Raw genomic sequence first — 72,089 nt, forward strand, 5'->3', positions numbered from 1 at the left:
CAAACAATTTGACTTGGCTTGAAGAACAAGTCTGAACTTCTTAGCATGACGCACGGGCCCCATGTGATCTGCCTCTGTGTGTTTCTCCTGGCTCATCCAACTCCTGTCCCTTTCCCCACCTATCACTCTGCTTCTAAAGGAGCAGTGCATGGGACTACTTGTGCCTAGAAAGTGTTGTGCTCTTCCTGCCTGCAGGCCTTCCCTCGGGGCCCAGGATGCTCTCCCCAGGATTTGGTCCAGATGAGACATCCTCCTGGACTCCTGGAGGCCCCACACCCTCCAGCCTGGGGAAAAATGGCTGTCTTATACAGTCTCCCAGGACCCTGGGCTCTCTCTTACACAACACTTGTTAGTTAGTTTTGTAAATATCTGTAATATCAGTTTCCTCCTTTAGATTATAACTTCCTCAAATAAGGATAAATTTCTTTCCATATAGAACTCATTTTATTATTACAACAGCCCTATGAGATGAATTGTCTCAACCCCATTTTAGAGATGAGAAAAACAAAAGAAAAAAAAAAACTAGATTATTCTCCCATAACCAGATATCTAGTAAGCAACAGAGCCAGCTCTGTTACCCACATGCTAGAAACCCATCTTCTGCCCCACGCTCAGGATATGAGGTGTACAGGTACTCAGTGAAAGCAGAATGAGCAAATGATTCCATCTCAGGGAGTAAATCAAGACCTGAGCAGGGACAAAGAAAGTTTAAGGCGCTGCCAAACTGATGATTTATTGGGAAGAAGGCAAAGAGCGCAAATAAAACCTAGAGCTTGGAAGAGCCTCTTCCCTCCAGTGTCATGACTTGATTCTGGAATAATGGAGCAAACACTGCCTTGGGGAAAAGGAGACCTGAATTCTAGTGTCAACATGGGTGACCTGTCCCTTGACACATCTCACTATCTGTTAATGGATGCAATGGATTCAGAAGCCCTTCCAGGATCAGATGTATATGTTCTGTGATACTGACGGAGCAGTACCCCTCCAGGGACTTACACTCGTTATCCCTCTGCCTTGTTAATAGTGTACTCCTCCTCATTTCTATCTCAACACAAATGTCAATACAGAATAGTCATTAATAACACAGATTTTGAAATCCTGGCTTTGTGATGCCCGAGGAATGTGATCTTTGATGTCACTTAACTTTTGGTACCTATGTTTTGCATATCGGTCTCCACCACTGAAGGATAGAGGCATTGCTGTTTAATTGCTTAATATCTACAGCATACTTGTACATAGTAGGCATGGCCATGAAAGGAAAAGAAAGTTGGTTTCAAAGATTTTTACCAATTTATGGTGCATTATTTTATTATATATTATTTAAAGCAATCCTAGCCAAAGGCATAGAAATAGATACAGATATAGATATATAAGTAGAGATAGAGAGGTAGAGGTGAGGATGGAGATATAGGGACCCAGAGGCTGTACTGTCATCTCTATCTTCAACCTTTGGGTCAATGACTGCGTGAACCAGTTGTCATAAAAGAAAATGACTACTCACCATCACAATTTTGTGTTCAAGTTTGATTTGGACTGGCACATGGGACAATGCAATGTTTATACAAACTGTGGTTGAAAATATTGGCAGGATACAGAGGTCAAGTCCACATAGCACAGAAAAAAAAAAAAAAAACACTAGTAAAAACAAATGTTCAGTTCCAGTGCACAAAAGGACAAATGCAGGGAAATGTTGGAAGTAACATTTTGAAAGTAAGATTTAATTTCCCTTTAGTTTCCTTGCTAAATACTTGACATTATACAAAGCCCTGTCTGATTTGCATACTCAAAGACCCACACTTGAAATCCACATTTCCTGATTTATGAAGTGTGAGCTGATCTTCATGAAGTCAGTTGATTTAGGTCTCTCTTCAGCTACCAAAGAAAATGAAAAGGGGGAAGAGGAGGAGAAACAAGAGGAGAGAAAGAAAATTAGAAGAAGAGGGGAAATAATTAACCTCAGAATGAAAGGTTACAGTTTTAATGACCCTGTCTGAAACTTTCGCCCTTCCCACCAGGTCAATAAGGCCATTTCCTTAAGTACAACCAATTTCACACATCCTCCAACATACACAAATCTATAAAAATATGTGATATCCTCTTTTCAAGGCTTGGTGTGTGTGATATTGAATTAGGTATGTAGACATGGTCTAGATTAAGGTTACAAAGAATGACCAAGGTCATATAATATGATGATGCAGAACTCTCTGTGTTTTCAACTGTGTGTGTGTGTGTGTGTGTGTGTGTGCACATGCACACATGCACATGTCTGAGCTGATGGATTTGGTGAGTTGAATAAAGATCTCTCACTTCTTCAATTTTCAGAGACTTTAGAACCACAGAACAAGCAAAGCCATCCTTCGAATAATAGAGAACCAAAGCCTAGGGAGCCTCATCTTCAGAGGAGCGGACACTGGACGTCAGATTTCTGCTCCCTTTTGTACAAGAGAACTGTTGCTGGAAGGGGCTGTGCATTTCTCAGTGCCTCTGCATCCAGGTGAGGCCATGTGATCCCAACAACCAACTGGGAGGGCAAGCCATGAGTGTCACCTCCAGGCTTTGGGGCCACCTTAACCATCTTAGGTTAAGAAGCAGCTGTATCTTCTTCAATATCCCTTCCCCCATTATCTGACTAGAGACAGAGGATTCTGAGGCCCTTGAGGATGGTGATTCCACAAGATGTAAAAAAGCCTGTGTCACTGAATCATCAGATGGAAAACACCCACCCTTAACCAGGAGTACCCATACTCCTTATCCCAGGATCCGGACCCATGCCAGACTCACAGTAGGCATGCAATAAATATTTGTGGAATGAAAGGTCAACACTCACTTCAACAGTGAAATAGGAATAAAAAATCTTTCAAATACTCAAAATCAAGATAATGAACCCAACGATTTTGTGAGTTCTTTATGCTCTGAAGCTGAAAATCTCTGGTCCAATATATTGTCCAGATTTTTCTGCTTTGGTATGTTTTCAGTTTATCTTTGGCTTCAATTTTGAAAATTCCATTCCTGTGAACCTCCCCCCCCCAATATCTAGCTATATTTAGTGTTGTGCAAACTATCTTGTCCTGGTTTGAAGTGAGGAAAACATACTTCTCTCTGGTTTGCCAAGACAGATCAGAGCAGCTAATATTTATTAAGGAGTTGATAAGAAAGACCACTCTGCTAAGCAAATTGCATGATTGAGTCCAGGCTCTCTGCTAAGCAAATTACATGCAGTGGCTCACTTTTTCAACACTCTATTATTCCCACTTCATAGGTAAGAAAACATAATTAGAGATATTAAGTGACTTGTCTAATGTCACATAATTAGTAAATAGTAAGTTTGGGATAAGAACAGAGGTTCATCTAATATAAAACCTAGGTTGTAATCTCCAGTCTCTGACACCCCATGGCAAGCAATGGACAATGATTCTGGCTCATGAAAGAAAGGAAGGGAGGAAGGCAGGCAAGCAGGCAGGAAGAAGGGAAGGAAGGAAGGAATGAACGAACAAACGAACGAATGAACTTATTGGAATGATTGAAGATGAATGTAAGGGGGGAAAAGAATTCCCAAAGAACTAAAAAGGAGCAGGCAAGCATCAAAGCAATTCCTTTGAGTCCAGGAAGGAAGGAAGGATTAACAAACAGCCTTTTCTTCAGGGAAGGTTCTGGAGCTGAGATGCATCTGTTTTCAGCATTTGTGTTACTCTGCTCAAGAATCAAATTCCATGCCAAGACTCTGGCCTCACTCACATCACCTGCAGGAACCTTTGCCAGGGGAGAGAGGGCGCTATGAGTGTAGTCCCACCAAAACTGTAGTCAGTGGGATGAGGTAGTCCCCAAAGTACAATAAGGGTACTATCACTGGAAATAGAGGGACAGGGCACAGAGACATATCCACTAAACAGGAGATATCCACTTACAGAACAATGCAAAAGAAACAGATGTTGTATCCCCAACGTACGAGAAGCTACAGAGCCAACATAATGCTGAAATGTATGTTTTTCCCCTCCCTGCACTCAGCAAAACCTAAATTCAGATCCCTCCTTTGTAGAAGCAAATTGATTGGGGCTTAAATTGGGTGTGAACTGTGTTCTCCCATTTATTAGCTATATGTCTTTGGAAATTTATTACACTTCTTAAAATTTATTACACTTCTTAAAGTTTCTCCACCAATAAAAAAGCCTGGTACCACCAATCTACCTAGCTGAACACAGAACACCTCTGGGCAAAACTCATGGCTTTCTAATGCCAGTCCATGATCAAACACTCACCAATCTGTGACAAGACTTAGTGTCAAGGTGTCCTTTTTGAATTTGTGATGATGAGATATAGCAGGTTTATTTTTTTTTAATGTTGTGACATCTTTTCTAATTGCTAAAATAAATGTTGCCAGCCCTAGGTCTGCCCATCAGTTCTTTCCATAATTTTATTCATTCATGAATCTCAGGATCTGAGAATGTCTTGCACACACCACTTCACCAGCAGCATTTCCAGATGCTTCTGCACAGTGTCACCGAATCAAAGGAGTCCTCACTCCCTATCCCCTTGCTCTCTAGCCCCTCTTGCTTCATTTTCCCTTGTGAAATTATGCATTGATTCACCTGTTTATGGTCCTCTTAGAAAATAAGTTTCATGATATCAGGACTATTTTTTCAAAGATTTATTTGTTTTAGAGGGAGAGAGAGTGAGAGAGCAGGGAGGAGGGACAGAGGGAGCTGGAGAAACAGACTCCCTGCTGAGGAGGAAGCCTGACTGGAGAGATCAATCCCAGGACAGGAGATCAAGACCCTCTCTGTAATCAAGAGTTGGATGCTTAACTGACTGAGCCACCCAGTAGCCCCAGGAATATATATGCATAAAATCAACTTTTAAAAAAGACTTCAGAATAAAGAAAGAATGAAGCATCCTCCTGTAGAGCTAGAGAGAACTCCTATGAATACACTATGCCGCAGCTATCAGAGCCTCAGTCTTCTCATCTGCAAAATGGCTTGAGGGTCATTGGGAGGTTTAAGTGAGGAAATTGAAACAAAGCTTCTACATATCATAGTGTCCACTCAATGGCTAGTGTCTCTGGCTGTACTTTAGTATTATTCCCAAGTGTTTTTCCAAGTTTGATGTCCTATTTCCTTGAAATAAGACATTATCCCCGACCAGGCTAGACACACATCCTATACTTCTCCATCACCCGCTGCTGCAGCAAGCACAGCCGGGGTCAGAGGGAACCTCCTGAGCATGGAGCAGGCTGTGCCCATCACAGGAGTCCAGAAAGACACGAGGTGTCCATAGTGGGAACCAGCCCTGCCTCGCTCCCTACTGAGCTCTGGGGCTGAGCGCAGTATCTTGTATGTAGCAGGTGCCCCCACAGCATCGGCTGAACAAATGAATTGGACTGGCCACAAGTGAGCAAGAACTACAAGACCTGAAGACAAGAACATAACGTAGTAGACCCTAAAACCACATGGGAACTGAACAGCTAAAGAAAAGGAGAGACCTGGAGAGGAAATGCGATGGACTCTATGCAGACTATGAGCAAAGATGTTGCTAGATCCAGCCCTAAGTCTCTTTGAATCATTTGTATGTGTAAGTTCTTGGGTGTTGAAACAAAAAAAAAAAAAAGAAAAGAAAAGAAAAGAAATTCTTTTCATGACTTTTATATTTACCTCTTAGACTAGTCTTAGCAATCAAAGCTCCAGAATTACTAGGAAGAGATTGTTTCAATAAGTTTGTAAAGTAATAAAAAAGAAAGGAATAAAAGGAAGAGCGATGGAAGGAAGAAAAGAAGAGAAAAAAAGAGAAGTAAGGAGGAGGACAGAGATCCTAGTTCTATCCAGTTCATCTTACAAGGTTGCTTTGTCCCCTTTGACCTACGAATCTACCCTAGGGAAGGGATACATAGATGATAGATAGATGAGAGAGATAGTAGATGATAAAGATAAAAGATTTGTGTTGGATGGATGGATGGAAGATTGGATAGGTAGGTAGATGATAGATGATAGGTAGATAGATAGATAGATAGATAATAGAGTCTTTTTAAGGCTTTAGGCATGAAGATGTTCTTGCTGGCATTACTTAGAAGAGCAGATTAGAACAAGCAATCCAAATAAACAACATTTTATGCTGAAGGAGTTGAGATTGTGGCAGACCTCCTCTGCAGAACTGGAGAGAGCAATTTAAATGATGCATCTTGCAACATTTTTTAAAAGGGACTTATAATGTTACATTTTTATTTTTTTTAATTATTATAACAACTTTTCTGAGATAAAGTTCACATGCAATACAACTCACACTTTAACATGTGAAATTCCATGTTTTTAGTATATTCACAGAATTGTACAATATCACCACAATTAATTTTAGAGCTTATAATCACCACCCCCTAAAAGTACCTTACTCACAGCAGATAATCCTGATGTTTCCTAATCCCTAAAGACCAGGAAACACTAATTTCCTTCCTATTTCTATGGATTTGCTAGTGTTGAACATTTCATAAAAATGGAATAGTGCAACATGTAACATTTTGTATGTGGTATGTTGTCAAGGTGCACCCATGTTTTAGCAGGGATCTTTCATTTCTCTTTTATTGCTGACTAATATTCCCTTGGGTAGGTAGAGAACACCTTGCTAACCCACATTTCACTTGACAAACCTTTGTATTTTTGCCACTTTTTGGCTATTATGAGTAATGCTATTATGAACATTCATGAACAAATTTTTGTGTGGACTTATGCTTTCATTTTTGGGGGGTGCTTACCTAGGAGTGGAGTTCCTGGGTCGTATGGTAACTGCCTGTTTCACTATTTGAATTCCTGCAAGACTTTCTTCTAAAATGACTGTACCATTGTACATTCCCACATCAGCAGTGTGTGATTGTTCCAATTGCTCTACATCCTAACATGGTACATTGTCCAAAGCAGACTATAAAATCAGAGAAATAATATCATCAACAAGCCATATTTCTTCTAGTTTTTTTACATTTTCCAAATGCTTCCTTATTCTTTGCGTGTTTTATGATCACACACACACACACACACACATATACATATATTGTTTATCCATCAAGAATCATTTCAGACCATTGAGTTGGAAGGTCACTCAACTCAAGAGTTTAGGTTCACCTTAGTCGTGCTCACCGTCCTTCCTTCCTTTCTCATTAAAACATTACATAGTCCTGGGGTTGCTGACATTCCCACAATGGGGGTTAGGAGGACAGTTCTCCGTTGCCTGGAGATTCCAGCCCCATCAATCACCAGAGAAAGACCCCCTCACTTTGCTGAGGGAGAGATGGTCTCTGCAGAGCAAGCAACAAATGGCCAACTGCATTAAAGATTACCGCTCAATCTACAGACAAACTCATCCAGCTAACTTTATGCAACCAACTGCCTCATGTTCTCCTGAATCAAGAATGTTTGATTTGCCTGGATGCCCCACCACTTTAGAAGGTGACTCGTTTGCTTTCTGCCTCCCTCTGTGACACACAGACCCAGTTGCTGTGGGTTTTCTTTAGACCTCAGATTTAATGTGAATAAGGGGAAAGGTTGAGAAGTTGTTAGGGATTAAAAATCTGGCCTTACTTTCTATTGGTACAACTAACTTTTAATTAACAGCAGGAAAAAAAAAAAAAGGAAAGAGAAAAGCTGTATCATCAATCCATCCAGATGTCAGTTGCTGTTTAGCTGTTAACGCTTACTTTTTTATTGCACCGAAAACTCCCAAGATGTATTTTGACATTATTTACCCTCCTTTGTAATTAAAGTTAGCAAGACCGGCATCTTTTAACATTAGAGTGTTCTTTAAATACTTGCCACCATTTTGAAAGCTTCCATCCCTGTGAAACCTATAATTATAACTTTTACTGTATTATGCTGCTAAGTTTATTTTAGATGAAAAAAAAAATCCTTTGGCTCTTTGGTCATAGTCACTGAAAACAGGTTTAAGAATGTACGAGGTTATGAAGACTAAGGAAGAAAAGGCTGGGCACACCAATTTCTTTTATGATGCAGATATAGTGTGTTTGAGGCTCTGCAGCACAGAGGGAAGGCTCTGCCCCTTGCAAGTCATCAGCTGTCGTGGGTTGAATGGCGGCCCTCAAAAGATGTGTCCATGTCTTAACCCCTGGAATCCGTGAATGTGAACTTATCTGGAGAAAGGGTCTTTGCAGATGTCATTAAGTTAGATATCTCAAGACGAGATCATCCTGGACTGTCTGGATGGGCCCTATCTTCAATGATAAGTGCCCCTATAAGAGAAAAGGGCAGACACAGGGAGAAGAGGAGAAGGCATATGAAGTTGGACACCAAGGATGAAATGAAGCAGGGCCACAGCCAGGGAGTCCCCAGAGCCCCCAGAATCTGGAGGCTCCAAGGAAGGATCTCTCCTAGAGCCTTTGGGGCAGGTCCGGCCATGCTGACACCTTGATTTCAGACTTCTGGTGCCCAGAGCAGTGATAGAGTTTGTGGCCATTTGTCACAGCAGCCCTAGAAAACCAGGGCTGTGTGATCTTGGTGATATTACTTCACTTTCCCTAGTCATTGTTGCCCCATCTGTTAGATGAGAGCTTTAACACCTCCCTGTAAGGTTGTAATGGGAATTAAACCTAATGTAATACCAATGACCTGGTGTTTAGTAGGTTCAGTAAATGACAGTTGTAGTTACCACATTGTTATTATTAATACTATCAATTTCATAAAAGTTGAAGGGAAACAATAACCAGAGACTCAAGAAAGCTTGGAGACTCTGTCCACACTGTGACCCCCCCAACCCCCCCCCCAACTCTCACCCCCACAGCCTCCAAGATATGCTGTGAAAGATTGCCCTATTTTTAATGCTGGGTTTGAAACTATTGAAGGTTTGTATTCAGGGATTTTTTTCAATGGCCCCACCTTACGCTGAGATCCATGATAAATGCTAAGCTGAGTAAATATTAAACCAGTGAAAGTGGTCAAGGAAGCAGGTTATAATTAAGCTGGTGTTACAGTCTGTTAACCCCCTTTATAGGAATGAAACAATGGTCTTTCCGTAAAAGACATCCAACTTGAACCACAGACTGGAAAATCTTAAGAGAATGGAGTCTAATTTGATTAGCCAGTCATGTTTCTCCTCTCAATAAACTCCGGCCCAGTTAAGGCCAATGGACTCCTAATCAGAGAGAAACTGCCTCTCCTTTTTTCTGGCTCTGGTGACATCTTGAGGCTTTCACTCATCTTTTCTCCAACTAGGATTATCCTCCCTCAGTCATTCCCATCTGTTTTTACTGCTCTCACGTCTACTATCACTATCCTAGTTCAGGCTCCCCCAGATCTTCCCAGGATGACAGCTGCTGTCCCCTCACTGATTTTATTCTTCTCATACACCCCTGTAGACCATTTGCACGCAGCAGCCTGAATAGATGAACTTTTAAAAACAAATTACTCCACACGAACTTGAGTGCCCCAAGTGGCTTCCCATCTCCCTTGGAAGAAAACCCAAGCATCTTGCCCTGGAATACCTAACATGACCTCTCTCCCTGGGCTCTGTCATACAGACCTCCTTTCTGCTCCCCAAACTCACTGAGCTCATTCCCTCCTTTGGGATTTTCCTTCTGGCTGTCTCTTTCCTGTCCTGTGACTGGTTCCTTTCGACACTCAGATCTCGCTTCTGTATCACCTCCTCAGAAAGACTGTCTTTGACCACCAACCACTTTCAAGTCCATCACCCTGATAAATTTCTTCTTAGTGTTTATCACCGTCTGAATAGGCATGCTCATTAATTTGCTCACTTGGTTTCTATCTTTCTCTTTAGAATATAAACTTCTTATGAGCAGGAGCTTTGTCCATCATGGTCACTGCTCTGTCCCCACTGCCTAGAATAGTACCTGATTCATCAAAGGTGACCATAAATGTGTATCCAATGTTCAATGATTCTTGACTTAGAGCAGTGGTTCTCAACGGGAAGTTAATTTTTCCCCAGGGATATTTGTCAGTGTCAGGAGATATTTTATTTTGTCATACCCGAGGGGGGTACAGTGTCTTCTAGCTTGAGTAGAGACCAGGTTTGTTACTCAGCATCCTAGAATGTGCAGCACCATCCGGTCCAAGTGCCAGTAGTGTTGAGGTTGAGAGACCCTGATTTCTAGTCTACACATTGCCTACAGATGCCATACAAAGTGCCAAGGATTCCATCAGAGGACTACTCAGTGCTTGACACAAAAGCTTTTGTGAGGGAGAAGGACAATATAAACAGATTGCAACCATTGGGTATGATAATTGGCTTATGAAGGGTATGTCTATGGTGTATAGAACACTTAGAAGTGGCACATACTGTAACAAGGACTGCAGGAAAGATTTACCAGAGGGGATACCCAAGCTTTTCCTACCATACCAGTTTTTTCTAAATATTCATTACCATATCCACATACCACCTGTTCTATGATGTATACAGTAATTTTTTTCCTCTAAATCTGTTGTAATCTAAATGCATTTATTTATAAAATTTGATCTCCCTAGTTTTAGGAGACGGTACTTTTTCTATTAACTCACCTTTTAAGATAGGTGTACTGAAATGTGATTCATGTACCATACAATTTGCCCATTTGAGATGTACAACTCAACAGTTCTTAACGTATTCACAGATATGCATAACCGTTACCACAGGTTAAGTTGAGAACATTTTAATCACTATTAAGCATTTAAAAATGCTTATCTACATGCTCCCTGTGGGCATCTTGCTGACCTGCAGTGATAGAAGGTAGTTTCCTGGGGCTCCTGGGTAGCTCAGTAAATCATCTGTCTTTGACTCTGGCCATGATCTTAGGATCCTGGGATTGAGCCCCATGTCAGACTCCCTGCTCAGCGGGGAGTCTGCTTCTGCTTCTCCCTCTCACTTTGCCCCTCCCCAGTGTTCCTGTGCACTCTCTCTCTCTCTCTTTCTCTCACTCTCTCTCTCTCAAATAAAGTACTTCCCTTGTGGAGATGTTACTTAACACCCAGTCTCTGAGGTACAGAGCAAGACAGGGGTAGTTGGGCTTCTCCTGATGTACTTGGCCTGTGGTTTGGGCAGACGGGAAGGAGTTAGGAAGGGTTAAGTACTAAGGAGCAACAGTCTAGGGCTTTGTGGTTTATGGAAAAGCCTGGGGTCAGGAATGGAGCCAAGAGCAGTCTTTGGTTTGAGGTCTCCGGTGCACAGATGACGGTGAGAAAGTCTTAGGAAGCATCAGAGGTTAGGGGCCGAGGGTAAGAGCAGAACTTCTCACAGGGGCTATCAATTGCAGAAAGATGCCTACAGCAACAGGGAGCAGCCTCCCTGTCTTGTTCTACCCTGCTTGACCAGGCTTTTGGAGTCAGGGTCCATCCTGATCCTCTGACTACAGTCCTTCCTTCCTTTCATCCTGCAGCAAGGTGCTGGGCAGGTGGCAACACCAGATTCCCTAAAGATCAAGGCCCAGGCCCTAGCTGCCTTCTTCATCACCCCTGTGCCACCCCCTGAGATTCCAGCAAGATCTGTTTACAAAGACCCTGACAGCTCCATTCAGGCTACTAAAAATTCTACAAGACAGAAATAGTACGCTCAACCTTTAGATGTGGAAGTCTGATAGAAATGGCATGATTTCCACTTTGGCACCATTTGGACAGTAAAGGATGTCTGCTGAGAGATCAAGCCCCTTCTGGGTTGTAGGAGGCAGAGAGATAAGCATCACATAAATACAGACTTGGCACGTGGAGCTTTCATGTCTGTTCTTCTGACACCAGACAGTCTGTTGCCATGGAAATTATTCCATCACTTCACAAATACAGCCTTCCTTCCAGAAGTGCAGAACAGCCAAGCACGTCTGCATTTGGGAATCAAACTTGAAGGGTTGTCATTCTGACCCATGGAGAGCATACCTCTTGCATCTCTGACTTTGTCTTCTGACCTCATTATGAAGGATTTGGTCGCATTAAGGTGACTTTTTTAAAGAGTATTTTCCCCTTTCCTGACAAAGCATCTCCAGCAGTATTGTCTCCTCTCGGCTAGCTAAAGGATGCATGGTGCCTCATTGGCCTTAAAGAATCCAGCCCAAGCTAAGGGTCTGTCCAGCCTGTTTCTTTATCTGGGGGAAGGTGCTCTTGAGATGTTTCATGTGATTGGCTATTAAGAAGACAGTGGTTGTCTACTAACACTATCCCTTTGATAATGCACCTAGGGCATCTGCTAGTTCCCAGGCAATGCTGAGGGTGTCAGAGAACACACAAAGATGGCTCAGCCCAGCATTCCTTTTGATGGGTTTACACACTAGTGATAGTAATAAATGCTGTAACCTCCGCTTTCAGTTAACAAAAGTTCTATCTATGTGTTTTTTCATTAGGTCTCATAAGGTCCCTGAGGAACATAATACTATGATTAGTAGCACTTACCCAGGGACCCTGGGAAAAGTCAAACAGATGTCTCTTGATGCCAAATCCCTTGCTTGCAGCACACCCCATCTCCTCAGAGAATCACAGTGTCTGGCAGAATAGGATCAGTGCCATCAGTGCCATTGAAAAGTATAGCCAGGAGACTTTAAGATGTTAATGAGGAGGAAACATTTGCATGTTTGAGAATAAATCAGAATGGCTTCACGGAGGAGGCACTATTTGATGAACTGAAGATTTCAAAGTGGAAATCAGGAGCGAGACTTCTATTCAGACAGAATACTTATAGATTTCCCCAAAGCTGGCTTCTCTGATATTGAGCAAGGAAGAAGTTTGTTTTAAATGCTATATCCATGCTTTACATTTGCATTGTGAGGGTTAAATGAGTCAATCCAATAAAGCACTTAGTACTGCACCCAGGATGAAATGTGTTCAACATGTTACCTATACGATGGATCTTTGATTCTGACTAATGAGGATATGGATGATCACTGAATTTTTTGCCATACATGTCAATATTTATTTCTAAAGAGAAAAAATAAGCTTAGGAAAGGAACATGGGGACATATATCTGTTTTGACCTAAGTCTTAATAAGCATTAGTGTAAGTATTTATTGGTTGGAGAATGGACTTGATGAGGTCAAGACAGTGAGCTGGTTCCCATAAACTTGTATAGCCTATTAACAGGCTTCTGTCACCCCCCATCACAAACTCAGGTGCAAGAAATACTTTTCGGCTGTCACAGAGCTCATACATGTTATTCCCCTTAATTCATGCCAACAAACAATACCAAGTTCTTCGGTGCCTTTATTATTGTTACAGCACAGAACAACTCATACACATTCCATTCTTGGGACCTGACCTAGCTCCCAGATGAAAATTCTCTTCTAGTTCACCAAGGGCGAGGGGAGGGCTTTGTGCCTCATAAATAAGATGCAAGGGTCACATTGATCTGCTTTGAGCGATCACTTCCCTTTTGGAACACAATAAGAATAGAAAAACAATGATGGTTATGATGCAAAGACGCACACACACACACACACACACACACACACACACACACAGAGTGAATATTAACCAAGTATGCACCAACACAATTATGGCTGCAGGACAAAGGGCTGCAACCAGACATCATGCTCCATGGGGTTACATTTTCCCCAATGCCAGGACACCTCTGTGTCCAAAGGCTGTGGAGAGTACATTCCGCAGAGAGGTTGTACTGCAAAAGTTGTTGGGTTTTCTACTTCTGGAGTTCTCCAGAAGTTTGCTAGTAGGATTTAGGAGGTTAATCCCTTTGGGGCATGAAACAAGATTCTCCCCATCTGCTTTCCTCTAGGGTATAGCAGAACAGAAGCATCATCACAGCAGGACTTCTCAGAAAATTCCTGACAACATCACCTAGTAACAGCTAACGATGAAGGAGAAGGAACATCAGAAAACTAGATTTTATTCTGTGGTCTGTGTGGCAACAAGGCACTCCCAAATAAGGATACCTTTAGGGACTCACTGTGATAGGAGATTTGGCCTTCAGAGTGGAGATATTGACTCTCTGCAAACCACCTAATTCATTTCCAGACAGAATATATAGTGTGATGGTTAGGCCCTCTGGCTCTCAGACCATGACTGCCTGGGTTCAAATGCTGGGTCTGTAATTTAATCACTGTGTGGTTTTTGAGTAAATTACTTACCCTCTCTGTGCTTCATTTCCTTCATCTACAGAAAAACCATATCATAAGGATTAAATGAGTTAATGAAATAAAGCACGTGTAACTAACTGAAAGTGCTAAAAACGTCACCTATCATTATCTCAGCTCTATTTAGGAAGTCAGGGGATCGAGTAATATATTCTAAGGCATTTCCATCAGGAAAGAAAAGATGCATTTAAATATTTGTGTTTTGGTTTTGTGTTATGTAAAGGAATACGCACTGCTTATGTAGGAAATTAGTTAAGTAAATAAACAAATAATTAGTGCATGCTTAATATGTATCAGGCAGTGCTCTGAGCCTGGGTGTATAGCTGGGGGGGAAAAATACTGAAAAAAATCCAAAAAGATAAAACCTCGCTCTCATGGAGCTTACAGAGTTGGGGGGAAATATGCAATACACAAGATAAATTAGGAACACGGGTAGCACATTAGAGAGTATTAAGGGCTACTGAGAAGAGAAGATGCAAGATATCTCCCGCATGTCCTCATCTAATCCATCAGCTCCACTGAATACCCATAGGGAGTCAGGCCTGGCCTGCTGTCTTAAACAGAAATATATGTCCTGCTTAACAATATGGGAAATGCCTACAGCTCCTATTTGTAAAATGAGCCCAACATTGTTTGAATCACCTGAGATTGTGCCCGGAAAGTTGAAACTATGGCCAGCCATCATTGGTAGATACAGTTGCTACTTTTAGACCACTGTGTTTTTTGGGACTCACTCTAATTTTTTTTTCCCTGAAGCTAGACAAAAACTCCCCTATTCCTGAACCTCCCTACATTGTTGGTAGCAATGCAAGCCGGTGCAGCCATTCTGGAAAATAGTATGGAGATTCCTCCAAAAGTTGAAAATAGAGCTACCCTACAACCCAGCAATCACACAACTGGGTATTTACCCTAAAGATACAAATGTAGTGATCCGAAGGGGCACAGCAACCCCAAAGTTTATAGCAGCAATGTCCACAATAGCCAAATTATGGAAAGAGCCTAGATGTCCATCAACAGATGAATGGATAAAGAAGATGTGGTACATATATACAATGGAATACTATGCAGCCATAAAATAACCCCAAATCTTGGCCATTTGCAATGATGTGGATGGAACTAGAGGGTATTATGCTAAGCAAAATAAGTCAATCAAAGAAAGACAATTATCATATGATCTCACTGGTATGAGGAACTTGAGAAACAAGACAGAGGATCATACAGGAAGGGAGGGAAATATGAAACAAGATAAAACCAGAGAGGGAGACAAAACATAAGAGGCTCTTAATCTCAGGAAACAAACTGAGGGTTGCTGGTGGGGAGGTGGGTGGGAGGGATGGGGTGGCTGGGTGATGGACATTGGGGAGGGTATGTGCTATAGTGAGTGCTGTGTTTATGTAAGACTAATGAATCACAGACCTGTATAAAACAAATAATACATTATATGTAATTTAAAAAAAAAAAAACTATTTCTCGGGCCAGCACAGGAATTTCATCTGTTCTGAATCAGCCTGCAGTGATCCAGTTTCCTTGTATTTGCCTCTTGAAATCCCTGTCGTTGGCCGGCCCAGTGTATGCTCTGAACTGCTGAGCTATCTATCCATCAACTCTACCCCAGACTGCAGGATAAGGGCTGGGGATTGTGGGTGGAGGGGATGTGGGTATAGCGGGGATGTTGGCAGCCATGAACTCTAATAAAATGTTTCTAGATAGTGATGAAAATAGGTAGAATGCAATAAAGATTAACCTCTGAAGATCTGAGGTCAGTCGTTTGTTCAGGAAACATTTACTGAGCACCTTGTATGCACCTGGCATTTTGCAAGAGCACTGGTTATGTGGCATTGAAAAGATGGAGAGGCTTCCTATCTTCCCAGAGCTTCCAACGGAGGCAAGATTGCACACACACTGTCACCATATTCAACCTCTGAATAGGTTTAACACTTCAGAAAGCCCTCCTTGAGCCTCACATGGCCCTATGGAAGTAAACATTATCATCTCCATCTTAAATGAAGAAACTGACATCCCAAGACTAAATAAGGAAAGTCAGAAGGGAAGGAGACAACATTATAATAGGAAATTGACAGCTCAAGTTATTTTTATAATCAAAGGATGGACCTCCCAGCTCCTCCAGAGCTGAGGAAATATAGTACTGGGGGGGGGGGGGACCAGCAGGCAAAAGAAGCAATTTAACCCATACATAACTTAGCATGGAAACAGTAAGTTCCCCAAGCAAGTAATGTAGGTGTGTGGGGGGGGGTGAAAAACAGAGCACCTACAGCACTTCCTCAAAGCAAAACCTTTCTGGTGCATCCCCAGCTATGAGGTGGGAGCACAGAAGAGCCCCAGTTCCCAATCACTGGCTTTGGTATGGCTCCTAAGCAAACAAAACTCAGTAGGGGTCTGAGTTTTATTCCCTGCTGAGGAGAAACAAGGGAGGGAAGGAGAAAGTAAAGGGGAAAGCATCAATCCTTCCATCCGGTACCAAGCCCTGGGAGAGAACTCTCACCTCCTCTCTGATGACATCCCTGGGTAACACCATCAGTAGAACAGGTATCATCAGTAGAATGGGTATTCGTATGCACAGAGATAAGAACATGGAGGCTCAAAGAGATCACGTAATTTTCTTGTTTACTGGGCTGGGGAGATGGCTAATTGCAATGTGCATGGATTTACTGAGTTTCTGTTACTTACCAGCACAGGACTCTGCAGGGAGGTATGCTACCACTACCCTCAAGGATGTTCCCAGCTATCTCCTGCAGGAGAGGAAGACCTGACTCAGGGAACCCTTAGAGCCTGACCACAGATGGAGCTCAGAGGAATGGGAAGCAGTTTTCATCACCTGCAAGGTGCCAAGAGGCTTCTCTAAAGGGGCTTACCCTCACAGAATCTCAGGAACCGCCCACACAGATGAGCAGACGAGTTTTTAATGGAGCCAAATGCCATCAAAGAACCAAGATTTCCCTCCCAGTTACAGCCATCCGTTGTTTCTGTGTAACGACAGCAGACAGCATGAATCTCCAGGAGAGAACACACATAGGAAGGGGGAGGTGGGATCCAGGGGGGTGGCCTTTGGATTTGTCTATAGCTCTAATTTTCATCCATGAATACTTCATTTAAATCCTGTATTAATCATTAAGTGGTAATGACTGTCTCTGTCTCCCTGCACTCACTCTGTCTCTGTCACTCAAGCATCCTTTTCTGTCTCCCTTCCTCCTCCTCTCTCTTCTGTCTTCCCTGTCTATTCTTCAACATACCTTTGATTTTCTGTTTCTTTCGTTCCCTCTTCCTTTCTTTATCTTTCATGCTTCTCTGCTCAGTTTCCTTCTCTCTCTCTCTCTCTCTCACACACACACACACACACACACACACACGCACTCTTTCTCTCCTGTTCCATTACCTCATCTCACCTTTGGAATCAGGAAAGAATCTAAATCCATTGACTTCTCAGCCACATGCCACACCGGACAGAGCTCGTTATAAAGGCTGAAGGAGAGGTGGAGGACGCCCGAGCTAGGGAGCCAAAAGTCAGAAATTGCACTCTACATGGTTTATATGTACAGCAGTGTTGAAGGCCTGAAGGTTCCACCATGTTCCAATCATTAATAACCCAATGGGAAGACCGTATGGGAACCCAGCCCAGGCACGTGATTCATGTTACATGAGATGACTACCCAATGTGGCACAGCAACTCCGCCAGAGAAGGAAGGGCCCTACTGCCCTCGGATCTCTTGGTTAGGCAGGAGTACACATTTCCCATGGGAAATTATGCCAACGTATTTGAAGGAGTTGATGAAAATCAGAAGGTGTGGGAGCAGGAAGAGGAGGCAGAGAAAGGTAAGGTTTTATGAGGCTCCTGGATGGCTCAGTCAGTTAAGTGTCCGACTCACGATTTTGGCTCAGGTCATGATCTCAGGGCCATGAGACTGAGCCTCAAGTCGGGGTCTGTGTTCAATGGGGAGTTCTGCTTGAAGATTCCTTCCCTTCACCTTTCCTCCTACTTGCATGGGATCTCTCTGTCTCTGAAATAAATAAATAAATAAATATTAAAAAGAAAAGAAAGTTAAGGGTTTATGACTTACCTTGAAAGAAGAAAGTAAAAAGGGAAGATCACTAATGCTTTTGCATACAAAATCCATCTGATTTGTCTCCTGCCTTACCTTCTGTTACATTTCCCCACCCCACCCCAGATGTCCTCCTTGCTCAAGCCATGCCTCTGTGTCCAAATAATATTAAATGACTGGAATTTTCTTCCTCTTTTATTTCACCAAATTAAGTTTTATGTGATGAAGAGTTCCCAAAAATGTTAACAGACATTGTTCGTTCTGTGTGGTAGGTTAAGATAAGATCGAAAATTATTTTAAATTTTTATGTTTCCCTCCCCCATATTTTTTGCAATAAGCAGGGATTACTATTGTGATAAGATAAAAATTTTAAAGTCATCAAAAACCCAATAAATCCATTGTGTTTAGCACAGCTCCCCTGCCAGGATCTCTGGTCGCTCCCCATCACATTAACCTCTGTCTGTTCAGAATTATCAGCACCCTTTTGTCTTTGCAGCCCTCACTTTAGCCTTTTCACTGGACACTTTTATGCCCATCCTCTTATCTAACCTTTTTCACAACCCTATAAATTGAGGTGATTGCTCCCATTTTACAGATAAGGAAAAGGAGGCTGAGAGGGGTAGGTGGCTTTCCTATGTCCACATGTTTAGTGCAAGACTCTAGTCTCAAATGTGTCTCTTTTAGATTCCTCTGGCTGTTGCCCAGTTGATGGGTGACCACAAGACTTTTCTCAGCGGTTTCCAGATCCTCAAAGGTGCATTACTTGTTTTCAGGTGTCAGTCACTAGCTAGCTCTGAATATGCTGAAAACATTCATGATACAGAATGTGCTCTCTTCTAGTGAAACCACTCCAAGAGAATTCTCTCCAAACTCATTCCCTGGGTATGTGGCTGTCTATCCCCTTCATCCCAGGATGAGTCCCAGACCAGAACTTCTGAAGATTCTGATGAAATAATAACTCGTTTTCATTCCTACTGCACCCCCAAAAATGTTTGCTATGCTTTGATCTTCTGAAGGAACGGGGATATTTGCAGGACAGGACTATGTCAAGACTTCCATTAATGTGGAGCAAAGCATGCAGTACAGAATCCTAAAGGGACGGGACTATCTCTCCTTTGAGCCCAACAGCCTGAAGATGGAGGAAATGTCCCCACAGGTTGGACAAATATTTATCTAGTCAGCCCTGCATTTAGTCCTCATCCAGACATCCCTACCACCAAAGATAAACTCCTAAGTCTCAATGAAACTTATTCAGAAAGTAATCTGCCTGCATATTTTAACCTGGCTTCCACTGTTAAGCCCCCTAGCTCAAAGTGTCATGTGAAGCTGGTAAAGAAACTGGGAGGAGGGAATGGGGAACATTGACTCATCTCATTTTCATCTAACTTCTCTTTTCCTTGGAAGTTAACAAAAAGACAGTAAGAAGGCGAAAAGGCTACATTTTTTTTTAAGATTTGTCTATTTATTTTATAAAGAGAGAGAGAGTACAAGCAAGCAGAGGGGAATAAGGAGAGAGAGAAAAAAAAATCCTCAAGCAGACTCCACACTGAGCACGGAGCCTGACATAGGGCTCCATCTGAACCCTGAGATCTTGGCAGCCAAAATCAAGAGCTGGACACTTAACTGACTGAACCACCCAGGTGCCCCAGAAGGGGCTACATTTTTTCTTATGACAATGGAACATAGTATGAAATTAAATTGATGCTTGCAGACTGCAATTAGCTAGAAGTATTCATGCATTCTGTAAGTAACTAAGACAATGTTTCAGTTCAGCGTCAGATGGTCACAGAATGAGGTTTGAGAAGCAAATTTCAACAGAAAAGACCCGGGGGAGGGGGGGAGTAATAATAATAGCTAACATTATTTCAATGAAAACTTAAATAGCCCCATTCTCCCTATTTTACAGATGTAGAAATAGAGGCACAGAGAGTTGAATTCTCCAAGATCATCAATCATTGAAGCTGAGATTAGAACTCAGGCAGTGTGACTTGAGGGCAAAGTTTCTTTCTACTTCTGCCCAAGATATGATCAGGGGCCCCTCTATTTATACCACTTTGTGTCCTTGTGTGCAGGAACCAGAGAGAGAGATTGTAGAGTCGCTAAAGAAAAAAATATGTCTCTAGACCAGGGCTCACCAATGGAATCATAATATGAGACACATATGTATTTCCAACTTTCTAGCAACCACATTTTTTGAAAAGATTTATTTATTTTAGGAGTGGTGGCGGGGAGGGTTAGAGAAGAGAGAGTCTCAAGCAGACTGCAAGCTGAGAACAGAGCCTGATGAGGGACTCTATCCCTCCACCCAGAATCACGACCTAAGCTGAAACCAAGAGTCAGGCACTAAATTGACTGTACCACCCAGGCTCCCCTAGCAGCCACATTTTTTAAACAGTAAAAAGAAACAGGTGAAACCAGTTTTTAATGATATATTTTCTTGAACCCAATATATCCAAAGTATTATCATTGCAAAGTAGCATCAACATAAGTTATTCCTGGAATACTTTTTATTCTTTTGCTTGTACTCAGTCTCATAGCACATTGTGCCTGCGCAGTAGCCACACACTGGGCAGTGTGACCCTGGACCAACAGTTCTACGTCATGGAGAGCTCTAGAAAATGCTGATAACTGTGCCCCTCCAAGGTCCCATTAGGTCAAAATTTCTGGGGTTAGGGCCAGGCCTTGGTATTTTCTGCTAAATACCAGGATGCTTCTAGGATGTAGTCAGACTGCAAATTCCTGGGTGGAGAAGATTCCTTGTCCTTATTCCCTGTGTGTCCCAGTTCCCTTCTACAGAGCCTGGAACTTTGTAAGCATTGAAAACAGGCTTCACGAAGACGCGAGTGGGATTCGGGCTCGCATTTCGGTATCCTAAATCCTAGTTCTGACTCTGCCACGAGCTAGCTGTGTGACAAAGATCTTACACCAGCCCTTCTCCCAAGCCTGATCTTCCTCCTTAGCAGCAGCCAGGTCTCTGGACTCAAGGCTTGTTCTCCACTTCTGTGTTGGATAGGCATAACCCCGAGGATGTGTGCGATACACCTGCCCCACACGAGCACTGTCCGGCAGTGCATGCCCCTTTCACCGGGTCATCACCCCCAACTCCGGCCCACAGTCTGGGACCTCCAATTACAGGGCATCCTGCTGCATTGCCCTTGGTCGACATATGTAATCACCGTGCCGGGGGTGTCTCCACAGCCACAGAAAATTTAAATTGCATTTTCCAGGTCTCAATATGATGTTTCTGGGCCGTTTTGCATGCTGTTCCTAAGAGGAAGGCATTTGCCTGATGTGCACAGCAGCTACACTAATAACAGGGGGATGGTGGCGTGTCACTGTTTATAGCACAGGGACAGCTGCACCTCTGTGAGCTGCAGGTTTTGCTTTGGAGTGGGCAGGTGGGGGCAAGGAAGGTGCAGGAGGGAAGGGAAAGGTGCCCTTCCATGTAAATATTTGCATCTGTGATTTGGCAAAGACAGGAGGAAAAACACTGTGAACCTTAGATCGAGTCCAGACACCTTGAAATGTTGGGGAGCTGGTTTGTTAATGTATTTAACCACCAGAAGGAAGGAAGGAGGGAAGGAGACATTGTCACAGCTTTCAGGATAAACTTAAGCTCCAAGCTGGGCATCAGAATTTGTATGATCTACACTCCCTCAGTGCCAGCACCGGTACCAGCTTCCCCCTCTATTCTTGGCTCCCACAATTTCCCAGCACTTGCCCTATGCCCCAGGCATGCTGGACTGACAATGCTTGGCTGAACGGATTATAATATCATAGGACCCTTTGTATTTGTGCATACATCTTTTGCCAGGATAAATTCTACCCATTCTTTAACATTTGGATGCCACCTCCTCCAGGAAGCATTATTGGATCACCCTCAGCAAGCCTAGTTTGGATCAGAGATCTCTCCTTTGTGTTTTTTCAAACCAGCAGGCTAACTCTCATCATACCACCTGGCAGTCCCAACTAGCTCTTCCCGGTAAGTGGTCATCTTCTGAAGAAGAGGACCGCATCTTTATCTCTCCATCCCTAGCACACTGGGTAGAATATGATAGGCTCTTAATCTGAACAATGAGATAGGAAAGGAGAGCAGGAGGGAGAGAGAGGGAAGGAAAAAATGGGAGAGATACAGGGGTATTATGAACTGAATTGTGTCCTCCAAATTTCATACTTTGGAGCCCTAACTCCCAAGACAACTCTACAGAGACAGGGCCTTTGTGGAGGAAATTAAAGTTAAATGAGGTCATAGGGAGAAGCCCTACTCCAATATGATGGGGTCCCTATAAGCAGAGACACCAGTGGTGTACACACTCAGCAAAGACCACATGAGGACACAGGGAGGAGACAGCCATCTACAAACCATGGAGAGAGCACTCAGGAGATACCAACTCTGCCAACAGCCTCCAGAACTGTGAGAAGGTTAACTTCTGTTGTTTAAGCCCCTGAATCTGTGGTATCCAGTTGTATCAGTCCTGGCAGACTGATATAATAAATGATAGAAATGTTCAGCCCCATTGCACAGACAAGGGAAGGAGAAAGAGGGGTGTGTGGCTGCGGTGGCAGTTTGCTGCTCAGATGTCCCTCCACAGAGAACCTGCTGCAAGGAGCTCAGGAAACCTCCAGTGCCAGTCGTGGGGATCTGGCAGATGCTCAGGCTGAGGGCCCAGGGCCTCCTTCTCAGGGCAGCTCCCAGCTGATGACTGAGCACAGCAGGGAGACTAGGACCAGACCATTTCACCCCTCAGTGCAGGAGGCTCTGGCTTCCATTCATTGGCTGAGACTTCCCCAGTGCTGGAGAGGGGTCTCCGACTCTTCCTGCCTCCTCCTACTTCTCCTCTGTGTCCCAGAGGCCAGGCCCACCCCACAGGAGGAGCCTCTCTCCCCTTCCCCGACTCACTCTCCTTTTGGTCCTCCACCAGCATGTTCCCCAACAAGCCTCTTGTCCATTTAATTCTGTCTTGGCAGCTGCTTTCCAGAAAACCAAAACTGACAGAGGTGTGCAGAGTGGGGCATCCACTGGGTGCTTTTTGCTTCATAATCACCCCCTACTTCTCTTATTCTAGCAATCTGGAGAGGAGGCAGTTTTCTTCCCACTGTACAGAGGAAGAAACTAAGCATGATAGAGATGAGCAGCTTGCCCCACAGCCAAGAGGCTGGTCACAATGGGGCTACATTCTGTTGGTGCCGTGCCTTCTTCCAGCTCACACATCGGTTCCCGCCCCTCTCCCCCACCTCCCGCCATGGACCACCACTTCTGCTGAGCCAATGAGCAGCAGTTTCTAATGCTGGATAGCTCTTGTCACTTTCCAAGGGGATGTCTCCGAGTGGCTTCAACAGCGTCAGGCCTCACCCCCCAGAAGTTGTACTCTGAAACCTGGGTACTCATCCCTTGAGATGAGAGTTGGAAGATAAAGATGTTCAAAGGGCAGACCAGGGGGCAGCAGGACCTTCTTGGCAAGGGAAACCAAGCCCTGTGGTCACAGGGAGACTAGCGATGGCAAGAATGGAGGGATAATGGGACCGAATGTGGAGCCAAGAGCCACAACACAGAGAAACCCATCTTCTTACTTGTGAACCTCTAGCATCCCAGTGGTGCCTAGCACTTGGCCAGCACTTAAGAAATATGCACTGCAGTGATCAGACAAGAAACATAACCATTGAGCTTAGTAGGATCAGTTTGACTCCTGGGTTAATGTATTCAGATTAGAAATAAGCAGTGGATTTATCCTCTTTGCTTTTCCTCTCTCTCTTTTTTTTTTAATTTCACTCCATCATTGAAGTTTGGGGTGAATTGGGTCAGGCAGAGCTGGTTAAAAGAAAAACTTTGATGCCACCCTGCTGATGCCTCATTCTGTCTGTCCTGAGGGTGTGAGGTACAGCAGTTCCCAAAGAGTTAACTCCTGGCAGGTTCCAAATCTGCAACCTTCAGAGGCCAGCAGGTCCCTCCATCTCCACCTCTAAATCAATCACACAAGATTTTCTGAAACCATCAGTCTAAGTTTTCCTTTGATCATTATCTTGTCCCCTGCTATAAACCCGTTCTCTGTCCTGTCCCAGCAGCAGGGGAGACAAGCTGCCTGTTAGCCAACTGACTGCAGATTCCTTGGAAGAGACCCCCTGCTGGTGCTTTCACTCTGCAGGACTTCAAAGGGGAGCCCCACACATTTAAACACCATGGGGGAGAAATGCTGGAAAGAGGTGCACACTCTACCTAGTGAGGTCTGGCAGTGTTCTCTCTCACCTTCTGGCAGAGCCATTGCCCAAAGAGCCACAGTGATGAAAAATATTGGTTCAGGAACTAGGGTAAATGCAACAAGCAGAAGTGGAATTTTAACCAGCAGCGAGTGCCTCTGGACTAGAAGTTTCTCTCCACTGGCCCTCAATTTTCTCGTCTATACAGTGAATAGATTTAATGATCTCATATGTGCACTTATGATCTTGGGCATATGTCTATTTCTGGGGAAATGGATGGGTGGATGGATGGATGGACGGGTGGATGGATGGATGGATAGCAGAAAACTAAATTCAGTAGACGGTCTATAAAAGGTAATTAAGATGATGATAGAGATAGCCGGCTAGAACAGAACGACAGTTCACTACATAACAGGGCTAAGTAAAGTAAGACAGAAATTGCCTATTGCCTCTTAGATGCTCAGAGACAGTCAAGTGCTAACAACTACTAAAGTAGTAGAGAAGCTCCTTGGTTCTTAGCATCACCAAAAGAAATGAGCGAGATGCAATTGCCAGATTTGCATATTCAGTGGCCTACATGCTATCTTCATTTGAATGTCTCCCATATACCTATCTCAAAATCATCCTGTTTCAAACCTAAAATCTCCCCTTTGTCTGCCCTCTCTCAGGGACAGGGAATGCCCTCTGTCAAGTTTCTTAGAAGAGAAATCTGAGAGCCATTTCAGACCCTCCTTTTCCTTAACCCTCCTGAGTAGTTTTTCACAAGTCCTATGAAGTTGACTTCGAAAATACTCAAATCACCCACTGTTCAACCCTTCATAGACCTTATGCTAAGTCAAGACATCATCATCTTTTTTCTAGATCACTCCAGTGGCCTCTAGTTGTCCTCCCTCCTTCTCCATTTGCTACCACCCTTTGCTTTAACCCAATCTCTACACAGCAGGGAGAGATTAGGCCACTTGCCCACTCCAAACCTTTCAGTGTCCCCCTTTGCAGTTTGGATAATCCAAATAGTTTGCCACAAGCAGCAAATCCCTCCTTGTGTGGCCCAGCTGACTTCCCCAGCTTCACCTTGTGCCATGCTCCCTCTCCCTCCATGTGTTCTAACTACAAAGCTGTTCTTCCATATTCTCAAATAAGACCAAGTTATTTCTCACTTTGGACTCCTCACTCCCGTACTCCGCAAACCCCACCCGTCCCGCCCCTTAAACTGATTGATTTCTACCCATCAACCATTGCAAGCATTCCTCAAAAGATAGCGATGGCTCTCCAGTGAAATTAAGCTCCCAGTGATGCCCCCAAGAACTCTCTACTTGTCCTTGCGAAACTCTGTGACAGTTTGGAACTCTGTATTTATATATGTGATAACTTGTTTTAAGTCTGTCTTCTGAATCAGCCTGTAATGTCTACCAGGACAGAGATTGTGTTTTTTATTGCTGTTGGTCACCACTGTATCTCCCAGTACATAGTTCCAAATATATGTAAGTCATTAAACATTTGTTGAATTGTTAAATGAATGAAGTTATTGTATCTCTAATGTTTTCCCATAAAAATTAGTGCTGAGGCTAAATATCTTAAACAGTATTTTATTTTATTTTTTTCAGTTAAACCTCAAAACTACTTCGAAAAGAGGATATCTCTTTCTAGGTCCTGGGAATTAAGGGATTCAGGGTCAAAGAGAAATTAAGAGCGTTCTTATCCAACCTTGAACATGAAACTCAAAGTTTTCATTTTTCTAACCCTGCTGACCTTCCCTATAAAAAAGTATCCATCAATGACTGTGTTGAAGTGGTGGGATTACAGGGCCTTTTCTTTTTAACTCTTTTCCAATAGATTTTTATGTCATCACTCTCGTAATGAAACTAATGGGTATAAATGCATTTTTAATCTCTGGCTAAGCCAGTAAGGTCAAATCTGTGCATAGGTAGAAGATTGCTGGGATTCAGTATTAACCCTCAGCACCATTACCACAAACAAGCATGTACTGAGCAGGACTTTTTTAATATGAGGATCTAGGTTGTCTTTTTTGCAACAACATAACTCAATCGAAAAGATGGAGGATTTCCTCCCCTCCCCACCCCCCCAGATTACACAGTTGATGAACATGACACTAACTTAAATGTCCGACTTCAAAAGCCACACAAGGCAAACATTTAGAAATGAAGGCATCTCCCTGAAGCAATTTGTCAATAGTCACACAGATTATTGCCAGGTTCTACATGCCCATCTCTAAATTCTGTTTCCCACCTATCGAATTGCCTCTTTCCCTCTAGTAACATCTTTCTTAACTAGTTCCTATTTTATTACATTTTTAGTGAGTGATTAGAAAGTCAATACCTATTCCACGAAAATACTTACAAAATGGAAAGAGGTATTAACCCACAATTCATCCAAGCAGAGGCAATGTCATTCATTTTAACAGTCCAGATGAGTAAAGTTTCATGCTTATAACATCATATCTTCTATAGAGATTATTAGTGGAAACATTTCTTTTCATGCAGAAAGCAGATACCAGTGTTCTTGTTACTTTTTAAATTATCAAACAGCAGTCAATCACGTCCCCTGAAATGTTGATCTAACAATCATTGCTGGTTAATATTGACCAACTAATTTAAAAGTTTCAAAGGAGATGTATACAATTTGCCCAAGGTGACTTCAAAATAATGCCCAATCCAGTTAATGTTTACATCCCTAAGGTGCTTACCTCCACTAAAAACCAGCCTTGCACATCAGCCCCACAGGAAAGGACAGCTCATGCCAGAGTTAAGGGTGGGCTCCAGGATAAAGAGCAACCCAGCTGGAAAGCTGAGGTTCAAACACATTTGGTTTCCATTAACTGGGTTTGCAACTGGGTTTGCCCCTTCAAAGGCAAAGAACATTCCTCTCCCCAACCTAAAAATTCCTACTTCCTCCAAGATGGCAGATCCAAGAAAAAGTCCTGATTCAGAGAACTGAGCTCCGAAACAGTTAACCTTTTAGGCTGATTTTACACAAGTTTTATTTTGTGATGCAATTGATACATGTTTATCATGAACTAAAAACAGAAAACACCATTCATCACAATAAGAATTAACTGATATCTCATCACTACTGTTTTTGAAAATATGTAACAAAATGAAGTCATGCTAATTGTTTTCACATATCGCTGTATTGTCACCATCCTTTCTAAAATTTTAAAATAACCTGGTTTCCAATTGAGAGTAGGTATGTTAAGGTCATCAATCAATCCTTTCTGACATTTGTACATTTAGATTGCCTCCAATTTTTCCCCATTATAAACACTTCAGCAACGAGCGTCCTATACTTCAACTCATTCTACAAAGAATTACTGGACTTCTTAAAAAAAAAAAAAAGCCTGGCACATAGTACCAAAATTTTTACTCATATTCTTAATTACTCCCTTAAGATATATTTCCCAGAAGTGGAACTTTTGGTCAAAACACACTTTTCAGAATTTGATTGGAGAGAGTTTATATCAGTAGATACTTCTACCAACACCACCTGAGATTATCTCCGTCACCTGGACTTCACCAAGGAGGGCAAGCAAGTACAACTGCTTTAGAGCAGTGCTACTCAAAGTGGTCTTTGGACCAGCACCATCTGCATTTTGTAGAAATGCAGATTCTTGGGTTCTACCCCTGAGATCTACTCAATCAACATCCCTGATACGTGGGACTAAGTAATCTGGATTTTAATAAGCTCTCCACATGATTCTCTTGCTCATTAAAGTTTGAGAACCAATGACCTCAAGCATAAGAAACAGATCTATTAGCGTCACCAAGCAACACACATCCTCCCGACTATCTTCACTGCTTTGTTCTTTCTCAATAACCTTTCCTGAAACTGACTTATAGCTAATTCTTCAACAGAGGCCCCAGATGGTTATAAACTCAGCTTTTCAGCTAGCTTGGCAAGACAGTGAACTTCAGAACTGAAGTGGACAAAATATAGAGACAAGTAGAGGGGAGAGAGGGAAAGTGTCTTCTGCACAGGGGCGGAGAAGAAGGGTCGCAGGGTTCTGTGAGAAGCAAGGCATGTGGAGCCTTGATGTTACTTGGAAGACCAGCTTTCGAGGTCTGCCTCATCTCACTTGGAACTCAATAACCTTGGACAACTACTTAATACTATTGATCCTCAGTTTCCTCTTTTGTTTATCAGGGATAAACATCCCATGTTGCAGGTTGTTGGGAGGTTCACAAATGATAAGCAATGTGAAATACTTTGGAAATCGTAAAGCCCTATCCACATTAGGGGGTAACATTATTATCAGAGACCTGGGTGTAGGCAAAAGTTGCCCTTCCTGTGCTTTCCCTCTTCCCCATTCTTACCATGAAATTTCACTTCTTCCCCCAAACCTTCAAAGGCCTCACTTATCAGTCACCAACATACGAAGCAAACTGCCTCCTTGGCCTCCTTTTAAGAGGTATCACTTACACTTCCCAGTTGGAATATTATCATCCTTATCTCCAGATTGCAGAAATGCATGGCCTACCACCTCTCTAAGTTGGATGGAAAAATCACTTAGATGAAACACCCCAGTTGCAGGGAAAGAAAGAGACTGTGAAAATTCAAAACACTGCTGGGGAAGGCAGCATGACATTTGGGGCTCAGAGTAGGAGCCCAAATCTTGACCCTCTCATTAGGAAGAAGAAGGGGTCTTTGGCACTACAAGAATAACATGGCCAAAAGAGAATTCTTGATTTCCCTTTCAAAATCTGTTTTCACCCAGATTTTCCCATCTTAGGAGAGAGTGGCATGTTTTCTCACACCAGAAATCTGAATTACCCTTGATTCCTTTCTTTCCCTCACCTTCCAGGTCTAATTAGTCACAATAAACTATCGCCTTTAAGCAACTTGCTTAACCTCTTTGAGCATCCGTTCCCTCCTCTGAAAGACAGGGTATAATAATGTATCTTATTCCAGGCTTTCAAGAATTAATTTAGACAGCCTTCTAATCCTTTACCATCTACCCTGCAGAAAGCACCAACGATCTCTCTACAGTGCGAAGTGACACCTTTGAGAGCCATTGCATAAATATTCATGGGACTCAGACTATATTGCAGGCATTCTATATAGGACATAGCATTGAAAATGACAAGAAGATTCCTGTTCTACTGGAGTTTATAATCCAGAGGATGGAAAGGTAGAGGGAGAAACAGACAAAAGAAATAGCAAGAAGAATTTCAGATCAGAAAATTATCTTAAATCTCTCCTTGGACAACACCTATTCTGATCTGAAGGTGTTGTCCAAGAAGAGGACTTAACATAATATGGTAGAGAGTAGATATGTGGCTACCTAAAACTGGGTGGTTGGAACTGGCCTCTCTGAAAAGAGAGCTACATGTAGGCTGAGGTTTGAATGACAAGAAGAAACCAACCACATAAACAGGATGAAGAGACAAGTCATTCCAGACTGAGTACAAATGCCTCTCTGCCTGAGTGAAACTTGGAAAGTCCAAGGAATACCAAGCAAGCTAGCACGGCTGGCTCACAAGGAGAGAGGTAATGAATAGAGTCAAAGGAGTGGTACAGTCAGATCAAAGAGGGTTTGCAAACCAAGGAAAGAAGTTTGAATTTGTCTGCTTATTTCTTTGTTTCAATGACAAGAAAGGCCAGGTAATTGTCTTAAGTGGAAGAGTGATTTGGTCTTATTTTCCTTTTTAAAATATCACCCTGAGTGCTTCCGGGAGAATGGATTGCAAGAGGACAAGGGTGAAAGGGAACCAATGGGGACAGTATTTACGATGGTTCAGATAAGAGAAGATGGTGGCTTGGACTGGGGTAAAGACCAGGGAGCTGGAAAAAGTGGACAATTCTGGATACATTCTGAATATAAAGTCCAGAAGATTTGGTGACCAATTATGCCTAAAAAGTAGACACAAGAAAAAAAAATTAAAAAGATCAAGGATAACTCAGTTTCTGGTGTGCACCACTCTGAAGCTACTTACTGGGATGGCAAAACCCAGAAAAAGCAAGATTGTAATGAGAAATAAAGAGTTATGCTTTACCCACATTATTCTTGTGATGCCGGCAGCATGCATGTAGAGATGTCAAGTTGGCATTTAGATATGTGTTGTCTTGAGTTGCAGGGTGTGTTGAGGGCTGGAAGTAAACATTCAGTAGTAATCAGAATCCCAGATTCCACCCAAGGACATACTTCTTAAATGTGTTACACATTGATATGCTTCAGACTCTTGGCCATACCTTAGAAAAGTATAGGTGAAAGACATAGCTTCTGCCCTCAAGATACTCTCAATGCCCTGAGGAAAAGGCAGATACACAGAAAAGTATATCATACCATTTGTCAGTGCTAGGATGGATGGAGGCGTTAGGGGGTGCTAACCATGGCCTTGGGCTCTTCTGGTCCTCATTTCTATCACACAAATTGTCATAGTACCACCTGTCTTGCCAACAGGGCATTCGGCACATTTCAAAGGAAATGATGTAGATGGAAGTGAATGAAAGACACAGAGACTTGCATTATTATCCCTCTGCAAAGAGAGAGAAAGCTGGCATGAAGAGAGTATTCAAAGACTTTCCAGCAAAACACAGGGCTAAGTTCTGGCTGATAGGACTCAAAGGAGCCTGTCTATCTAATCACTGCAGCAGGAAATGTAATTCTTCACAAAGCCAATGTTGCTATGAGGGAATTTGCATGAGGTCCAAGATAGGATGTAAAAGTTTCTCTGCTCCTGCTGCAGCTGAGTGATAGCTCCTAAAAAACAGGCACACCATACTTGGTGGCTGTTTCTTTTATACCAGCTCACCTTTGATCCTTAGCAAAAGTTTAACCTTTAAACTTTCCACCAGTGACATCACATTGTCCAATTGTGAGAACAATGAGCCATGGAGGGAACATGCCTTGTTCAAACTTTGACGCTATCCCCTAATAACTGCATCATGTGACTCTGTCCCTTAGCCTCAGTTTCTGGAATTGTAATATGGTTGTGATAACCATCTTCCAGGTAACTTTAAGGATTTATCAAGACAATGACTGTGTTGTGGAATCATGGTGGCAGCCAAGAGTGGATCCAGGAGGATGGGGAAGAGGAAGTAAAGAAGTTGGTTCTGGTGGAATTGTCCAGAATTATTAATTCAGTCTTTCTATGAAAATGTGAAAACAAATGCAAGATTTGGGGAATTGACACTGAGAGTCCCATTATACAAGTGGGCAGCTGTGTCCTCCCTGGAGAGTATGAAGACACTCTTGGAACCTGTGTTACATTTGAAGCAAATGTTGAACATGGTGATGCAGAAGGCAGTAATAAAATAATGCTAAAATATAAACGCCATACAATGAAGTTCAGCATGACAAGCACTCTTTTGACAGAAAAGAAGGAGAAGAAAGCCTAGGTGGTGTGAAATGGCCGCAAATCAAGGACAATGATTTCTGCTATAGACCCAACATGATTTGTAGCTTTCTGCATGAAAATGAAGATGACGACGTTGTAGCTCTAGCCTCAGATAAATCTTTGGAGTTGGAAGAGCAAGAGATTCAAAGGAAAGATAATTCAAACCTGAGTTATGAACAGGGGAAATCACTGAACTTGGAAGAAGAGAATTCTGGCCCTCTTACTGATATCCCTTTTTTTGAGATGGAAGGTTTTTTTTTTTGTTGTTTTGTTTTGTTTTTAATGGAAACTCAAGATACTGCTTTGGAAATCACTCTTAGATGAAATATTTCTCATAACTAGTAACAATTTTTTTGGAGTTTTTATATAAAATCATTGACCGTGTAGATTTCAGTTGTTTACTCTTTTACTAGATTTGTTGGTTATACATGCATTTCTGATTAGAGCACAGTTTAATGCCAGAGTCATTAAGGACCCAATATGAATTAAATTTTCAAAAATCTGGTATAAATGACTATTGGGACTCTTTTCTGGTAAGTCCTTTAAATTGAGAGTTTTATTAAGGTTAGTGTATGAGTTTTTTTTTACTGCAGCCATTATAAATTTCTGCAAACTTAGTGGCTTAAAATGATACAAGTGCATTATCTTACAGTTTTGTAAGTCAGCTATCTGACATGGGCTGGGCCAAAATCAAGGTGTTGGAAGGACTTCATTCTTTTCTGGAAGTTGGGGGTGGAGGACACTCTGTTTCCTTGTTCATCTAGTTGTTGGCAGATTTCAATTCTTTGCCACTGAAGCATCAGTGTCCCATTTTCTTCCTGTCATCTGAGGGCCATTTCCAGCTTCTAGAGACTGCCTACATTCCTTGGCTTATGGTCTTTTTCTCCTCAAAGCCAGGAAATCTCTTCCTCCTCCCAACATCCTATTCCTGACCCAACTTGCTAATTACCTGACCCAGTATCTGTTCTTTCTTTTTTATTTTGTAACAATCACAGAATTATTCAGGTTAGCCATGGGCCCATATAGGTATATGGCCATATGACTAAGTTCTGGTCAGTGACATGGAATTATAAGTGTTGAATGGTGGATGCTTCTGGAAAATTTCCTTAAACTTTAAAGCATAAAGGGAGATGAGCCACTTTTTTTCCTGCTGGAACGTGGATGTGGTGGCTAGAGCTTCAGCAGGCTTTCGAACTATAAAGAAACCGTGGAAATAGAATCTGTGAGTGGCAGAGCAACAAGATAGAAGATTGGATCCTGATATGATGCTGCCCTGGACTGCCAAGAATAAAGAAGGTTAATAATAAAACCCTTTCTTTTTCTCCCTGATGAAATGACTTCAAGTTTACCTTTTGGCACTGTTTCTCTGGAAATCTGCTAGAGAAGATAATAATAGAATGTAAGCTGTGAAGTCAGGCAATAAGTTTGTGATTAAAAATGACCCCTTATTGGGACCCCTGCGTGGCTTTGTTGGTTAAGTGTCTGACTCTTGATCTCAGCTCAGGTCTTGATTTCAGGGTTATGAGTTCAGGCCCTGTATTGGGCTCCATGTGGAGCCTACTTAAAAAAAAAAAAAAAAAAAAAAAAAAGACCCCTTATTGGTAAATTGTGTCTTGACCAGGAAGACTACAATAGCTATAAATGCCCTTTGGCAAATATGGACTTCGAACTTACTTAAGCACTGTGTATTGTTTATTTGTTTGTTTGTTTGTTTGTTTGTGTTTTGGGGTGGGCTCTGTGCCCAGTGATGGGCTTGGACTCACAGACCTGAGACCAAGAGCCACGCGGTCTACTGAGCCAGCCAGGTGCCCCAAGCACTATGTTACTTATTATGAAGATTCCTGAAAGCTACACTCATGGCTGTTTCAAGAGATGCTGGCTCTTGCAAAGTCTGAAGGTTCTAAGCTAACCCAGCTTCTGCATCCACCCAAATAATCTTGTTCTTACACCTGAACTGACACTTGGGCACCAGACTAAAACCTCCTGTTGAAATAAGGCTCACACTGCTGTTCTGTTTCCTGTGAGGTTAAGTGAGTCTGGTCCTGGGTTCAGTCCTAAAGGCCAATAAAGCCTACTGGGTCCTGTGAGTGTGAACATCTTTCTAAACCTGTGACTGCCACTGTTCAGGTAGAGAAGGTACTGCCACTACCTACCTCTGGCCTTTATGTGAAAGAAATAACTTGTCTCTTGTTTAAGTCACTCTGTAATAGCCACACTTAATCCTATTTAATATATTATGCATTTTGAAAAACAGAGAAAAGTATAAGGTAGTACAATGGAAAATTCTTGAGATTTATAATCTTGCTAATGATATTGATCTAGACTAGTGTAGTTCTACCTTAAATTGAATATGATAATAAAGTCTTATATTCCTTTTTAACTTTATTTATAATTTTTTATTATGTTATGTTACTTAAAGTATTATATTCTGAAAAAAAAAAAAAAAAGACAATGAAAACACCTAGCATAATCATTGGTACACATCGAGTGCCCTAAAAATGGAGGAGAAGAATGGCATATGAGTTTATTCCATCTTTACTCACTCAGGGTGGCCATAAGTCAGTTTCTTAATCTGGATATTGCCACCACCTAGCAGAATGGAGGTTGTATGTAGGTTTGTGGAATGAACAAATGGCATGCAGAATAGCTATATGACGTCCTTGAAGGACACAATAAGGTACCTCTGGCTAAAAAAATGCTTCCCTCTATACGAGAGACCCTTCCTACAGAGCCCAGATGGTGCCCAGAAGTTGGAAAAATCAATTTTATGATTCACAATATCAATAGCACTTTTGTTCGAGAAGAGAGACATTGATACTCAATGGGAGAAAAAAGAACAGTCCCCGTCACTCTATAATTACCTGGGTTTTCCTCCTCCCCTCTAACTAAAGGCAAAGCTTACTTTGACAAAGGGAACACTAAAACCTGCTTCTGCTCTGGCAGATTAAAAAAAATATATGTCATTTTCAGGTTCCTCTGAACACAATCGTCTCATGCAGTAGAGAGAATATTCATTGAAATCAATTCTCTTCACCTTGTAAAAGTGGAGTCACACAAAAAGTCAAGGTTTGCTTAGACTAATATTGCCCACAGTATGTCAGCTGGGACACTGGAACTGCAGGATGTCAGTAACTATTACCAGCAAGAAAGGGCTCCATGGCACCTCTGTTTGAGAAACAATAGGGTAAAAGTAAAAACTTTTAAAGGGTGAAAGTTGAGGAGTTCTGTTAACTGTTGAGTTGTTTCTTCTTCCGTATGCTATGAGGCAATGTCAGTCTCCAACAGAGGGTGAATTGTGGCCCAATTCACTGGATTCCTAGAGCATCTTAAAGGATTTGCCATACTTTGAGAAACATTGCCTTAACTCAGGGGACTGGACCAGATAACCTTTCCCAGTCCCTCCTGTCCCAGATTAGCTGTTCATTTCCTGCCCCAGAATATTCAACTGGATGCTACCAATAGGTTGAGCATGTTTGCAGACTCTGGGAAATGATCTCTGACAACCTCATGACTCCATTTCTTTTTTCATGTAAGGACTCATTAATTCATCAAACATACATTAGAAATCTGCTATAGATCAGGCACTGTGATTCAGGTAGTGATTTCTCTTGGAAAAAAGATGCTCTTCAATTATAGAAATGAGAGACAGAAGGGAAACCCAGGTCAGGATGGAGTATTTTAGAATTGGAGAAAGCCCAAGGAGGTGGGAGGATGTGAAAGAAGAGCTTGCAGCAGACGGATAGGTCAGAGTTCCAATTAACTAACATGTATTTATTGAGAGTTTCCTGTACGGGTTCTCTTTTAGGTGTCAGGAGCATGATAGTGAACAAGGCACAGCCTGTCTTTGAAGGGTTAACTCTATGGGGAAAAGAGAAAATTAGATTTTGCTTTAGATAAACCATTTTGGCTACCATGTGGAAGGGGCAAGACCATGGCTGGGATATAGGCACAGTGAACTAGATAAAAATCAGAAAGCCCAACCTGGAGCCATCACAGTGGAGATGTTGAGACATGGATACACCCAGAAAGCTCTTAAGGATACAGAATGGACAGAATGTGATAAATGACTGAATTTAGAGGTTAAATAAGAGATATAAATCCAGAAAAAGTTTTAGGAAATCAGCTTTCAGCAATTAGGTAGAAAGTGGTGCCAGTCCATGAGCTGGGTAGACCCTGGAAGGACGGTCAGTGCAGGTGTGTGGGTTCAAGGTGTGTGGGGGCATTCAAAAGATGTCAGACAGGCAGTCAAGGAGTTGGAGATGCAGGTCTCAAGGTCAGAATGGAGGTGGAAGAGGTAGAGATTTGCAAGTTATCAACACAGATATACTAAGTAAGGTCATTAAAGTAACAGTATCATTCAGGAAGAGTGCGTAGAATGGGAATCAAGGAACTTCCAGAGAAACATGTTCCTACTGACATTGATTTTAGCCTAGTGAGATCCTTTTGAACTTCGGGCCCTGAGAACTATAAGAAAATAAATTCTGTATTGTTTGAAATACTGTTTGTGGTGATTTGTTAGAGCAGCAATAGAAAACTAGTAGAGGTAGTCAGAAAGAACCGCAATTCAACTTGGGACAAAAAATGGTGACCCCTAAATGTCCTCTTCTCAGAAGAAGCAAGGCATGGGTCAGTGTGCCTTGTCTCCTCTATGCTCACCTACTGAGTACTCAGGGAAAATAAGACTGGCTTCCCATTTTTTGTGGTCTTATGCTAAGCACCTCAGCATAGCACAGAAATTAAGGTGGCAGAACTCACATACAGTATAATTGCATTCACATGGAGTTAAAAGCAGGCAAAACCAATGAACAGTGTGAGAAGTAGAGGGAGGTTTTCATTAGGTAGAAGGAGCAGTGGTCGGGAAGGAACATGTGGGGGTCTTCTGGGCATTGGGTACATTCTATTTCTGGACCTGGTGGTAGCCATGCTCACAATGTGATAACACAAGGATTCACAGATTTTTTTTTTCTGTAAAGGGTCATCTAGGAAATATTTAAGATTTGGAAGCCATATGCATCTGTCTTAACCACTCAGCTCTGCCACTGAAGTTCAAAAGCCGCTACTGACAGGTCATAAATGATGGGTACTGCTGTATTCTAATAAAACCTTGTTTACAATAACAGGTGGCAGGCTGGAATTGGCCCATGAGCCACAGTTCAATGACCCCTATGATAGTGTATTGATCATATATTTATGATCTGTGCACTTCTCCACATGTGTTTCATTGCACAATTTTTTAAAGTTTAAAATGTAATAAACAAACTATAATAGAGGACAGGATTCTGGATTCAGACTGCCTAGATTCAATTCCTGACCCTTCTGCTCAATTACCCTGTGATATCTGTCTGCTTGACTTCTCTGTGTCTCCATCTCCTCATCTACAACCTGGGGACAATACTATTACCTACTCTGTGAGTATTGTAACATTGAAAGGAGATCGGATATGTAGTGTTTAAAGCAGTACCTGGTCTATGGGCAGCCTTCAATCAATATTCACTGTTATTCTTATTGATACTCATACCAATTGTATCCATGTTGAGTCACAGAGCAGCAGCTTCATCATTCTCCTGCCACAATCTTTCAGTGGCTCTCTGTGTTCCTCTAGATTTCTTAAATGGGTAGGGGAGGCTCATTCAAGCCTCTAAGTTGTACCTTGAGCCATACTGAGGCTCCTGACAACTTGGAACTCCCTCACCACACCATGTTCTTCATGCCCCTATAATTTGGGGAATACTGTTCTAATTACCTGGGATGGCTGTCTGTCTTCTTAGCCACTTGGTAATCTCTTACTCTGCTCCTCAAATAAATGCCATCTCCTATAAGAAGCCTCTGGGCCCTCTGTATAATAGATTACTAATCTCAGAACTTGAGCACATGTGTCTATTCTTATTTTTCTCATTCTTATCTGTCTGTGTTGGTCAAGAGCCAAGCACACTCTAGGCACCCAATACAGAATGGACTGCATATATGCGTTCCCTTCTTACTCATCCTACCTCCCCAGCCCTTAGCATAGTACTCAACACTTGGCTAGTGCTCAAACAATATTTGTCACATGGATGAATGAATTGATTGCTGGAACCAACCCCAAGGCCTGGGCATCCCACAGACAAGTAGAGCCAGATGACAAGAAGCACAGTACCAATCTCAGTGAGCCACATAGGGATTTCCAGCCATCATGAATTCCAGTTACCAAGGGATAATATTATAAGAGTCTTATCTGTATTTTACACCACAGGGGAAATTCTGTGGATGTTACTATAATTATTGCTCAGATTTTCCAGTCATAACAACAAACAAAATACATGCCCACCATTTCTCAGAGTCAGTGAGAGACAAATACCCTATTGAGACAATTATATTGCACATCTGCTGTCCACAATTGTCTACAACTCCCATAGAATCCAAGAACATAACATTAATGCTAGAAAGGACCTCAGAGACCAACTAGTCCACCCCATCATTTTATAGATGAGGGGAAAATAACATGCAGAGTTCTTTTTTCCAGATCATTTTGCTATGGTGCTTTTTTCCCTGGAATTGATGACATAATATAATTTATAGGTAATATTTTATTTCACTTGTAATCTTATATTTATAGTCTTACAAACATACATACATAGCTGAGGGGGAAAATTACAATTATTTGGAAGAAGTGTTGTTATACAGCCAGGATCTAAAGTGAGAAAGTACCTTGGGTACAATTTTATCACTTGTCAATAATGACAGTTCATGACATGGAAATCACTTTCACAGTAATTTCCAAGCACTGTCATGATGAGCATAATGCCCACGTCTGAAGGAGAACAGGATGTTGTAGGAATAAATGCATGAATTGGTTTGTTATATCACAAACCATCAATAGAAAGAAAATAGGTGTTATCAAGAGTACTCATCATTCTTCGGGGAGTTTCCAGGGACATCTACAGATGCCTGCTGTTCTGACCAACGCCTACAACTCTGGAACCTTGTTTTTCATATTCTGAATCATCCCAGTGTGTCTCCTTTCCCTGCTGCCATGAAGAAGTTATAAAACCCCAAGTAGCACTGCCATGGGCAATTCTTGAAAAGCAAGAGACAAAACCAGATTGGAAATAAGAACCATGTCCTTCATGCTCTTGTTTTGCTGCTTCTTTCATGTCATGTTTCTTTAGTGCCCTGCGTAAACCCTGTATCCTAATCAGACCAAACTTCTTGATTATCCCATTATCCTGATTTGATGGTTCTCACACACCTCCTGAGGCCTGGAATCTCCTTCTCTTGACCATTTCCCTGGTCAACTTGCAATTCGGAAGAATGCATTTCAATTACTTCTACCTGTAAACAGTGCTGTTTCACAGCTTCCAGCAAGTGCCTCATTAGTGCTCATATCTCACTTCTGAGACACCACAGGCTACTTAAGACAGAGACTGGGTCCTACACCAGTGTCTAGCACAGTAGCAGGCGGTGCAAGTTTGCCAAATGAATGGATGATGCAGTCAAGTTATGGGAAAAACCAGGTTCAAGTAGGATAAGAGTGGGCAATGACATTATACATTGTGCCCAATCATTTTTGGGAAACAAAGTGAGCCAGGTTTCTTTATAAATAAATTTGTTGGAGTCTTTCATGTGCAAATCTGCTTAGTAAATATCCAAGGGGGTGGTTTTCACTAAGTACCTTAGTAAAGATATACTTCCTAACTTATTTGTTCATGGAACTGTGTGTGTGTGTGTGTGTGTGTGTGTGTGCACGTGCACGTGTGATGCTTCTCTTATCAACCTCAGAAATGCTGCTCAGGAGATGTAGCTTTATGACTTCCTCAACTGGACCATTTCCTTAAGGGTGAGACCATTACCAGAAAGTATGTTGTTAATCAATGGCTAAGTCATAGATCCCATGTGCAGGGCTATGAGTGCAACCATGAGTGGTTAAGTTGAATTAGACTTAAGGTACCTCTAGTCAATGTTGAGGTCAAAACTCCCACAATGAAAAACTTCTGAAGTTTTGCAAAACCTATCTGGACTTCTGACCCAGAGATATCTTGCATATTTTCCTTAAAAATAATTAAGTAAATGGCCATGCCAAGTTGCCTAGCTTTTACTCTTTTCATCCCTAGGTAAGTAACAGGAGCTAGAAATAGCTTCTCACCATTACATTTGTGTGACATATTTCTGGGTGATCTGCATGCAGTATAGTATGGATAAGGAGCAGAAAAACCACCTTTTGAAACTGATAATTTTCCCACAAATGATATTTTTGTAGGCATGATATTCTTGTCAATGATTTTATTTATGCATGTTGTGACTCTCCTAGGTATTATATGAATGAATAAGGTAAAAAGGCAATGTGATTCAGAAATTCATCCCCAAACCATTTACTGATCATTTCCTATGTGCCGGGTGTTGAAGGTACAATGGTCCAGTTCTAGAAGCTGAAAAAAAAAAAAAATCTATCAAGGAAATTACTGTACCTCTGCAAAGACAAATCATAATTTAAAAGGAAAACAGCTACCAAGGAATGTCTTGCAGTTTAAAAAGATGTGGTAGAAGCTCAATAAATGTTGAGTGAATTAGTAAATGAATGCACAATGGACTAACATGGACAGCATTTGAAAGCATGTCTGGACATAGCAGGATAGGGCTACACGAAGAACTGAGAATGGAGAGGGACCTTGCAAATGAGAACTCTCAAATGGACATGTTCTAGATGCATGGGGAGCATAAGTGGAAAGCTTAAGTGAGTAGGGTAGCAGGAGGAGAGAGCTTTTAAGGGCAATGACTGGACATGTCTGACAGGAGCATGGAGTTTGGGTTGGGACACAGCTTTCATGTTGGACAGTTACATTGGGAAAAGATTTAGAAGAACATTAAATGCCATGTTATGGACCCAAAATTTTATCCTGAAGGTAAAAGGAAACACAGAAAGAAGCTTTGACCTAAGGAGTGATAGATGGTTTGTTTTTTGGAAGGAAGATGAATCACAAGGATGGAATAGGATAATCAAGAATTATCATGGATCACAAGGATGGAAATATCCATCGGTTAAATATTGAATGAAAGGACCCCTCTCAAATCAGAAGTCCTTGGGAATATAGGTACAGGCCAATGCGTCAGGATTCTGTACAGGCAAGGAATTGAACAGACAATGCTGGAGAGCAGCAACTCTGACATAAGACAGACCGATTTTTCAGTCTCTACCGCTTAAGAGCTGTGAGATTTAGGGCAAGTTACTACCTTGCCAAACCTCAATTTCCTCCACTGCAAAATGGGAATAAAGTTGATGGTCAGGATTAAAATAGATGATGAATGTCAACTGTTTACAAAGTACCTGATCCATAGTAAATAGTCAAAACTTGATCTATTAACATAAAACTTGAAATCTCAATTGAAATCTCATCCTCTCAAATGGCTCTTGTAAGAAGATAATGGATTAGTGAATCAGCTTTGAAGATGTTAATCCCTCAGTCTCCCTTCCTGTGAGATTTTAGAACATGTGTTGAGGGAACGTTGAAAGTCAGAATTAATATTTGGTTTCTTTCATTAATATTTTTGCTGTATTTGAGCACCCATAATTGTATGCTGCAGGGATTTAAATTTTTGTGACATCAAAGGCCTATTTGTGCCCAGCCTACTTCCTGGTATCTTAACTCAGTTTCCATTTCCTGGTGACGAAAGTTAGAGAAAGACAATGCCAACTCATTCTCAATGTCCTGCTTTAGAGACTTGTCCAAAGTCACACGGCCACCTGCCAATGAAGAAGCAGGTCCTAGAATGTAGGTTTTCCCTCTCCCAGACTGGTGTCCACTCACATCCACAAAATGGCTTTTTTCACCCCTACTAAAGTGTGCCAATCAAGCAGTGATACTAATATGAGAACAGGTACTGAAGCAGCCACTTGAAGAGGTACAGGAACGCATAGGTGCTTCCTGGCATGTGGCAAATATGTAGTGTTCACTTTCCAGATGAGTCAGATGCACATTCTTATGGCTTCATTCCATTTTTGCATTAAATACAAAAAATCTTATACAGCAACCCACATGCAAATATTCGAAATGGTGCTTTTCAGCTCGCAACGTCTTCCCTGAACCTTCTAATCAAACAACCGGAATCGGTGTGGAAACAGCATAGAAAGCTTTTGTAATTTTGTATCAGAAATTTCCAAGCTGTGTGCCACCTCGTCAGGGGATCTCATCCTGAAATCAGTACTTCCCCAGCTGACACTGAAGACTTTGCTCTGAAAGAACAGCCCACGTTGCAGAGTACATGCCTAAATATAGATCATATAGGTGCATCCCTCTCAATCCCTATTAGCTGAAGTCATCAAACATGGGCCCAAAGTAACACTCAACGAGTTGGTCTTGGTTTGGAGTCAGAAGTTACGACTGGCCTCATGACTTTGCACCTGCCCATAAAAATTAGGAATTATTCCATAAATAGAATGCCATTTTATGAAGGTCTCATGATGCTGTTGCTGACACTAAACACTGAAGCTGGTTCAAAGTACACCTCCTACTTCAAAACACAAGGTAAAAGTCCTCTTGGTAAGAACTTCCCTGCCTAGCCCCTTTGTTCCCAAACTGCTCTGCAAGTATTCCTCCATTCTAATAGTTTGCATGTTTTACTGTGTGTTGATGTGTTAACACATTGCTACCACCCAAAGCTGTAGTTCATGTGGAGGTAGGCCTTGTCAAATTCTCTTTTCTGGAGGCCAAGGGGCATCTAGGTGTGGGAGCAGATGAGGCAGTTAGCTATAGAAGACACTGCACAAAGGATAAGTGGATGAATGCACATCAGACCTAAAGAGGGTCACCACAACAGTACTAAGGTCCAAACAGCATCAGTGATAGTTCTAAAAAGGAATGCAAATCTGGAGGGGAAAAGATAGGACTAGATATAGAAGATAAGTGAAGTGGAAGGTAGACAAGTGAAGTATGCAGTGGAATGAGGTAGAAAAGCGAGGACAGAGGCAGGATGGGTGGGAGAACAGGAGAACATTTCCAGGGACTGTAAGCTCTCTTGTAATGGCTTAGAGGTCAATGTAAAGGAGAGGCTGGACAGAAGACAGCCCCTTTGTACATCTCTTGCTCTCGACACACTGCCCAAAACAAAGCAGTTGCTGATAACTGTTTACCAAATAAACAAATGAATGAATCATAGAGTCTTGTAAGAGTTGATCTACATATTCCAATAATCTGTGTCTCAAAGAGTAATTTGGCCATCCCCTCTTTTAGCATTTTTCATAGGCTGACTTGTTTGCAAGTTATGTATCTATGAGTCCCCCCCCAATCAATGATTACCCCAAAGGAACAGTCACAAAGTCCTAGCAGAAATCAGACTATCTTGCACAGGGTAAGTGCTCCTTAAATACCTGTGGGGTTGCATGGAATAATACCAAATTTAGATGAATTGCTTTTCAACACAAATTGGTTTAGTGGCCCCCCCAAAAAAGAGTTTAGTTTTAGATGAAGGGTAAAAATAGAGACATAAAAAATGAATAAGCACATGAAATGATACTCAACATCACTAGTCATTAGGGAAATGCAAATAAAAATCACAATGAGATTTCATATCATTAACATGAATATTATAAAGAAAGACAAAAACGAACACCAAAAAGAAAAAAAAAAAAAACCCAAAAAATAACAAGTGTTGGTGGGGTTGCAGAAAAATTAGAACTCTGTACGTTACCAATGGGAACATAAAATGACATAGCTGCTGTGGAAAACAGTACACTGATTTCTCAAAAAGTTAAAAATAGAATTACCGTAGGAACCAGCAATTCCACTCCTGGGTATATACCCCAAAGAATTGAAAACAAGAACTTGAAGAGATATTTGTGCACACATGTTCATAGCAGCATTATTTGTGATAACCAAAAGGTGGAAATAGTAACCCAAGTGTCGATCAACAGATAAATGCATAAACAAAATGAGGTGAACATACGATGGGATATTATTCAGCCCTAAAAAGGAAAGAAATTCTGACACATGCTACAACATGAATGAACCTTATAGATCTTACATTAAGTTAAAGAAGTCACCAAAGGACAAGTATTATATGAGTCTACTTATTTGAGGTACCCAAAGTATTCAAATTCCTAGAGACAGAAAGCAGGTTTTCAGGGGTGGAAATAGTAAAGAATAATGAGTTATTGTTTAATGGTACAGACTTTCAGTTTCAGAAGATGACAAAAGTTCCAGAGATGGATGATGGGGATGCTTGTACAACAATGTGAATGTACTTAATGCCCTTGAACTACACACTTACAAATACCTAAAATGGTAATTTTATGTTATGTGCTTTTTACCATAATAAATATATATATCCTATTAGCAAGATTTTATTTTTTAACAAATTACTTAGACCTTTATTTTATTTTATTTTATTTTTTCAGTGTTCCAAGATTCATTGTTTATGCACCACACCCAGTGCTCCATGTAATATGTGCCCTCCTTAATACCCACCACCAGGCGAGATTTTAAAAAATTGATTAATCACTCTAACTTCCTAAAGGTTTACCATTTTAGATATCTCTCTTTTTATCAATTTTAGAAAAAAAAAAGACTAATGAGCACCAAAAAACATACACACACACACACACACACACACATACATACATACAAACACCTCAACCACAAACACACAAACACACACAACAGTATTTTATAGCAAGGCTTTTTTTGTAAGCCAGATTGCTGACTCTAGTAATAGAAGCTAGAATAACATACGTCCAAGTCCTCTCAAGGAGTTAACTTCCAAACGAGCAGGCAGGCTCTAGACCCTCTCCATTGCAAAGGACTCACTCTTCAGCCCCTTCCACATCCTTTGAGAATCATGGACTCAGAGCAGAAATAAGACTTTCTGGGAAGTATTCTGGTCTCTGAGAGAAAAGAGAAGTTTCTCTTCCTCTCTTATAATAGACTCTCCTTCAGTAAAACTCACTCACAAGTGAAGGGAAGGTAGAGAAACCTCTTACAGCTAACCTGCCCACACAGAATCTTGATGGACGTTGCACATATCACCATGGCAATTAGACATCTGGCTCTTCCCCCAGACAATCCTGGATACTGGGCCCAGATCCTCAGTTCAGATCTACCCAAGAATTCAGAGAAGATCTGTGCTTTTGATCAGTCAGTTTAACGAACAAATAAATCAGCGCACAGAACTGGAGACTGGAAAGAAGGGCTCTTCAGTCCCTGGTTCCTTCAGAGGCTTCCCCCTCCCCTTACCAACACTGTCACCTATCCTGCAAGGTCCAGTTCAAGTGTCGCCTTGTCCCTGAGCCCTTCTCCCAATTACTCAAGTCCTTGGGGATTTCTTCTCTCTTAATTCCTCAATAATGGACTTACCTGTCCTTCAGAAAGAAGGTTTATAAAATAGAGTCTCTTTACACCTTTTTTTTGAGTCCTTACACTATGTGGTGTTTGGTCCTCAATTACACAGTGATGTTGTGATTAAAGCTTACTGCCCTGTCTTCTTTTCCACACCCACTTGACACCAACTGCATCACAAGATATTCTCAGGAATTGGTTAAGCTACTGAAATACTTCAAAAATAGATTTATTGGGTAGAAAGACAATCTCTGCAATAACATTGTCTTTCAGCAGATCTTGGTACATAGTAAATGCTCAGCAAATGTCTGTGAACTGGCCGTCTTGTGAAAGCCAGAAGGAGCAGTAGCTCTGAATATCTCTTCTGTGTCCATTAATCAAGTAAGAGGTAAAAGAAGGATTCTCAGGAACCGGCCCCAGAGTAGAGGGGATTCATGGGCTCCTCTGAGGGTCAGAATTGTAGGTGACTTTGACATAATTGACCAACACAGTCTCTATTCAAAAAGGAAAATTAAGTCCAAAGAAAGAGAATGGTCGGTCTAAGGTCACACAATGAGTTAGTGACAACCTTAAGCCCGGAGCCTAAGTCTCAACCATGGGATAGGTAAGGAATCTAGACAAAGAGTTGGAAATAGTCCATTTGAAAATGTCTTTCTTTGATGTCAGAGAAAATTTCTCACTGAGCTTTTGCACTGGGGACATCGTACATTGACAGGGCTACATCCTGCCTTTTACAAAGTTTCCATCTAAAATCATTGTAATTCTAGGAAAAAAAAATATGTTCAAAAGTCACAGAAAGTGGAAGAGAAGTGGAGACCACCCATCTTCCACAGTGTGGTATGGTAATTTCACTCCCTTACAAATTACTAAAAATATATCTCTTATTCAAGTGACTTCTACTGAGCACCTATAAGATGGCAAGTGCCATGTTAGGTCGGGGGATCCAGCAATGAATTAGGCAAGGTCTCTGCCCTTGAGAAGTGCTGAAGATAGGCAAACAAACAAGTAATCTCTAATCAACTGTGGTAGGCACCATGACAGATGTTTATAACGTGCCTCAAATATTTTCAGGCTGGCAGAGAGCAGGCATAAAATAAATATTTGTTGAATGAATGAATGGACTAATTAATTAGACTTTGCCTGAGTTGTTTAGGGAAAGCTTTATAGAAGATTTACATTGACCCTAGGTCTTTATTCATTCATTCAAGTGATCATTTATCCAGGTATTGAGCCCATGATTTGTGAGTGGGCACTGTGATAAGCTCCAGATACAGGGATGAATAAAGCAAGGCCCTTGAACTTAATTATAGATCAGTATAACAACTAACATTTTATTCTAGATGTCTTGTTCTAATCTCTGTGTGTCCCATTAAAATGTCAGTTCTCTGAAGACAGGATCATTCTCTTTCTCTGTGTCATATTTGAAACACCTAAAACAGCACCTGGTACCCGGTAACACTTTCATAAACACTGAATGCGTGACTGAATGAGCAGGTGGGTAGTACATCGACAATCCTGTGGGACCACAGAGGAGCAGCATCTTGTCAGCAACATCTCAGGAGCACACAGAGGAAGAAGAATCTAAGAAAGAAGAGAGAAGGACCCGGTAGGAAGAAAATGAGAAGAGCGCATCATCATAAGAGCCAATGGAGGGGAGAGCTTCCAAAAGGAAGAAGTGATTGACTTGTCTTCCTCAAAGATCATTGTTGATGAACCCCCTTGGGCCCCAGGACCAGGACTTATGGGACAAGCCTGGAGCCTCCAGCATGAACTCTGAGGAAGCACTGTCAGCGTCTTTCCAGTGTAGAGTCAGCACCTGAAAGCAGCACCTCTTCAAATTCTGCATCCTCCATGACTCACTCGCCCCAGCCCATTGAGCTTGGCACTGGGCTAGGTGCTAGGGCTCTAACTGCCAATAAAACACAGTCCCGGACCTCAAGAAATGCAAGATCTAATCGGTAGACAGACATAAGTGATTGCAATGATTATAATGCAGAAGGTGAGTTCTGAAGGTATAAGCAGAAGGAGCACGGGGAAATCAGGCAAAGAGGGTCTCCTTCAAAGCGTGGGCTCAGAAAATGAGCTAAGTGCTTGAGCTGAGACTATGGGACAATCACAAACTCAAAGAAGGAGAGGGAGGAGCAGCATTCTGGGCGAAGGACTGGCATCCACAAAGACATGGCTTGAAAGTACATACAGTGTTTCGACATGGTGATGTGTGATAGCTGCAAGGGAAGGGAGATGGGGAGTATGTGAGGTTAGAAATGTGGGCTCCCATTATGTGTCCTTTTAGACCAGAACTCCATCTTTATTTTTACAGTTATATTAGTATCTGGGGCAGTTTTCCTTGGAAATAGGGTGCTGCCTAAATTAATTGGGAGGCCATCAATCTGTTGGTCCTGCCTGGTCCTGGCCTCCCAGAGAACAGGGAGGAGGCCCCAACTGAGCCTTTGCTGCAGTCAGATGTATTTTTAGCCCCAGCAGAAAATAACAGCAGTGTGCATTTAATAAAAATATCAAGCCCTGGGAATGATCTAGTGCCAGTGCTGGAGCAATCAGGGACAGACTATGTTTCCAATTGAATTACTACTGTGGTCATAGTTATAAAAAGAGAGAGGGAGGAGAAAAATGTTAGGCTGGTCAGTTTCTCGGGAGCATTTAATCTCAGTTCACTCTAATGTTAACGTTGGAAGACACATGAGCCAACTCTGCCCTTAGGAGTTATTTCAGGGGGACTGGCCAATACCACAGCTTGCAGGCAAAGCTGGGCAGCCCTGCTGCCTGAAGTTTCCTTCTTTTCTGTCTTCTTCCCTCCCACCTCCCCCTCTGAGTTTTGGCTTCCGCTTGTTCTGCTCACAAGCTGATGAGGCACAGTGTGAATAATTACGACAAGGGTAAATTTAGATTCTGACGAGGCTGAGGGATGTGGGCTCCGAAGCTGGGCTCCGAGAGCAGAGGAGCTACTGGAACACCAGAGAGAGCCTCAGGGGTCCTGAGCACTGCGCTTCCCCATTTTGCTTCTAGAAAAGGAAGACTCCTTTGTTGAGATTTTCCCGATCTAATCACCATTTCACTCTGTCGGTCCCCTCACACCCTTCACCATGTCCTCTAGTAAAATATCATGGTTACTCACCAACACCTGTGGGGGCTTCCTTTGCGCCAGGCACTGGCTGAGTGATTACAGACATTATGTCGTTTCATCCTCACACTGACATTAAAAAAACAGAGCATGAGCTCTCGGCTACTGGGGAGGAGGATGGAATTAGGACAGATTCAATCACTTTCCAAAGGTCACCTTGCTAATAAGTGGGAGAACCTGGATTTGGGTCCATTTGAAAACTCATCGCCCGCTCTGCCCATGGTGTGACCCTGAGCTCCCAATTTGACCCACTTCTCTGGAACACTGGGCAGCTTCACACCCCCATGTGTTACACATGCTGCTCACTCCCTGACATACTCTCCCACCCATTTTCCTAGAATTATCTCCTAGAACGTCTTACTTTTTGTCCACATCCCTGTGGTATGTATCACCCTTAGTATTCGTTACAATCACTATTATATATTCAAGTCATATTGTATGCCAGACATTATTCTAAGCGCTTTACATGTATCATCTGATTTAATTACCACAACATTCTTACAACAAAGTTACTATTATTATACCCTTTTCATAGAAAGGAAACTGATGCCTGGCAAGATTCTCGGACTCACCCAAGCTTACAGTGCTGGTAAGTGGTAGAACTGGAAAAATAACTCTCCTTAATTGAGTAATTACCATGTGACAGTCACTGGACTTAGCCCTGGACACTATCATCGCACGTAATCTTCACACCAATTGTGAGGTAGCATTTTTAACCCATTTTACAGGTAAGAAGGCTCAGGCTCAGGAGAAATTCCAAGTAAACTTGACCAAGGTCACAGAGCCAGGATGGGAGCTCAGGTCTGAGAAACGTCCAAGCCCCTTGCTCCTATGCATAGCACTGAGTTGCTTCCTTATCTGTCCTCTAAAGGAAGTGTCCCTGCTTCAGAGACAAGGCCATGCATTATTCCTCTCCCACTCCTGGCACTGGTGCCCTGGTACACAATGGGCCTGCAGTAAGTGTTAGATAAGAGAATGAATAAACCCAGGGCATTAGCAGCCCATTTTGAATGTGATGTGTTAAAATGCACTGGGAGGAAAAAGGCAGAGTGGACAAGCTTGTGAAGGAGAGTCTTAGGACAGAGGACACTCTCAGGGCATGCAATTCCTGCCAGCTGTTCCAGGCTGTCACGTCAGAGTCACATGAGAAGAGGTCCAACCCTGTCCCCCTGGGGTCCCTCACTCCCTTCCCCCACCCTGCCAGAGCTGGCAGACTGTCACAAGGCCCTGACTCCGGGCCCAGACTGTCTGTGGCACCTGATGATAATGGCCGCCGCTCTTGGTTCTTCTCAGTGCTTCCTGGTGTCCAGCTGCCCATACAGCTATCCCTCCCAGTGCCCCTTCCCAGCTGCTCTGCATCCTGCCTGTGGTCAGAAAGCCATAAGGCTTTTTGGAAAGAAAGGTCAAAGAGCTGAATATGGAATTGCCCAGGGAGCTCCCAAGAGCAGATGGTGGCATCCCCAAATACATAGCTGCCTCTTCCTCACACCTGTCAGGTTTTACCTTTCCTGCCTCTCTGCTAGGAAAGCTGTGTAGAGAAGCCTCTGAGCCAAAGAGAGCTGGATTCCAAACCTGCCTCTGTCACTGCTTAGTCAGTAGATCCTGGACAAGTCATTAATTTCAATGAGCCTCCACGTCCCCATCAGTAAAATGGGTATAACATCTCCGAATTACAAACCGCTTGGACTGTCAGATGACTTCACGAATGAGAGGTAGGAGAGTACAAAGTTTAAGAAATGCTCTTTGCAGTAAAGGTAGAACTTCAGATCCACCTCAGGTGACCCACTGCCCCAGCTTGTCCAGGACTGAGAGACGTCCAAGACGTGAGACTTTGAGTGAGAAGCCTGGGAAACTTCAAGACAAACCAGCAGGAGTTGGTTGCCCCAGTCATCTGCCACACAATAAAATGGGATAATAAGTGCTTCTTCCTTACAGGATGGCGGTGGGATTCTGTGAAAATGCACGTAAAGTGCATGGTCTCATTTGCTTCTGTTCAGTCCGCCTCCCCCCTGGGTCTACCCATTGATCACGACGCTGTTTTCTAAACAAGGGGTTGAGTCATGCTGTTCAACCGGGCAGATGATAGCTAAAGGAAAACCACACTGCCCTTGCTAAAACCTGAAAAGTTCTCCTCCCAGGACAAGTGACTGCTGAGTGGTCCCCAGATATCCCCAGGAACAGATTTCTGTGATGCTAAATTTAAGCTGACTTCATTCACCTGCTTCATGCCAATCTGGTATTTTGCAGCTGTTGGCTGGGAGAACGCTCACTTAATGGAATGACTCAGGCCTTGAGCTGAGAGAATAAAAACAATAAACCAGTCGGCCTTTCAAGTTGTTCCCAAGAAAGATGGGTGGTAGTACAGCATCACTCATGGGTAGAATTCATGTCTTCTATCCTGCTAGAAAAGGACAGCCAAGAGGTCCAGCACAACATAGAAAAAGCTCAAGAAGAACATCCTTAAATACGTTGACTTTGAACTTTTGTTGACAACTTCATTTGAAATAATAAGGATTAATCATACTCTTATTTCAAATGTATTTGCCCACAGATATCTTTTATTAACATATCTTTTCTCCAAATGGTCAGAGGACAGCCCAGAAAGCCCTTACTTTAAAATGATGACACCTGCTTACAAATTCCCATTCCACCCCTCAACTCCACACACTACCCTTGTTTTGTTAGCTTTGTGACCTTGTATAAGTCACTTACCCTATGACCCTCAGTTTCTTCCCTGTAAAGTGGGAACAATAATGTTTGCTCACCTACTTCACAGGACTTCCTTAGGACCAAAAATCCTCAGTGTGGTAATCCTAGACACATGTTGTCCTGGGTACACATGTTGGAGCCATTTATCACTAACCATATTTCCTACTCATACCAGAAGTTTCATCAGGTGCTCACCTCCTCCGCCTTTACTTTTCTCCTCCATATGCACCTAAAATCAGTCAGAAAGACCATAGAACAAGAATAGAAAATGGGATCTATGGATCAGACAGGCTGGGTTCAAATCTAAGTTCCATCACTTATTGGCTACTTGCCTGAGTCTTCCTTGTCTGTAGAATGAAGATTGTAACATCTATCTTATGGAGTGTGAGCCATCCCACTAAAGATGGGCTCCCAGCAGAACCAAGGTTCCAACCAGAACTCTAGTCCCCCCAAAGCAGTGATGTGAACTTGAGCAGGTTAACTACCATAGGACTGATGGAATAATTCAGGAACCTCATTGCCATTTCCTAGGCAAGCAACTCCTGTGTGGTGGAACCTTGATTTTGACCTCATATTGAATATATGCATTAATTATCTCCTACATGCTTAGCACATTGCAACGCATTAGAATAGATTAAAAGATGTGGCAAGCACAAAGGGTATTGCTACTCTACAGCTTAGGATCTAACTGGGAAATTAAGTACATAGAGAATATGTATACTTAAGCTAGGGAACAACCTCAAGGAACTCTGAACCATAGAAGGATAAGATCTAGAATATTCTCTGAGGTCAACTTTCCAGATAAAGAAATTAAGATAAACACCTTGCTTTGATGACTAGTACATCCTACAGCCAACATAAGCAAACATGACGGAAAGAAAATAATGATAATAAAAATAATAAATAATCACAGTCACAGTAGTTAACACTTATGGCAGGCCCATCATATGCTAGGCATTGCATTTAATTATTTGGACTATCATAGCTCTTTTAAGCCCCACAGCAATCTTCACGGGCTCTGTTTAAACACATAGGAATGGAATCTCGAAACACTCTTCTGAGTAAAAGAAGCTTATACAAAAAATGATTCACTTTCTACAAAGCTCTGGATTAGGACAAATTAATCGATATAGTAAGAACATAAAAGCAGTGCTTGCTTGGGATACGGATCAGGGTGGGAACAGGGATTGACAGACTCGAAAGAACTTTTGGGGGACCTGGTAATGTTCTATATCTTATAAGGGGTTCTTGCTATGCAAGTTCATGAATCTGTCAAAATCAGCAATGGTGGAGCTAAGATTTGTACATCTTAGCATATGTTCCCCAAAACAGAAACAAGTATTTAATTCTAGATAAGGATAAAAATGCTGAAATACTGATGGGAGAGTGTTCTGATATCTGCAGCTTACTTTGAACTAAAAAAAAAATAAGGTAGATTGATGAGTGGATAGATCCACAGATAAATACGTAGTAATGCAAGTAAGTTATAGTGAAATGATTACAGTACAGTCTTGGTGATCAGCATGTGACTGTGTTCAACTTTTCTATACATTTGAACAATTTCACAATGAAATTAAGTGTGGGGCGGGTAGTAAATCCACAGAAGCATACATAACAAATTCTCATCCAAGTTATCTCAAGGAAATAAATGCAGCGAGCTGTTCTCCTATTGCTAAAGTGCCAGCATTGTTTAAGTTTGGGTCTGAAATGGCTGAAAAGCACATACATCTGGGTCAGCAGGAATATTTCAGAACGTTCTTTCTGAGGAAAACCGGAGTCTTCTCTGAAGGAGGAGCAAAGTCTCATCCTTGCTGAGTCATTCCTGAGTGGAGATCCAGGGGTGCTAGAGAATGAAAGTCGAGTACATGTGACAATGGACTCAGGTGCCCAAGAGGAGGCTGACATCACCAGAGGCTCATCTCTTAGATTATCAGAATGAACTTTTTGCCCAACCTGGAAAGAAGGAGGCAGCCAAAGGCTCCCTAAGCCAGCAGATGAGAAATTCGGTTCTGGCAAATGATGACTCCATTCTCCAGTGTGATCACATTTAGTCTTCCAGCTAGCTTTTATTTGGTTAGTTATATTCACTAATCTGGTCTGGTCTCTGGATAGCTCAGCCCTTCAGGGTCTTTGTTCTGAATGATGTAATTGGCCCTGTTTTCTTAAAACAAGAGCTATCAGGGGTGCCTGGGTGGCTCAGCCGTCGTTAAGTGTCTGCCTTCGACTGGGTCATGATCTCAGGGTTCTGGGATCGAGCCCCACATCAGGCTCCTTGCTCCATGGGAAGCCTACTTCTCCTTCTCCCACTCCCCCTGCTTGTGTTCCCACTCTCGCTGTGTCTCTCTGTGTCAAATAAATTAATAAACTCTAAAAAAAGAAAAAAATTTTAATTTTTAAAAATTAAAAAAAAGACCTATTAGTCCATGGGAAAAGCCCTGGATGTAATATTAGGAAGCCTTATTAGGGATTCTGGAAATAACAGCTCCAGGACTTCATGTGAGTTCCTTATATTATCTGGACTCGGGTGTCCTGCAGCCACACAGGTGTTCTACAAACACTGGCTGTAGATTCACTATGACCTCCTCCTGGGAACCAGATCTCCATCATATTTTTGTCCTCAGAAGCTAACCTAGGGTCCTAATGCACATGAGGTTCTCAGTAAATAAACACTGCTCATCGGAAGTAAAGGGACAGCCACCTTACACTGTGAAGGCTGATAGAATTTGAATCTGGTTTGTGTTCTTTGCTGCTGCTCACTGTCATCTCGCTACATGTCAGACGCCTTATGTGACAATTTTTTAAAATTTAATTTTATTTTTTTCAGTGTTCCAAGATTCATTGTTTATGCACCACACCCAGTGCTCCAATTTTTAATCCTTCCCACATCTGTATGAGGTAGGCACAGTCACTCTCTTTTGATGGTTTGGGGAAACTGAGGCAGGGAGTTGTTTGTGCATTTGCTTTTTCTGGAACCCACCTCCTCACTTCCCACCTAGGCAATGGCTAATGAAATGCCATGACATCCCCCAGTGTCACATCCCATCCCGTCCCTTCCCCATGAGAGAGGGTAGCAACAGCCTCATCCAAACCAGCGACATTGTGTCTTCTTAGAGAGATCTGCACATATCCTCTGTTTCCAGCCACTGGGCAGGAACAAAGAAACAAAGAAATGTACTCTTAATTGTGGCTTGGACCCCACTGCCAGCCGCATTACACTTCTGGGTCACCCAAGCAGATGAGAAGTCCCTTGCTGGTGACACAAAAGGGCTGCAAGTCACTCAAAAATGATAGCAGAGGGCCTTCAATACTGGAGCCTGATTGATGGAGGCACTGGGAGAATGTGCTCTTTGCAGACCGTGACAAAACCACCCGGATCCATTCATCTTCCCTGACCGCAGCCTTTCTCCTCCCTGCCAGGGGAAAACTAGGCCCTAATGCAGAGCACAGCTACACCTGCCACATTCTGTTTCCACGGCTGAGATTACTCTTTGAAGAGGAAATAAAAATTGTTCCAGCAGGAAGGATGGTTCTTAATATCTTTATCCTTGAAGGATACATGTGACCTGCAGGAAAAAGGGCAAATTGTGTTTGATGCCACAAACTTTACTCTAATAATTAAATCTCATCATTTTTCAAAAACCGCATGATCTTCATCTCTCCTGCTTGATGAGGCATGGCATGGGTTTCTAGCAGTACCACTTAACCACCCAGATTTTGCCACGCAGAGACTATTGCCTTGATTCTTACAGTGACCTTGAGTGAGACACACATACCCAATTCACAGATGAGGGAAAGGGGGTTTATGTCTGAGTTCAGAAAAGGGTGCTTGGTGGGATTTAAGCAGGCTTCACAATATGTCATAAATGGTCAATGGCACTTAGATCAGTCACTCTGGGTTTGAAGTTCACTTAACAGCAGGTGACTTGGGGCAAGTTACAGAGACTCCCCTTCAGCAGGAATGGGGATGATGCTAATGCCCTCCTCCCAGGACTGGTCTGAAGGCTGAAGGAACTATGCAACAGTGCCTGACACATGGAAGGTATTCGATGAACTGTTGGGGATTCTTCATGAAGAAGAGATAGGGGTACAAAGCAAATGGAATGCAAGCAGAAGGAGAGAACCTCAAGGAGTAGCTGAGCAGGGGTTGGAATGACCCAGGGACAAGTCTGGACTGGGTGTGGATGAGGAAAGATAGAGCCATTGCATGTTCTTGAGCCGAGGAGTGGCATGGTGAAAGGAGAGGTGTCTGGAGGCCTCCCTGGTCTCCAGAATGTGATGGTAAATTTTGGCATCATGTCAGCTAACCAACTGCAGCCAATATTTTTCTTCATTGTTGCATGGTTATAATTCTATAGCAGTTTTTCTCCAAGTAGGGTTAGCCTGCAGCAGAATCCCCTGGGAGCCCAAGAAAATTACAGAGTCCTTGGACCTGCCCAGATATAGGAATCCAGGAACTCTGCAGATAACACCCAGAAATTCACATGCTTCCAAAGGCCCAGATGATTCTTACTCACATGGCTGTTTGAAAGCCACTCATCGAAATCAAGGAGTTTCAAACTTAGAGTAAAGAGGAGTCCTCATCTGAACAGGCCATGTGACGGTAATCAGGGAACTGGGTTTCCAAGGACCGTTCACAGTATAATAATAAACCCAAGATAGTTGTAGCACCCTTTTAAACTGCCAGACACCTAAAAATAAAATAAGCAAGGCAATGTGAGTTCAAGCCCCAAAAAAGCGGCCAAAGGAGGAATTAGTAACTGACCCCCTGCTACAGAGCAGGACTTTTTTTAGGCCTGTAACTCTTGCCAATTCAGTGGCCTAGAGCGTATCCCAATTTAAGTGCAGCTTTCAGAGTCCTGGAAAGTGACCGTGACTCTGGCCAGCTCCAGGATTTGAGGCTGTGTTCCACAGCAGGCAGAGGGTGGCAGGAAGAGATTCAGTTCAGGTTAACGACATGGACTCCACATGTACCATGAAGCAGACAGTCCAGGTAACATGATGGATACACAGGTGAGAGAACCAAGGCCTGTCTCAGGGGGCTACAGTCTAGTGTGATATGTGGCACAAGAATGTAGTAAGATGTACCTTTGGAGGATGACAAGGGCGTAAGTTTTTAGAGCTGCCCAGGATTGGGAATTGTCCTATCCCCTCCTCTTTCACTTCCTGTGGCAAACAAGTAAAGTCAAAAAGAAAAAAATAAATAAATAAATAAAGAGAGAGAGAGAGAGAGAGAGAGAGAAGAGGAAAGGGGGGAAAAACTGATTAGGGAAGCAGAGAAAAAGAAGAGATTGATTCTAAGTAATTGGGAAGGGGACTCAGTGGAGGAGGTTGGCAACCAAGAAGGATCTTAATAGTAAGAGTGGGATTGCAAGAGGCAGAGGTGCATGTACAGACAGGAAATGTTACATAGGAAAGAAATACAGCTGGCAGAAATACTGAACACTGATGAAATGGAAGTTGTGGCTCCTCTTCCAGAAGTAGCAAGACAAGAGTCAAGAGAGATTGGGAACAACCTCTGAAAGCCTAAAATGTCAGACTAGGAAGTAGGGTTGTTATTTCATAGGTAACATGAAGAACTTTATTAAAATAGCCTCAGCGATAGAGTGGAAGCTGATTTGCAGCGAGAAGGCACAGATGCATTTGTTGGTATGCCTTATAGGTAGAATATGTCTGTATTTTCTTCTGGGCTGAGGTCCAGGAGAGAAGGACTATATCCTTAGAACACCTGTTTCTTCTTTGTCAGATTGGTTTGGAGGCAGGTAGATCACTTGGCAGCTACCACAACTGTCTAGGCAGCAGAGATCAAGAAAGCCCCCCCCCCCACCCAGGGCATGGTCAGTGGACAGAAAGAACATGGGCCAGATAAAGAGAAGAGAGAAGCCATATTTTCCTTTTCTGAGTTTATAGCATTAAATGACTTTCCCAAACTAGTGCAAAGGCTATCTGACAGACTGATAGCAAACATACTCCGATTTCTATCTTTCCTGTTTCTGCACCACTTGCAACCTGACTCTACAGCTCCTCCCATGAAGAGGTGAAGGTGCCCGTTGAATCTGGGATAGCCTTATACCTTCCTTTGGAAAACAGAATGTGGAAGAACTGGGTCAGTTCTTAGCCTAGACTTCAAGAGACCTTGAACAATTCTGTAGTCTTAAGGAAATATGCCACCTCCTGAACAGAAGCCCAGGCTAGCCTATTGAAGAATGGGAGGCATCCCATCTGATGGCATCCTATACCAGCCATTCCCCAGTTGGCCCACTAGCTGGTCTTTGCTGCATGAGAAGGGATGAGACTGAATAAGACCAGCCCAGATGAGCAGAACTGTCCAGCCCATAGACTCAAGATCAATCAATCAATAAATAGTTAGTTTGGTTTGCTTTGCTTTCAGTTTAAGTGTTGTGCTGGTTTGTTAGACTGTTACCTGAAATGGGGAATTCAAGATCAGCATTCCTCATGGCCAAAGAAGTTGGACCCTCTCCAATGATTCATTTAGAAAAGAGAATTAGAAAGAAAAAGGAAAAGAATGTAAAGAAAAAGAATATAAAGAAAAAGAATTTTTGAGTATCCAGCTGAAGAGGATTTGCTAAATAATATGTTACTTTAGTCTTTCCACAAGCATGTGGTCATTAGGCCCTTGGTATTTACTTCATTGCATGAGTGCTTGGTCAGTGGGGACCTAGGCCAATTCTGCCCCTGCAGAGCTTTGGGATGTTGTCCCTTCACAATCTACAAAGTGCTTTCATATCCACTGGTTCATTTGATTCCTCCAACTCCAACTCCTAGAGGAAGGCATTCTCAGTAGCTTCCATTTACAGATAAGGAAATTGAAGTCAGAAAGGTCAATTAATTTACAAAATTGTGCAACCAGTTAGTAAACCCTCATGTCCCACTAGACTGGGAGCTCATTGTGCGATGATGGCCTCTTGTCCCAACTCCTGGGACCAGATTAAGAGATCACATAATTAGATTATACAGCATAAATACCACAAATAAGATTCAAACTCACAGCTCTGATTCTAAGCACTCTGCCTGCTCTATTATATCAACTATGCCTCCCATAGACTACTCTGAATCTTCCCTACACAAGTTCAAAGTCAGATAAAGAAAAGGAATTCATATTCTTCATATGGCCAGCTTCCAACTCTAATGCTGAATGCAGTTAGTGTATCTGCCCAATGAAGCTCCAATCTAAGGATTCAGACATGGTAGGATCCAGGTGTTCAACTATTTCCTTTCCTTCCACGTCTGAACTCTGCTTTCCTCCATTGCGCTTCCTTCTCAGGCAGACTGTCTCAGCACAGTGGGTAAAACAAACCCTGGCAATCTTAGACTTTCAAGATCCTTTCAGTTCAAGATCTGAGAGACACTTTCTCTGAATATCCATGCTAATTCCAGACATTGGACTCTTACTCTCTTATGTTATCTGCCAAACCGTGGACTAATTTTACTGTCTAGGAGAACAGAATACTCTGATTGGCCATCTTTCTGTTAAGATGAACAAAGATAATAAATGCCCACCATATGCAATCAATAAATATTTCTGAATGAGTGAATGAATAAATCTTGACTCACAATGACTCAACTATATCTCCACTGCTAAGGGACAAGCCAACATTTTTTTTTCCCCCTGCATTCCATGAGCTGAGTGTCATCTAACCAATAAGCCTTCCCGGGAAGCAAGATCTGGCCTGCAATTCTAGAGGCATTTGTACCCTGAGCATATAATTAAGTCAGAGGCAAGTACAGCTGGTGAGAGCAGGAAGACATGCATAAACTCTTCAATCTAGGAATGTTTGAGGACCCTATCATTACATACCCCACATGGCAATCTGTCCCACTGGGACTCTGTAAACTCTGTGACTCTAACTGTTCTCTAGCTGAAAATGTGAGTCCTCTTCTGGACTATGATGTTCTTCTTCTCTCCCTGAACTGAAAGCCTTTTCAAAGCATTACCAAATTTAAGATTCACAAGTTGTTGAGTGAGGGCTTGATCTAGGTGAGTATTAGCTTTGGGATTTGAGGGAAGAATAAGTTTTATATCAGAAAACTCCATTCTACTTACTGTGCGATTTTTGGCAGGTTACTTAACCTCTCTGAGCCCCAGTATCTACATCTGTAAATGTTAGTAATAAAATCTGCCTCCTATGATCACTGTGAGGATTAAGTATCACTAGGAACAGAACAGACCCAGTATGGTGCCTATAAGATGGCAAACTTTTGACAAATGTCAGTTCTTCTCCCCTTTATAGACATGAAATGATGACCCTACTTATTAAGGTCAAAACAAGGGGCACCTGGGCGGCTCAGTAGGTGAAGCATCTGCCTTTGGCTCAGGTCATGATCTTGGAGTACCAGGATCAAGCCCCATGTCAGGCTCCCTACTCAGTGAGGAGTTTGCTTCTCCCACTGCCCCTCACTCCACTCAGGCTTGCTCTCTCTCTCTCTCTCTCTCTCTCAAATAAATAAATAAAATATTTTAAGAAATAAAATAAAGTCAAAACAAGACAAACAAATAAAACAAAAGAAAATGTAAAAGGACTACCTTTTAGAAATGGTTCTCTTAAAGCAAAAGCAAATTATATACCTAATTGTCTAGGTTACTCATTTACATGCTAGGTACTGCAATACAATCTTGAGTAGAACACAGTCTCAAAGCTCAGGAGTTTAAAGTTCAGTGGATCAGATTATCATCTGAGGAGGGATACTATAACTTGAAATTATAATTGCATTTTAATTGATGAACACTGACCTTGAACCTCTGCAATGTTATTGTTGCCCTGTGCATTTCTATCCTGCCTCCAAAACTTCCACATTGCAAACACATGCAAATGCTTCTTTAACAAAAGAATTTGAAGGGAAAAGTGGAGATCAGAAAGGAAGTGGCTTTGTTTTGTTTTTTTCTGTTTTCCCACTGATTACCAATTTTCCTCTGGAGAAATGATTAGATCAGGGATGACCAAGGTCTGGGAATCTGCTTTTAGCACAGCCACAGTGTTGCAGTTTTTCCCCTCCATGAACTAGATACTATAGTATTGTCCCATCTTAATCTCATTGTGACCGCTTCCAACCCATTCAAGGGCAGGGATCCTATTTCGTTCATCTTTGTTTGTGTTCTCTGCATTTAGCAATTTCTGGCACATCGTATATGGTCAATAAATGTCAATGATTTCAACAGCAAGCATCTCTTTTTTCTCTGAAGCCAGCAAGTTGGATGGCCTGAAGTAAGCTTGGCTCAGCTCATCTGGACAAGACTGGACTCACATGCATTGCTGGTGAGCTGGTGGGTCCGCTGGGACCTGGCTGGTCTAGGAACCCCTCAGTTGAGGTGACTGTGTTTTGTTTCATGCAGCCTCTTGGAGGTGATGGGACCCTCTGGAAAACAATGGTTTAGGAGGACAGCATTGTACTCATTTAATGGCACCAAGAGATATACTAAGAAAGCCACTCCATCAGACAGGTACAAAGAAGAAGATAAGAAAACAGATGTTCTGGTTCTATATGCTTTTGTGTTCTGCTGGAGGAAATACACCAGTTTTCTGGAGGGCGACTCAGTGATATGTGTCCAAATGCAGCCTGGCTGCTCATTTGGGTTTAAGATGAAAAGGTTGGGAAAAATTAGGCTAGGCATGGAGTAGCAGGGGAGGGAATAAGAGGGTAGAGGGTGGTGGTGTGGGGCAGGGTGGGGGAGCAGGGATGGAGGCAATAGGCAGTGAGGAAGGCAGAGGAGTGAGAGTCCCTCCTATATCTCTGTTCTGCAGTCTGAGGACACTTGGTGCCCTGGGACTGAGCCATGAGTCCCTCCCCACTTTCTGGAGAGGAGCAAAAAGAAAATTGGACAATTAAACACTGACATGGGAATGCAGGGAGAGCAAACCATGCAACCCAGACTGCTAGCCCCATTCTCTCAAGTGGATCCGGGTAAAAGCGCAAAGCCCAGGGTAGAGCTCTGAGCCTCTGGCAGGGAAAACAAGGATTGAAACTCCCTGTGCACTGAGCACAGAGGACAGATCATACCGAAACCATTAGGTGGGCGGGTCATGCGATGTTCAAATGGAACTGGATTTCTTAGCTTCAATCTCCGAAATCTCTGCAGGGGAAGAAAAAAATAAATTGCCTCTGTTTTTCTTCTTTTCTTCTTATCTGTTCCCGTGTCTGGGTTGTTGGAGTTAGTAGCAGGCTCTCTGCAGTCTCGAATACGTCCTCCATTGTGTTCTTTCTGTGAAGAAAATTACAACTTGGAAAGGAAAGGGGGCGGAGAGGAACATTACGTTCTAAACAGTCTCAGGGAGATAATTGCGAAGTCTCTTTCCCTCGCTCCTTGCTCCCCCTCCCTCCTTGTCCCCTCTGACTCTTCTTGCCTCTAGGATCTGGCTGCAGGTGGAGGGACGGCTTTGCAGGTGCCTCCCTGTCATGTACCAGCTGTTTCTCCTCATCTTCCTGGGGCAGAGTGTAACTACCTAGTGCTGCCCACAAAGGAACATTCAGGGGATTTTGTCTAGGGAAATGTGGAGTGATTCCTTTTTGTTCTTTTTCTTGGGGGTCTAGGTTATCCCTGTCATACCTTCAGCTGTCCACTGGGTCACGATTCAGTTCAGGACTCACTGTGCAGCTACTTCACTGTTTCAGGCATTTCTAAGTATTCAACATACCATTTATTGATTCTTTACTATGTGTCTAAAAGCATACCAAGCATCGGCATCCTTGATTTCACTGAATCCCCACAGCCATTGTAGTAGTCCTACTTCCTTATCAGTGATACACTGGGTCCCAATGAATTCATTTGTCCAGGCTGTGCCATCCTTGAAGTCTTAAGGAAGAAGACAGACCTTAAGCGGAGCTGGTTGTAGGGGTAGAAACCTACAATGAGATCAGGAAGGAGGGATTTCCAGGGGAGTGAAGGACTTGCCCAAGGCTACCTGGCTGTACTTGGAGGCTGGAGGAAGTGATTCCTATAGCTCCTACTAACACAGAGATTGAATGAATTGTGACTACCAGATCATTTAGCAAACACTTGGGAGTGCACTTACAATGATCATCCTCCCTGACCCCTGTGCACAGCCTGGAAGAAAATGCCAAAGGAAAAAGGGGGGGGAAATGCATGACCTTGGTTTTCTTTTACCTTTTTTTTTTTTTTTTTAATCTCTCTCTTTCTGGTTTTGTTAAAAAAAAAAAAAAAAAAAGAAAAGAAAAGAAAAGAAAAGAAAAAAAAAGTCTAAGCTCTGGGTTAGCTGGGCCTCTTTGTCTTCATTTCCAAGGCCAGGAAACTGAGGCTCAGGGACAATGAGTCACCTGGGATCTGAAGACCAGGGGTTCTTTCCTCTACACCAGCATTTTTCAAAGTGTGGTCCCAGGACCAGCAGCATCAGCATCATCTACCTGCGAACGCATGAGAAATGCAAATTTTTCAGGTTGCACCCCAGACTCACTGAATCAGAAACTCTGGTGTTGGGGCCCCACATTCTGGGTTTTAACAAGCTCTCTCTGTGATTCTGAGGCAGCTAAAGATTGAGAACGACTGTTTTACCAACGTTTATAACTCATAGTTCAGAACGAAATCCAGTTGTGAATCCATATATTTAGAATTTTTGCTGCCTTACATTATGGATGGTTTTGAAAGCAATTTTATTTTGACCTTGAAGAAATCCATTGCAAAAGTGAAATGCCAGAAGACTTTTAGAAATCTAATCAGCCGTGTAGCTTGTGATAAGCTGGCAGTTGGAGCCTGGCACAGAACAGCAGGTTGCTGCATTACGTGCAAAGGTGTGGATGGGAGAGGATTTCCCGTGTTCTCATCACTTCCTTCTTGAGCTGTACCTCACTGGGGCCGAGCTAATGGAGTCCTTCCCAGCTGTCAAAGCATAATAAACCTTGTTAGAGGTACCCTCATGCGAGAGCCTCTTAGTACCAAAGAAAAACCACACGAGCTTCCTCAGAGGTAAAATGACTGTGTAAGGTCACCCAGCTGCAGTGAGGTTGAGGGAGGGAATCTATGCAGCCCCTTTCAACACCAACCCTTAATGAATCTGACTGCCAGGTGGTTTTAGCAGATGCTTAAAACAGTATTTAAAACTGATCACTGGTCTTGTTTCCCCATGATGATTGCCAAGCAGCTCAGAAGAAAATCCCACAAAAATCAAAGGACAACCTTGAAATATTTCCTTCTAATTTTTGAAGTCTGGGGTTTGTTGCATTTTTTATTTTCTGTTAATTCTTTCAAGTAGGCTCCATGCCCACACGGAGCCCAACACGGGGTTTGAACTCATGACCTGAGATCGAGAACTGAGCTGAGATTACTTAATGGGCTAAGCCACCCAGGGGCCCCAAAGTCCATTGCATTTTTAAAAAATGATTTCAAGATTTTTTTTCAGCAGTAAAGTGATAAAATGGTATTATAAAAGTACTTACATAATCCTTCAGTTTTCGGAGCAAATAGTGAGTGATGTTCAATTAACCCAGTGTGGGTATGTAGCCTCATTGCTCTCTGTCTTTCTGAGTCTGAATTTACTGATAGGGTTGACCTCCTCCCTGGCTTCACCTTCCTACCTACACTCTGTTCAGTCTTTGTTCCATTTCACTGTGGTTTCTCTCCAGCGATTACCAGCAACTGCCTCATCCACAGTCCCTTGAACTGTAGCCCTCCTCTGTCCTTCACTCTTGTGTTTTCCTTTCTCATGATTCCTTCCCTGTATCCTTGTGGAGTCCATACCCTTTGTCTGGCTCCTGACCATTGGTGATCTCCCAACCCTTTGGATCTCAGCCCGTGCTCTTCGGGATGACCCATCGGAGCATCCCATTATCTCAAGTGGGTATCAGTCCTGCTCTGAGTTCTTTTTGAGCCTCAGACTGGAATATCCAACTCTTTGCAGAACTTCTCTTACAAGTATTTCAAATGCCATATGGCCCAAACTGAATGCGCCTTCACCTCTCCAAAAGCTGCCTTTTCAATAGTTTTAGAGTAGACATACCACACCGCATTATCCAGTTACACACACCAGGAACTGGGGAGGTGTTTTGCACAATGCCAAATCTCAGAAGCATCACCTCCATAACATACACACGTACCACAAACACACAGCACACACATGCTTTCTCTCTTATGCACATGTGAGTGCACACAGATGCACAACTGCATACCTGCCTTCTCTCTTACACACTTTACACGCACACACATATACCATAGGCAAAGACCAAACCCTGTGAATTTTGCCACCATGTCCTCCCCTCCTTTCCAACCCTGCTACCACTGTTCTCGAGCTAAGTCCCTAGTCATTGCTCATCCGACTACTGACAGTTTCCTGACTGTTCTTTTCCCTTCCTTTACATCTAAGCTCCCATTCTAGCCAGAGGAATTTCTCTAAAATGCAAGGCAACCACAGTTCTCTCACTTTGTACATCTCACATCTCCTATTGCCTGTAGAAAAGGTCCACACTCTCAAGTACAGCCAGCAAAATCTTCCCTGACCTGTTTCTGCAGACACTTTATCAGTTTCCACAAGAAATACCTCACCAATGAGTAGCTAAAATCCTCAAATATTTTACTGAATTTCCAGGCACAATTTATGTCAATAAAAGACTATTAATTAAAACAAAACAAAACTTTAGTAGGAATGTGATTCATGCAACAGAGATTTGGAAGTCTTAACAAACTCTCCTGCTGCTCCAATGCCAGAAGTAACTGAATGACAATGGTAAGAGAGCGTATGAGAAAAAATTAAATTAAATTAAATTTTAAAAATTAAAGTAAACAGAATCTTAAAAAAAGAGAGAGAATATGCATGTAACTGTAAGAAAAAATTAGGGAATCATTTATGTACCCACGTGGATATATGATAATTTATTTAACCAGACCCCTATTGATGGAAATAAAGGTAGTTGCTAATCTTTACAACCTACATAATTAAAATATCAGTCTGTCTATATCTGGGATTAGAAGAAGAGTAAGAGTCAAAATGGGAAGACCAGTTAGAACAATAGAGCCGTGGGCACCTGGGTGGCTCAGTTGGTTGGACGACTGCCTTCAGCTCAGGTCATGATCCTGGAGTCCTGGGATCGAGTCCCACATCGGGCTCCCTGTTTGGCAGGGAGTCTGCTTCTCCCACTGACCTCTCTCCTCTCATGCTCTCTCTCTCTCTCAAATAAATAAAATAAAATCTTTAAAAAAAAAAAAAAAGAACAATAGAGCCGTGACGAGACCAGCCGGTATCAGTGAAGATGGAGAAGAGAGATAATTAGGGACCTAGAGGCCATAGCCTTACAGAATTTAGCATTGTAAGGAAAAGTGCAAAAAACTAACAATTCCAGTGCATTGATTCACTTGACACATATGGACTGTCCACCCACTGTGTTCTAAGATTGTTCACCCATTATATTCTGTCAAGCCCTGAAGACCAAATGTGTGATAAACATTTGGCCACTTCCTGTCCTCATGAACTTTCAGCCCCCAAAGGAATGCTAGGTGAATATTTGAGAGGATCTAAACCAGCCTGGGACATTTGGCATGGGCTGTCAGTAAGCAATGTGCTAAGCAGTGGACAGGAAAGTCACTGAATCCGTACTTCTTCAAATGCAACCCTCACCAAAGCAGTAATTTGTTAGGGCCCACCTGAAACCTCCTAAATGAGAAATGGGGACTAAGCAGAGCCCAATGATATGGGTTTTAACAAATCCTCAGGGTCGGACTTGCATAGCTATAGTTTGGGAGCAACTGCCTAGAAACCCAAAACATGTGGGAGCAAATTTCCCTGGTTGTGCTGGTCTAGAGAGGCTTAAGGAGAGTGAGAGTTCCCCAGAAGAACAAGCAAAGCTGGAGGGGAACATTTCGGGAACTCCAGGTGTTTGTGCTCCCTGAGCTAGCTTATAGTACCTCCACCCTCACATTTTCTTAACAGAGTTAGAACAAAACTGGGGGAAATGATGTATGCACAAAGTTATTCATTGCATTTTTGCAAACAATTTAAGTGAACAGCTGATGACTTCTCGAATAAACTCTGAGTCATACATGTAAATGAATACTATCCTTCTGTTTATCAGGAAAGAGTTTTAGAGATGAACTTTAGAATATAGTGCTAAATACAAAAGGCAAGGTACCCAATCATGTGTATATCATGCAACTTTTGGGGTGAACAAATGTAAATATGTGTGCTGCAGAGATACACAAGAAAGTAGGAACAGGAAATTGGCTCTTGGGTGGAGAATTTAAGGTGGAAGAAAGGGATGGGAACTAGGTCTTCACTGGATGCCACTCTGTACCTTTTAAATTTCATTCTATGTGCATAGATTACCAATTCAAAGAAATAGATGCCCCTTTCTTAACACAAGAACAAGGAGTGGGGAGGGAGAAGACATCTGCTCTGAATGCCTTCCTGGCCCTCAAGAAGCGTCCCCCCTCCTCATCCTCACCTAACACCTTTTGGGGAAATTCACAGGGTGGGGGATGTGACAGGGAGGGGTGCTCAGTGTTATAATTATTATTTTCAGTACTTATTTTGTTCTAACAGGATGTGCTGTTGGGGTCAAGGCCCTGGGCCAAAGTCATAGAAGAGTAGCTGTTTGCGGTACTCCCTCTGAGTTCCTGGTATTTGGGAAATGGTCACCTCACAGCACCAGCGGGGGTGGGAGAGTTGGGGGAGGGCCCAAACCACCACAGTGGTGGGAAGGGGGGGCCACAGGGGTTCCATTCAGAAAAAGAACAATTGTTGGTTTCAGGCAGCTGAAGTAAGGGCAGAAGGGAAATGAGGTGGCTTAGCCTATCAGAGGGGACAACACTGACCCTTGCCTCTAGCCAAAAAAGGAAACAAGTAGGTACAGAAGAAGTGGGCTTTAGCGCAAAATGCTTCTTCCTGCAGCAGCTTTCAGCAGTCTCAAAAAAGATTATCTCACCATCTCTTGTCCAGCTTACTTTCCCCACTTTCCCAGGAGGTAGGGGACCTCACTGTGATGAAGTGCCCAATATACACCCAATATACGCCCAATATTTCTGTTTTTGTTAGCACATTGAATTTTCTCCAAACCCTTCTAGGAAAACACTCCACTGAAGTCAGAGGAGCAATGTAACTTGCCCAAAGTTGCTATGGTGTCAGGATTAGAACCCAGTTCTTCTGACTCCAAGATCTCTGCTACACTGATTTTAGGTTACATCAAACTAGGGAAAGACCCCTTCGCAGATTCTGAAATAATTCATCATAGACCCAGCCATGTGGGTCCAACTCAGACCCCTGGTCTGTTTGAAACTATAACTGAAAGCAACAGAGAGCACTGTGATACTTGCAAGAAGATAGATGGATTAAACAAGGAGATCTTGTTGAAGACAGAGAGAGGATTCCTAGGATTGATTTATCTACTAGGGTAATCATGGTTTGTGACTTCTTCTGTAAAAATGCTGGTTTATCAAGTTCCATGTGCTTGATGACCATCTATTGCCCATCTATCACAAGAGTTTTCTATTTGCATGTGACCCAATAGCCAGGCCTACTCCATTCCCAAGCTCCATGAATACTATCAAGATAAAATCTTGTTTGGAAGGGATATGACCTTCTCTGGAGTTTCCAAAAAGAACCTTGCAGATGGCTTTAAACTAAAAGGCAACTTGACTTAAATAAGATGAGGGGTTTGTTCTCTGGGATTTGTTTGTTGAATCATTCAGCAAGATTCACTGAGGACCTGGTACGTGCTGAAGATACCAAGATGACTAATACATGGTTCCAGTTTCTATAGTCTTTACCATTTCAACATAACGCAAGTATAACACTGAAAGGTAAGCTCTGAAAGAGAGGTCTGAACAAAAGTTTAGGAGCACAGAAGGGTAAGGAGTTAATCCTTCCTAGGATTGGGGTGATGCAGAGGAGGTATCCTTTGAGATGAGTCTTGTAGGACATGGAGGAGGACATTCCAGGTACAAGAAGAACATGGTCAAATTTTTGGAAGCTCTGAAATTCATTATGCATACAAGGGTGTTGCTCATTTGGTTGGAATCTGTCTCTAATTCTTGTGCCTGCTATCAACTTTCTGTATAATTCTAGGCATCTCATTTTACCTCTGATTTGAAGTCTCAAGTTCAATTCATCTAGGCTATAGAAGCAGAGGGAGAAGGACAGAGCCAGAGACAGAGACCTGCCTCAGTTTCAGGTAAGATGGGATTCACTATTGCATGTCACAGAGGGTCCTGCTGTTCTTTTTTTATCTTTGCATGAAAACACAGGTTTGATTCAAAGCCTTCAGAGGAAGGATTACAAGATTAGCCAGTGGCTGTCATTCACATTGCCGCATGTCTCAGGTATCTGGTCAAATTCTCAAGAAAAGAGGAAGTAAAAATAGAAAGGACCAAACAGCTGAGAGCAACCGATTGCTGGCGCTTGCAGAGAGCCTGAAGATGGAATTCCCCTGAGCCTCATTCTGTTCTTTCGGACAGGACCACTTGTAGTGTCTCTCTTTAACTCCGATATGAACTATTTCCACATTCCTTCCCTGATCCACCAAGACAGATCAGACTGATCTTCTATGATCCACTGTTTCATGGTTTCCTTTATCATACTGAATTGTAATCATCTATTTCCCTGATGACATTCTTCATTATGTCTCATTAGGACAGCCATCATCTCTCTCCTTTATAGCTGGAGCCTGTTACATAACACGGGAAAAGTAACTGTTGAATATGAATAAGTGAACAGATGGATGAGTAAAAGAGAGAATGCAAGATGGAAGAGAGTGAGCAAATGGCAATTACCACAGAGTAGTCCAGGAGGCTAGTGTCACAGAGCTTGAATGACACTCTCTCTGGGTTTCGGGCACCATTATGTATGAGTGTGAGGGAGGAACAAGGAAGTCCCAACAGAAGAAGTACTGCATTACAACTGTCACTGAGACCATATTTTACTTGCCACTGCTAGAATTTTGAAGATCCAGGTGAGTTTGGGGGCACTTTTCTATGGAGATACAAAAAGCATAATCTACTCCTATCTTCAACAGTTAGCTTCAGATGGTTGAGCCAGGATAAGTTCCAGAGGACACAAAAGGAATGATTCATTCTCTGCTGTGAAATGGCAAGATCTGAGCTGGCATAAAATGGAAGAACTGGGATGTTCTCCACTGAACCAAGTCCATAATAGTAAGGAAGTCAAGGCAGATAGTGGTGATGATGGCGAAATTAGTGACGACAATGATGATGATGATGATGATGGTGATGGTGGTGACGACAGTGAAAATTGTGAACATTTTGAGCATTCTACATTATTATCATATTTACTCCTTACAACAACTCTAGAAGGAGGATATTATTATCTATTCTCATGTTATTCTACAGACGAAGAAAATAAAACTCTGAAAGTTTAAAGAATTTACTGAGGATCACACAGCTCATATAGCAGAGCCAGGACTTAAACCCGAGTCTGGTTCCAAAACACATGCTGCTAAACATGGCTGTTCTGTCATCCAGTTTCTCTTATGGATTAATATTTCCTTACTTAGGATATTGACATCTTCATGCTAATAGGCCCTGTATCCTGAATAACAGAGTCAGAGTCATTGCTAAGAAAAAATAAACTTCATACCAAACTTAGTTCCCTGAAAGTAAGTCAAAACATTCATGACAATCTACACTAACTCAGTAGACCAAAACACTACTATCCATACTAACTCAACTGCATATTCAAAAACGAAAGACTGCTATTGCATAACATCTAGAACCTGATTTCAGAAGATAGAAGGTGAGTTCAGATGTGCTGGAATGAATCCAAATTTCCAATAGTGCATATCATACTTCATGTGAACCACTGGATTCTCATATATAGATCCCATCAATTCTGCATGTTGCCCCTCTTTATCCAAAGGTAGAACTGAAATCCTTTCACAAATGTTCTCAAAGTCTTGCTTTGGCAAGAATAATCATATCGGGTGCCTGATCCATTCCAGGGAAATTAATCACTATGGGCTTAACTAATTGCCAGCTTTTAAAAGACAGAAAATATGACCATTAGCTATCATTTACCCCAGAGTCAGGGATGGAATGTCTCATTAATTTAACAGTCTGGTGAATTAGAAAAGACCATAGTTAACAAAAGATGGATTTCTAGATTTCCAAAATATAAGCTATAATAGAATACAGTACATTTAACCTCATGTGAAATAAAAAATGTCTTACAGTTCACAGAGTACTCTGAAGAATATTTCCAAATATGACACAAGAACTCCATGAGGAAAATAATAGGCCTATCTGCATTAAAAATAGAAGGGCTTGGAGAGATTTAATTATGTGTCCCAGGTCACACATCAAATAAGGAACAGACTAAAATTTGAGCTGAGATTCCTAACCCCTCATGCAGTGAGCATTCTGTCACCTGTCCTGCCTCACGTCTTTGGTTTCTCTTCCTTTCTAGTCAACACAGGCTTTGCCAACGTGGATGGACAAACAGAACTTATGTACAATAAGCAAGCCATAGAGTAATTTGCTTTTGTACAAAGGAAATGTGGAATTTATTATGGAATATAGATGGTGTATAAGCCATTGAGTGCAAAGATCATGTCCTGTTAACCTTGTTATGCCTGGGACTCAGCACAGAGAGAACGTTTGTTGAATTCATCAACTAGCAGTTACTGTTCTATTTGGATAACAAAGTTTGGGGCAAGTCCTAAATCATGAGCCAACTCTCTTCCAATTAGTTGCTCTCTCAAGTCAAATCAAATCAAGAGCTCAGATTTGGGCTGAAAATATTCCTGAACTGGGTCCTTGTAAACTTTCACCTAGAACAATATCATCTGGTACTTTCAGGATATGTCTCCTTGAGAACAATAAAAGGAGCACTGGGTGATATCAGGCTGATGAAATCAGAGCGCGGCTGAGATCAGCCACTGGATACCAAGTCAAGTACTGGCTTCCAGCCACAGCTTGCATTTACATGCAGGACACACTAGATGTCCCTAAGAGAACCAGAGGGTCAGATTAGTGTCCCCAGTCTCCAGTAGATGCTATTGGTCATGGAGGCTGAACAAAGCTCCCATGAGATTGAATGACATGCCACATTTTCAGAGATGACCAGTTTCCCATCTCCCTTGTTACCACTGACCACTGCTCACATGAGAGCATGCCTGCAACCCACAGTCCAAAGCAGTCAATAAGGATGGGAACAAATGGCCAAAAGATTGGGTTTCAGGTTTCAAGATTTAAAAATCTTGATTTTTCTAGCTCTGTGACCTTGGATAGATTGATGAAACTCCTTGAGTCTTAAACTGCTAATCTGTAAAATGAATGGACACAAAATTTAAATGAGACGATGTATGGAAAGCACTTAACACATAGTAATGGAATGGAATTTCATATGACATGTAAAAGTGACATATAATTAAAATCATCCCTGGGAATCCCTTAAGTTGCCCAAAAAAGATAATATATGTGTTCTTTGGCATATATGTCAGATTTTATATGATACATAATATTTAATACATATAAAATATATTATAAAATATAATATACAATATTATATTTTAAAATATATATAAAATATAAAATCTGCCTTAGTAATATATACATATTAATATACAATGTAAATAGTAGTATATATGCAGAAATAAATTTTATAGCACTCTAATTCTAAACAAAAGAGTATATAGTTGAATTTGCATGAGTTAAATAGACATATGAGAAAACCCCACTCTAAAAAGAAGCTGAACATTTATGATGTTACTGTCCTGGAAGCAGAAGATGCAAAGAAGCATAAAATGACTGGCAATAGTGAATTAAGCATATTCTTTAATCAGGGCTCTCTTCTAAGTATTGTCTCACACTTCTTCATTTAATTTCACAACTCTGCAATGTAGTTCTGCTATTATCCCCATGTTACTGCTAAGAAGGCTAAGGGACAGAGAAATCAGAAATTAGTCTGCCCCACAAAGGACACTGTAATCTAGTTATATGCATGAACTACAACCAAAATTGATGCTACATAAATATCTGTAAGACAACTGCCTACAAAGATAAAAATGAATGGCAGAGGAGTGATGCAGATAACACTCCATAAGCTTAGGATTTCAGAGCTGGAAGGAGCCTGAGTACATCTAGTCATGTAGGGAAGGAGAGTTCACTGTGAAGTCAGAGTCCAAAAAAGGCTATTCTAAATTATACCTTAAGCTTTGCCTTCGAGGATGGGTTTTCCCAGTCAGGTGGTAAGAAAATGGATGCAAGTGCATGAATGTTGATTACGGGTTACGAAAATGCGGAGGCAGGCATATAACATTTTGTTTAGTGGATATATAGGAAAGGCGAGCTATAGCTACAGTGGAAACGGGCATGGATGATGT

General features: G+C 42.2%; 1 pseudogene across 1 annotated transcript; it reads left to right on the top strand.

Annotated features, from left to right (window-relative positions):
- The first annotated feature begins 31,287 nt into the window (after positions 1–31,287).
- Positions 31,288–44,762, top strand: LOC308341566 (general transcription factor 3C polypeptide 6-like; annotated as a pseudogene). Its single transcript has 2 exons — positions 31,288–31,899; positions 44,677–44,762. The product of its transcript is annotated as a general transcription factor 3C polypeptide 6-like (transcript).
- The last annotated feature ends 27,327 nt before the right edge of the window (positions 44,763–72,089 follow it).

The sequence above is a fragment of the Martes martes genome (assembly GCF_963455335.1).
Source record: "Martes martes genome assembly, chromosome: 4".
In the NCBI taxonomy this organism is placed as follows: domain Eukaryota; kingdom Metazoa; phylum Chordata; class Mammalia; order Carnivora; family Mustelidae; genus Martes; species Martes martes.